A 72,089-nucleotide genomic window follows, 5' to 3' on the forward strand; every position below is an offset into this window, starting at 1 on the left:
TATCGCTATAATATACTGAAGTGCGTCTTTTCTTTTTTTTTTTGTTCGTAAATCAAAGTATTATTTAATTTACATCTTAAAAGTATATGACATAGATTTTTATTGTAATGCGCATATATAACATAAAATCAGAACACTGCACGATCCCAATCATAAAAATGTCTTGTATATAAATTTAATCAACAATAATATTATATCGAAAAACCTTCAAGTGTTGTACATTATAAACATAATTAAAGCGTAGTATGTATGGGCAACGCAATGTATACGTTTCAGGAACTCCTAACCTGCCACGCAGCAGTACAAATTAAGTCTGTGTCAATTTCTGACCCGACTTAGCTGAAAACCATAACCCACAATTACCTAGTATAAATTATAATCTGGAAATTACAAATTGACCATATTTTAAAAATATTTTTTTGTACAAATCAGTCGTTAAATATTTAAATGAAACAGATTGGAAATATATGCACATACCATGACTATACATACATCATATTAATAGTCGTATCGTGACGAAAGTCTGTACAACAATACTTGGATTCGCGCCTCGGGCTCAAGAATACTGACTAGAACTTATACATTGTGTTTGTAATATATTATATTGCGAACGATTTATTTTCGTAGAAGCGATAATTGAATGAAACGCGTTTCGTTCTGGACGTCGGTGGACGGACCGGAGCCCGCAGTGTCGTGCGAAATATTAAATATCAACGGTTCGCGCCGCTAGGAAAAAAGAGAGAAATGTCATTCGACCGCTGCGGCTTTCGAAAATCGTATTTATCTTGGGTTTTTTTCCTACAGATTTTTGATCTAATAATATTTTTTTCATCCGAAGGTCAGATACGCGCTCGCGCACTGCGTACCGCGAGACGGCTGGCTTACATAAGTGCACAATTGTTGAGATAGAGAGAGAGAGATAGAGAGAGCGAGAGGTAGTGAGGGGGTACAAGAACGTAGTTGCCGACGACGAAAAATATACGCTGTTCAAGTATTTTATCCCACGCTTTGGACGGACAATATAAAATGGCTAAAACGAATGGTCGCAGATATATTTATATTATATATATATATATATATGTGTGTGTGTATAATATGAAGCGGACGAGTAGCGGCAACGGCGGCAGCGGCTTCCCACAGTTAAAAGATATTATTGAGTTCAGTATTTGTGTTTTTTTTTCTCTCATTTCATTTCTGTTTCGTCCTACCGCTCGCCTTATATATTTTCCGGTCGTCGCGCGACGCGTCCAATGGAGAAGATTGCGCGAGCGCGAGCGCGCGCGCACGCCAGCTCTCGCCGGATACCGACCGGACGAGAGACGGAGAGACGGAGAGACGTATACGAAGAGCGAGTGAGAGCGAGAGAGGGGGGGAGAGAGAGATAGAGAGAGAGAAGGAGAGAGAAAGAGCGATGTAGAGTGAGCGAGTGGATATAATAAATAAATGAAAAAAAAACAATAAACAATGTGACATTTTCGAACCGTTCCAGGAATTTCGAAACGTCTCTCGCGCGCGCTCCGGTCCGACTGATTAGCAAATATGTCTCGGGGGGGTTATGCGTGCACACGGCCGCGGAGGAAACCACGGCGACGCACATATTTCGGCTCGCTATTGACTGGCAGAGAGCGGCGGTGGCGGTGGCGGTGGCGGTGGCGGTGGCGGTGGCGGTGGCGGTGGCGGCCTAACAGCAGCGGCAGCAAAGGCAACGGGCATCGGTGGCGGCGGGAGCCATTGTAAATTTCAAAGTTATTTTCACACGCTTCATTTATATATACGTAGTTATATGTCTGCGTATATAGGTACTATATACACACGCATATATAACATGTATATATATATATATATATGTGTGTGTGTTATATACATATTATTATATATGTGTATCGGCCGAAGTCACCGAAGACGACCCCTTTTGATACTGCTATCCCTCCCTCTCATTCTCTCTTTCTCCCCCACACCCTCTCTCTCTCACACGCACTCTTTTTCCCCGCTAGCTCCATCACACTGCGTCTCTTTCTCTCTCTCGTCGCTATATATACCGTCCACTCTTCAATTACCATCATGTCAATTATGCGCTTGCGCGAGACGAAGACGAATTTTTTTCGCCTACCCCGCCGGGCCCTCATAATAACCCTGTAGTCGGCCACTTGTCATATTTGTATATATATATATATTATATATATATGTGTGTGTAACCCCGTCTACAAATTTCAAATGATATTTGCACTCATATGTACATATATATATGCGTCCACGATTTCTCTATGACGGCCGTCCGGTATACTATACATCGCATTATGTAGGTACCTACGTATAGGTATACACCTCCCCCGTGATGTCCGCACATCACGATTGCTTTTTGCTCGCATATTTCTGGCCAGCCCGACCAATTACGTCATTCGTATATTTTTTTCTATTTTTTTGCAAGCGTGAAAAATTCGGTGTATCACAGGAGACCTTAACGCGTTTTTTTCGTGTCTACCGGCGGCGGCGGCGGCGGCGGTGATGAGAACAACGAGCATTCAAAGAGCACCCGTGAGAAAAATTGCGACTGCCCTTTATTTCGACCGCTTATATTTTATATATATATATACCTATCTCATACATACCCGGCCGTCGCTGTTGGATTTTTTTACCTTATATTAATCAACTGACATAATTACCGGAGCATTCTGCCTTTTTGTCATTATTACTATTATTATTTTTATTTTTTATTTTTTTTCGTAGATTTCAAATCGGAAACAAATGTTTTGAATTGCGCGCTAAACGCTGCTGTATTATGTAGGTACACGTCTGCGGCGCGGCGGTTCAGCAATACACCGTGCTACAGATACAAATTCGGGTCCAGTCACCCGAGTTCGAATACGAACAATGAACATTGTTCGACTCGTATATTATGTATATTACGGTCGAGCTTATGCAATACGCGACGATATAGAGGACGATACGTCGTCCGAACAGAGACACACCGCGGTCGTCGACGGACCATACGTCTGAAAAGTGCGAGTAAATAATAATATTATATAGTGCGTGTACAGCGTAGTATAGTTGTGGGTGCATACACATTTTGCTCGGTCCGAACGGATTCGATCGTCGAGTACGAACACGTCATGATGTAATATTATTATACAAATACGCTTAATAGTACATTTATCCGGACGGATTGTCGTCGCGTCCGACGACTACCACACAACTATATATACCAGATACGTCCCATACTATATATAATATATTATGCGGCGTACGACATATTATACGACGACGACTTTCTGGGGACGTCAGTTAACACACATACACACACACACACACACACACACACACATACACATAGGTATACCTATTACAGACCCGACAATGAATTCCAAGTTCCCACTGTGTGTGTGTGTGTGTGTGTGTGTGTGTGTGTGTGTGTGTGTGTGTGTCCGTATACACTATTGCTACTATATACTAATACGGACGTTTATCCGGGTGACCGATCTCCGGGCGAGAGACGATAATAATATATACTATCGTAATATATACACACACACGCGCGAGCGCTCGCGCAAACGAATATAACGCTCCCAGAATAACGACGAAACGCGTGTGCCCCTCCACCGGTTCGATCTCTCTCTGATCGGCGGATACACACTTGTCGGGAGCATATATATATATATATAAATATGTGTATGCCCGTGATAAATATTTATATATTAGACGTATAAAATATTAACGATTCGAGTGAAGATTTTTTCGATCTAAATGAAATATAATCCGGCACACGAATACGCGGCATTCCGCGCGCATTAAAGGTTACTCCGCTGTGTTATAACGGCGGCGGGAACTGTGAAGGAATACGCCTATACGTGGTATACCACCGCCGCCGCTGCCGCCGCTACCACCTGTAGCACTGTATATATATATATGTATGTATATATTTATGCCTATACACCGCGGTGAAGGGAAGCTGCGACGACATGTCCGATGTGCATACATAATATTTAAAGGAGTAGCGATTTTCAACAATGTCTCGAGAAGTCGAGTTATATAGTCCAATCCGGTTTTTCGGCGTTTCGGTCGACATTTTCATGACAAGCTGCGACGGTATTGTATATGACGTGCGCCGATCATAACTCTATGGTGTACCTATACCCGCAACACGTATTATTTATGTATACATATATATATATTTATATACACAAACACACTTAATACATATATAGATATCCGTTATGTGAGAGTACGATGATCCTGCAGATCTGCTCCGACTGAATATCTCCGCTCATTGATGATTCGATCAAAATATTGTTTAACATTGGTTTTATGATTATCTGTGGTGTACGAAAGAGTATTGTGTATTTTGCTCTAACGGAAGACAATATTATACACTTTTGTTGACGTGAAATCGATTTAACGATTGATAGAAAATTACATAAATTTCTCTGTCTTCTGAGTCAGTTGAAAAAGTACAAAAATTGTGATAAATTTCAAAGTAAATTAAAGTATGTTAGGGACCTGCACACGAATTATATGCCATAGAAAATTACGTTTAGAGTCTTCATTTTATATTAGATGTGTAAAGCTAACTATATACAATTAGTTGTTATACAAAATAGTAGAATCTACCATAGTATAATGCATCATTATTTTCTTCGCGGCTTACGTTTTTTTTTTTGTAAGTACTAACTCGATTGTTGCGTAACTTCCAGCTAGTCACACCGACTATAAAGACCACTTTCATACTTGGAAAAACACGAATATAATTATTAAGATACATTGTGAACTGACAGTTCACTTGGAAAATATAGAAAAGTTGATACACCGTGTTTACAAATCTTTCGAATAAAGAAGACATAAGTTTACTTGCAATAAGCTGGTATATAGACTACATGGTGCTGTGCAAAAGTAACTTATACCTTACGGTTTGTTGAAAGAAGTAACAGTACCCACATTATATTCTTAAATAACAGTTAACAAATGCATCGATTCACTAAACGTGAAGTTTGACGATATTGAAACTCGTTCTTAGACTGGCCGTAATATCCATATAATTATAATACCCTCGAAACTTGGTTACACCTACCTTAATAACGTGATTATAAAAAAATCCTGCTCCAATCTTTGGTCCTCCAGGACGACCGATGTGGAAATCAGTTGCACTGTAAGTCTGTAACATTCAATAACGGTTGACACGTTCTTTGGTGTTTTAGCAGTTTTCTCATGACCCTCAGCTGTATAATAATTGTAATAAAGAGTATCTAATGCACGATGCATCTAAATACCAACAACACTGATCACATAGTTCGAAATAATGTCGTCAAAGCGTAGGTATATAGTATAATGCCACCGCGAGGTTGATTTCCGAATTACGGTTCTGAGGCATTTCGTACTTTGCTCGGTTTCTTTTTCATAACCACTTACCATACCCGACGCATCGCCGGGTATCGAGTACCCTTCGTTCAGTCCCTTTAAGCCACTCGTATCGAGCTTCGTCATATTGCACAATATACGCACAACACACGGATCGTCAGTCGCCCGATTCTACGCTCCGTCACTGTGTGCAGCGCAAGTGCATGTGCAATGTACCTACCCAGCTGTAGTATCCATATCTACATATATTATACTGCACACGTATTTATATAATATATGTGTGCGTGTAATATATTAACGCGTATACACAACGAGGGTATCTCTGCGACGACGACGACGACGACGACGACGACGACATATTTGCGCATTGTAAGCTCTCTGCAGGCGGAAAAAACTTCTCACCCGCCTCCGCCACCCCAGGAATGCCGTAAACAGCAGTACTACGCAGCAACCTTGAAACGGACACGGCGCAAGGCTGCGCGTTAACGCGTATTTACAATATATTTGTGTACGTGTGTGTGCGTGTGTGTGCCAATATAAGCGACTACAAATTTATGCGCTCGAACGGCGTCTCCGTCCGCTGAAACACGCGGCAGAAAGCTCGATGGACTCTCGCGAATGTTTTTGAGTCGGTTTTCTCTTTCGTATATCCATTTTTTCCATTAGACGGTGGTCTTCTATTTTTTTTTTCCACCGTCCTCTTTAAATTCTTCTCGGAGTGCGCTCACCCGATCGCTCGGGCTTAGGCACCTATCTATGTATAATACACGTCCCGCAGCGTATGTTAATTATTACGCTGGCGAAACGCACCGCGGACACGTGATTCACTGCAACATGGTCTTACGACTTCAATAATGACTATTATAATACCAATAGTATACGATAATACATTATGGGTATTATAATGTGTACATATTATTCTTTTTTCTTGTTTTTTTTTTTAAATCTGTTATTATTCATGATTATTTTAACCTCGTGCGGCCGGGGGACTAAAGTGTGTGCTCGTACAAAATATATGTACATGAGCTATGTCATGTGCCTAAGTGAAAACTTACAAATTAAATACTGTCATAAGTGCATAGAGGTAGGTACATTATAGGTAAGTATATGGGTGGGTACTATTAGGTATATTTAGTTGATTTAAATGATATTTTACGAACATTTTCCTCTCACAATTATTAGTAATAATTTATTACAATATACAGACAGACTTAAAGTATCTATATCAAAATGTATTACAATTATTAGGTTCATTTATAATAAGTATGTAACCTCCAATGCCTATATAAAAGTACATAAAATCGTGTTTAATAATTCAGTAACTAAAATAGTATATGACTTAGATCTATACCGGAACAAAAGTTTTAATATAATTTACATTTTACTGTGCCAAAACAGAATAATTGTGTGTTTTAAAATATTACCTATAGATAATTAGGTCGTTAACTACAAATTCATAAATTTCCTTAACGAGGACCACCGATAATAATTAACTCAACGCTTTTTGGAGTATAGGTCTGTGTGGTTGTAATTGGATTGCGCTATAGTGCTAACGACAAATCTGCAGCAATGCGTTCTAAAACAACTTATTGTATTATGAAAATCGATTTCGAATCTCGCTAAACGATGATCCGTAAATGGTCATCTCGGCTGTCTATATATACATATAATTGAAATTAATAATAATGAATTGAAATAAACTCCATTTGTCCTAAATATCGTATGAGTCACAATCGCGTCTATTTAGCTGGGTATTCGTATCGGGTAGAGTTATCTACTAATCTACACAATTTAATAATGATTTATCCTGTACAGTGAACGTATATGCATGTAGGTATATAATATTATATATATATTTATAATTGGGACGTGTGCGTATTACGGTCAACTGACTGTCGGAAAATGTTCTTACAATCAACCGAAGTGAAAGAATGTTAATAGAGTAGCAGGTAGTAGGTATATTTTATTATAGCAGTGAATCGTATAGATTAGAAGAATTTGTTAACTATATGGTCGTTATTATCTCTCGCGCCAGCCTATACGGCGGTGTACGTATAATGTGTATAATATACTATAACCATTATTGGAATTTTAAATTATTAGCCACTAGTGAAGAAATCCAAGACTGCCATTCGTAGTGATTCGCGCAATTCAATTTAAAAATTATAAAAGCAGTGAAAATCAATGTTTGAAATAATTTCGTTTGATTCAAATTCCATATTCTTCCGGTCTCAAATGTGGCATCACATTAATGTATTACGCGTGTAATATATGGCGACATCAAAATAACAAAAATATACTGACCTACCGAAGCAAGTTATGACAATACGACTGTTCGCAGAATTTTAATTCGTTTTTAGTATAAAATTTGATATTATAGTGGATATTGTTGTGCCACTAATATTATATTCTTCACATTTTGTTTGGCTTCAGTCTTAATACCTGCATTATACTATAATGACGTTAAAAACTAAGAAAAAAAACTTACAATCAATATAAGATACAATTGGGTAAGGGTAATCTTGTACAAATATTGGCAGAGAACAATAAACATTAAATAACCCGTAATGTATGACGTATAGCTAGGTGCTCTTGAACACTCGTTATTATAACATTATATTATTATCTATATCCGTAATCGTTAATATTTTCAAACAATTATTATTGTAAGTCACTTTCTTGGGGCATGGCGTGATTATATATGCATTTATAATATAATATGGCTTGACTTTACTCATACGTTTCAACTTTTTACTGAATATCAATCGATTAAAACGGAGTTTTGTGTATTTGGTTCAGTCGCGTATATGATATTTTTATATGAAGGAAGAATCGTTTCGTCCGCGTGCGGCAGTGATATAAAACGAATATTTAAGTATTTGAAAAATTAATATGATATTTTGTACAGATCTGAATCGTCAATCGGTATGTTGTATGCGTACCCACACAAAACGTAGATGTTGGTACCTAGACCAATTAGAATAAAAAATAAAATACTTTGTGAAAATGCCTGAGATATACCTGGCGATTATTTCAGTAAAAAGTCTGTATACGGAGTAGGTATATGGTTTGGTGGGTTTGATTTATTCAACGAGATTATATTGTCGTGCGAGTATAATGTATACATAATAGTTATTTATATAGTTATACTATGCGAATGTACAGTTTACTTTCGAATTCGCATTTTAACGGGCTTGAGATTCATTGAATACTGCACCGGAGAAGAAAAAAAATCACCACAATATAATACAACATAATATAATCGCGACATACTATAATATACCTCTACTTTTATATAATAATAATAATAATAATAATAATAATAATATATACCAAATGCGATTATTATTGTCAACCGAATGCGCATATTACTCTCGTATACATACGGCTGCACGGTAGCGTTTGTGCGACCAGATGAAGACGAGTATGTATATAATAATAATAAATAATAATATAATAATATACTTGCGTACAAAAGCGGAGACACAGTAATAGATCTTAACAATCGCCGTCTCTTTATGTACGCGCGTACCCATATAATATAATGTGCCTGTAGTACGTATAAGTACGTGTATTTATTTCTTCTGTGCGCGTCCTCCGCGGAACATAATAATAATAATAATAATAATATAATAATAGAAATAATAATATGTCATATCGTGCTCTCGTCGTCCGCTTAATAATATGGGCACCGCATATCACTACTATGTCATTATACGTTATTGTACAACACACCGAAAACGGATACCGGCGGCCACGACTGACGGTGCACCTGTTGAGATTGACACCGGTCAGTAGCGGCGGAATTTTCGCATGTCGCATCCGCGTGAATACATAATATATATATATATATATATATATATTATAATGTGTATACTGTATAATATGCGAACTCGACATAATAATAATAATAATAATAATAATAACATAATACGTATGCATTATAATAATATGCTTCAACATCGTCGTTACAGCGTTACACACATAATATGTGTATACACTTAAATGTGAGTGTATGTGTGTGTGTGTGTGTGTGTGTGCATCGTGTGCGCATTCATATTGAAGAGCGATGGGGTCGTCAATCACCCACCGTCCGGTCCCCGCCGCCGCCGACCCGCGAGATCGCGGGTATTGTATATATACAACACGCGAAATACGGCCAGGACACGACATAATAATGTATATAATCGTATATATACTAAACGCACGCACACACACACACACACACTACATATATATATATATATGTATACATTATATTATAAGTATATACAGCACAATATATAATATACCTAAACGGATTGTGTTATATATTATTATGGTTGCAGTTTCTACAGCGCGCGTGTTTACCGCGATGAATTCCAAATACGTTCCTTTTTTTTTTTGTTCGGACAAATTGTGTGCGCATGTCTCCTCCACACGTGATACGGAGCACGAAAACAGATGAAAAAAAAAAAAAACGGTAAGCGGTGTACATAACGGCTGATCGACGAAATCGCATTTCGCTCGCCGTATTACAATATATTCACTGCAACGCCCAATATTATACCTCTGTACTTACGTAATATTGTTTATTCACGCGCACTGCTGTAGACTGTACATAATATACTGATTATATGCGTATGCTGCTGTAGTATAGAATAATGATATGTTTCATGGCGATTTAATATTATACAATGATAATAATAACATTTATTTAAAAATCAACAATAACTGAACACGCATTTAATAATATACTTTGAACGGTTTCACCAACACTTTACCGTACACAGTTATATTATTATTATTATTATTATTATTATTACTATTAAGAGGTACATATATATACCTACTTATAATATTGTAAACAACAGTGTACATTTTACTGCACGTCGTCGTCACAATATTTCCTGGGGATGGGATAAAAAATTTGAAGACTCAGATTGTGGAAATGATGTTTGAAAGAGACTTTAACGCCCACGAGTGAGCCATTTTATGGTGATTTATTAATATTATTGTAATGCAATTTCGAGGAGTCACGTTACCTGGTTCAACCTGATTTATATTTATTAAGTTATTATTATTTATTAGTATTATTTTCTGCTGCTTAGGTTTTTATGGTATGAAACTTGATAACAACAAGTACAAGTATCAATCAAAAGTTCGTATTTTAAAGTTTCGTACATTTTTGTAATGCCAAATTCGGGTGAAAATATAGATTTCAATTTTTTTTAGGTAATTTTTGAACCACACATAGTAAAAAATACATTCATGTTAGCCATTAACCATTTAAGTCGACTTAAATCTTATTATGCTTTTATGTATTGTATGTATGCGTAAATGCCAACTTGTCTATACACCTATTGTAGAAAACCATGCTCAAAAATTAAAATAATAATTGAGCATAGGATACTTTGTCTGATTGTATTAAAATATCACAATATGTAAAAATATTAGTGGCCCAATAGATTTCACTTTCTGCAAGTAACAATTCTTTATTAAATAGCTTTAATTCTCTTGATATTACTCATAGGTGCCTATATTATATCTAGTACCTATACCATTTCACAAGATCTTCCTTTTCTTTTTAGAGAGAAAATTATTGTCTGGCAGAAATATTTTTTATAAAATGTACGATGACCGCGTGAGACGTGATTTCCAGCGATAGAATATTAATTCAACGTTTTACATAATATTATAATACCTGTGCCAGTGTGCAAAAGTAACTAACAATAGAATAAACGTTTGTGTTTCAATGTCAATGTAAAGTAAGCCCGACAACAGTGATCCGCATTTATTTATATAATGAGTGTTTAACGATATGCAATTTTATTTCTCGATGTCCGTGTTTCATTCAAAGAATGCTGTTTAAATGCGAGCTGCCGAACTTGAGTTTTCCGTCCGACGTTTATAACCTAACCTAACCTGCACGACGGACACCAACGTGATTATGATTGATCAATGATCGATACAGAAGTGAAAAAATAACACCGGCGAGAAACACTTTGTCAAATGAATCGGAGGGGAAGATGACAACCGGATAATTTCGACCAATCATTCAAGCCGAATCACATCATATTATCGATCCATAACATACAAAACGGAGCAATCATCGTCAACAAGCCCGACTATAATGTGCTCGACTGATCGTTTCCAAAACGCACTTGTTGTCCGATTTCGATACCGAGAATATTTCCGAAATTTGGTTAGAAGATGCCATGTTTTTCGAACGAATTTTAATGAATGCAAAAAGCAATCGAATAATATGTTACCTATATTCATATACAGCTCAAGGTTTCGTATCCATATACGACGATTGACTTATTATAGGTGTATACATTTCGACATAAATTGTTGGTACTGCGGTTCAACGATTTAAAAAAAAAAACTCACATTGGTAAAAATGAGCGGTGCGAATACCCGTAAACTCGATCAATGGCCGTGGTACCTTTAAATATATTACGAAAGTGTAAGCCACGTCTATGTACACATAATGAGGATATGCTGTTATTACGATTTTCTTGAACATATGAAAATATTATTATGTCCGTTCACACATCCTGCGGTCCGGTGAACCCGGCCGATTCGTCAGGGGCCCTGCACATTCCAGTGGCAGTAAAAAATGTTATGATATTGTTATTTCAAGCTAAGACCTGTGCCAACCCGCTACGGCGGATAATATAGGTATACCACATATTATATATACCTATATACATCAAAAAACCATGCGTCGAGACTATATAGAGAATGCCGGCTCTCCGACGATGACAGTAATAATATTTACCGCTCGCGGGATGTGTCACGGGCGACGATCCGTCGAAAATAAATTAATTCGATGTAACAAAAAATTAATAAATAAATAAATACGAGTTGAATATCCAGTGAAAGGCGATACGTCTTGGACCGGCAGTGACGGCGGCACTCGTCCCGCGGAGAAATCTGTTGGCTTACAAAACATACGCGCGCACACACACACACACACACACACACACAGTTAAGTGCTAGTAGACTTGTCTCCCGTGCGAGATTCGCGACCAAGACAAGCGAATCGCAAGAAAAATACGTTTGCGTTTTGTTATTATGACAGATTACATTATTAATGCCTAATTGTTTATTCGATTTTTATCACTATATTTACGTGATACGACCGCTCTTAATACTACCGTTATAGGTAGGTCTTCCCCGGTGAGGGGGTGTCTTCGAACCAGTCGGCACTGCACAGCTATATGCTGCCCACAAAAAACCACTCCCCCCCCCGCGTTTCTTTCCTATTTATTATTATAAACGACAACAATTTTTTATGATGATACCATTAGATTCGTCCTGTTAAAATATACCAACAACCCATGATTTACCAACGACCCGTATTGGCGGACAGCTGGAGATGGAAAACAATTATTATTGATTTTACGCTATTTCTTGGACGAGTGAATTGTTTTTTTTTTTTTTGCTGTACAGATGTAGCCTTTTACACAGTTTTATGACTAACGTAAATGGTGACGGAAATCTTGTCGCCTTAAAGGTATAATACATTTAGTATAATATTTTATACACCCACTATAGTATTATAAATTAATAAACGACGAAAATCCTATTCGATTTTGAAAGAAAAAAGCTTTCAGAGCTTCTTAATTTAAGGCCTCGAGCGTGATACTGTACCGATGCGCTTTCGCGGCAGCCGTCGTAGGCGGCGCACGTGAACCATCACGTTAGGTTAAGTAAGGTTTTATTAGGATAGGTCACGGTTGCGGTGGTTGGGGCGGTCGTCGACGGGCACTCGAATACAAAATATATTATAATGCACGTGCCGGATGCAGCGCGCGAGTATTGTACAGGTGGGTGAAAATCTGCTTAGACCGCGGTGCATCGCAGGTTGCAGTCTACCGACCATATATGCATTTAAATGCGAGCGAGCATTACAACAATAATGTTTGTACTTGGAGGAATACGCCCGCACGGTAGCGTGTGCGCGTGTGTGAGTGTATATTATAGTAGTTTGATTATTCTTCGTCGGAGAGAAACGGAAAAAAAAACCTCTGGAAACCTTGGCGGCGCGGAATTAATAATTTAACCGTTTATCTTCGGCACAACAACGGCACAAAAGTCTCTCTGTATCGTGGGAGGGAGAGGAGGCGAGGGAGAGAGAGAGAGAGAGAGAGAGAGAGAGAGAGAGAGAGAGAGCGGGCATTATGTTATATATTTTGTTTCATTTTTTTTTCTTCCACTCATCCGTACTAAAATGGCAACGCCAAGGTCCTCGGGTATTGCGGGTCGGGTGAATACGAAATAAACATGTACGCAGTGATACAAAAATATTACAAAACCATTTATTTACAAAAAAACATGTTTATAGTAGGAAAGTTTTTTTCAACAATATCTCGTCGGAGAACTAGGTATAGTGTTGTGTACTTTAGCTAAAATTATAATGATTATTAAATAGTATACAAATAAAACTTTCGATTTTTTTTTTTGTATTAAATATATTTATATATAAATATATATATATAAATAATATATATATATATTTTACAATGTATAGGATCACGTTTTGTGTAAAACTTTTTGTCTATTTTTTCAATTTTTTTTAAATTACATAAATATATAGCTAAAGGAACTAAACTTTTAAATAAGAATACTACTAGTTATTAGAATATATTTAACCAATAATAATAGTATGATAATAATAATAAAAAAAAAAAAATACAAATTAAAAAAAATCTTTATGACAATGTTAGTTAAGAGGGTACTCAATACAGTTCATAATAAAAAAAAAAATAATAAAAAAAAACAACTATAATTTGCTTATATAAAAAAAATGATAATAAATTAATCGCATAATAATAATAAATTAAATTTCTGCACAATAATTACAAAATTACAATATAAACTTGAAATATGAGTTCATGTTATATTGTCTATACTAACTTTAAATTTTTATTTAAAAAAAAAAAAACATTAACGTTTGGTATATATCAGGATGTACACATTCGAAAATACGTGTGGAATAACGGTTTGCATTCTAGGTTTTGCCGGTGTCATAATATTTTTATAAAAAAAAAAATTGAAAATAGAAAGTAGAAGTTATTACAATAATTAAAAAAAAAAAAAAATCGTTTAAAACGAAATTCTCGACTTATAATGCCGCTCTCCCGTCTCGCGCCGATTACGTTTCGAAAAACGGCATCGGAGCGGACGAGATTTTGGTCGCAGCTGAGATAATATTGTGCTGACGGTGTGAGCGGCACCGTCGAGTGTTCGTTTTCAACGATCGCGCGCAAAGCGGACGCGTTATAAATAATATTATTAATTATTATTATATTATTAAAATAAAATGGATAATGTAAAATGGTTATAGAACAGAAATCGTAAAAAATATGATAATAATGATTTACGTTTAGAAGCGCGCGTGTGTACACAATACGTAAATGATGTAAATCGAGTATAATATTATTATTATACGTGCGTTAGGAATGATGGATGAATGGAATGATGTCATATAATCGCCGCCAGCTGGTACCCGTGCCCACCGCCGCCGCCGCCGCGGTTGCGACCGCAGTGCAGTTGCATGCGGTGCGTGGTCTACAGGCACGTGTTGATTGTCTTCCTGTACTGGCACACGCTGCACTTGACCTCGCAACACCACAGGAAAGTGCAGTTGCACCGTTCGGACACCAGGGCCTGGTGGGTCTTGTAGCCGCGGCCGCAGCACATCAGGTCGCACCCGTCCACGCCGATGGACGACTCGTTGCACGCGCGACCGTGAGTGCCCAGCACGCCCAGACGCGGGTTCGGGTCACAGAACCCGGGTGACGGTTCCAGGTACACCAGGTCCTTGGTACCGGGCGCCTTCAGCTCGGGGTTGTACGGTTTCAGCTGGAAGTTGTACCTGTTCCGGCCGCCGCCGCGCCTCCTTCCCCTGCCGCCGCCGCCCCTTCCGCCGCCGCCTCCGCCGCCGTTCTGTTGCGATTGCTGTTGCGACTGTTGGTCCTGCGGCTGCTGCTGCTGATCGGAGTGTTTGTTCTGCGCGTTGTCCTTGCGCCGCAACCGGCGGAGACCGCCCGCGTTGCCCACCATCACCCTGGACGCGCCGTCGAACCTGTCCTTGAGGTTGTCGCCGATCGAACGGAATATGGGCAGTCTCATCCAGCACGTCTTCACTGTGCACGAGCCCGACATGCCGTGACACTTGCATTCCTGTTTCATTTCCGATTGTACGTGCTGAAACATAAGAAACCGAGAGGTGAGGTTATAGACACGCTGCAAATGGAATTACATAAAGAAGCATCTATAAGACAGCCCAACTTAAATTTGTCGATCATCATCAGTCGTTCAAAATGACAAAATACGTAGGTACTTGCGATGCATCGGTCAGAATAATGTTATTAATATTATTGTTTAGAAAAATATATATATTTACAAACATTATCAAGTACAATAATCTCATCGTCTGTTTATGTTTTAGGTACAGGTAAATTAACAAAATATTGCGGTATGAACCGCGGGGCCGGTCCTACGTACAGTGTCGAGTTTAAGAATAGTATTGTGGGTCTATTCAGGACTCGACGTTTGGCGATGATCAACTGAGGCAAACGCGGGGTAAACTGCAGCCTGCACCTGCGCACCGCTGCAGGACCAGTCAAATATCATGTATCAAAATATACTGCAGTTATTGATATAATATTATAATATACGGTCCATAAATTGTAGGTGTACACGAATAATGCGAGGTCGAAGGTTATCGGTGCGCGATGTAACGTAAGTCATTGCACGATTTGTCCAGGTCTCTGATGACCGGGCTTTTTGCGGTGCATGCGATGCTATACGTATATATTATATTATAATGATATCGTGCAGAGACGACCTTGGAAACTCGTAATGAATCAACGGGTCGTGACCCATTTATCGCGCCACCAGTTAGCGGGTCGACCGATTTTCCTAAAAATCTCCACTGCGGACGCATATCACATGACCGCTCTCGACTTTTACCAAGTGCACATATTATATATATATATATATATATATTTTTTTTTTTACACAAAGCACGTGCGTAGAGCACAGAACTCTTTGCCAGCGCTCATCACAATACGTCTTATATATTATGATATACGTGTGTATATATTATAAAGTATTATAATAAGCACCGCGGCGACGTGCCGTGATTCCGGTGCACAGCGATCACGCCGTAGTATGGGAACCATATACGTATAATATATAAAGGAGTACCTATATATATATATTATGCATATATACGTAAAATATAATGTTATATATTATTACGCTATGGTCGAAATTCAAAAGTAACGCGCGGCGCAATCGTCCGAAACTAATCTCGCGGTGTGCCACCCACGAGTAGAGGTGCATACATATGTATATAATATATAATACTCATATTATATACCTATCAATGTAGCTGGTGCATATACGTATATATTATTATATTGAACGAAAACGTGAATAACAAAAAAGAAAACCAAGACCAAAACCGTCGGACATCGCTACCACCGCGGAATGGGATGCGATAAAATATTATATATTATATACATATGTATATATATATGGTTATACATATAGGCGTGCCCGGGACGGTGCGTAAATTATAACCACGTCAAATCTTCGGCATTCATACTTAAAATATAATAACATATTTTCTCGAGCGCCGCGTATCGCGAAAACGTCCATCGGCTGGAAATTATTACTATTATTATTAGGTATATATCGTTTCGTTTATTGTCGGGAGACCGCGCGCTGCAGCTATTGTACGGTCGAGGGAAGAGTATAATAATATAATATATATAAACGACACAAGCGGCCGTTTTGAACGATATAAATAACGCTGCGAAACAAACACCACGTACCTACCTAGATAGGTACCTTCCCCACCATCACTCCCCTCACCCCAATAGGCTAAATGCGGACGGACGCGAGATCGTATTATATGCGTATAAAATATATACCCCTCCAGCGCCGCGGCGGCGGTTTCCGAGAGGTTGTAGAGCCCATCGTAGTATTATATTGAAATAATAATAATGTATTATAAATAATAAACGGATACGCGTATATTATATCGATTTTAATCGTAAATAATCGTAATTAGACGGTTGTGAGTAGCGTCGGGATTGTCGCATCGTTTGTGTTTCACATGGCGGCGACCCGTCGAGGAAAAACCGTCGTCGACCCGGTGTATAAATATAAATAATATAATATAATATATTATATTGCAGCCATCGGACCGCGGCAGAAGGTCTATTGTGAAAAAAAAAACGGAAAAGAAGCGAACGAGAGAGCCGAGTGCGAGAGGGACGGGGAGACGAGCGAAAATCAATGACGGAAAAAAAAAACCGACCAAGACTATAGAAACGTCATGTAAGATTCGAGATCATATAATTGACAATGTCAAACGGGGTGAAAGCTAAAATTATTCCTCGTATTGTCATGTCAATTACACCGCTTGATGTAATGCTGCTGCCGGGCACGCACACACGCACACACGCACACACACACACACACACACACACACTCGCGCGCGGGTCTCTCGGTCTATAAGTGTGGTTTTTTATTTACTTTTTTATATACATATTATATATATATATATATATATATATATCTTTCCGCTCGTTCGGCTGCGTCTTCAACTCATACGACGACGACGACGCATATTATAACTACCACGCATGTCGCCGTCGTCCGGTCCGGTCCGGAGACCGTCGTCGTTGCGCGTATATCGTATATATAATAATATACAGGACAATTGGCGCGCGCACGCGTACTGACGATCTATCAAAGCTCCGGGGCTGCTGCGGTGTGCGCCGGTGACTGTCTTGTTGATAAATTTATTGTGAACGCTTTTCAATGGGGCCGGTGGCGGCGGCGGCGGTGGCGGCTCGCTGTCAGCCGATTATCTATTACGGTGCAGCCTCCTTCATTGGTGGTGACTATTTTCGCGACATCATCACTTATTCTCGTATATTATTGTCGTATGCGAGCTACATTATAGTATTATTATACCCCTTCTTCTGCCTATCACTGTAATACATAACGTCCTCCGCCTGTGAACCTCTTCTCTCGTTTCCCACCGGCTGTATATGCTCACTACACTGCTGCAGACTCGTCTTCTCATCTTCGCGCATTTCGTCTCCATACATACATATATTATATTGTAACCCCTCGCTTCCTACGCATAATAATATATTATAGTCACCCATTCGCTACGCATTTGAATTTATATCGACAGAGTATTACACAACGTACTAGCAATATTGTGTAATACTCAATAATAATATATATATACATATATGTATACATTTTAAAATCAAAAATCATCACAGTGTAAGCGGCGGCAGTGTGTGTGTGCAACATTGTAAAACGTCTGCCGAGAAGTGGTCATTCCGCGCGTCGGAGACTTGAACGACCCGAAATTCAGTGACGAGTTTCAGACTTATTCGCGTTTAGGAGGTGGGAAATCGTATAGGATCAGTTTACGCGTAAGAAATGCAGTGGCTTTTATACAACGACAGAGGAAAAACATCTAAAGCTCTTCGGCCATTCTTATAAAAATGTTCTAGTAATTATAAATCATACTAAAAACGTATGCGTATGAACCTATAATTTATCAACAAGCCGCGATCGCAAATCCTTGACAAAAAAATTTCAGTATCTGGAAGCCAAAGCTATACATGCACCAGCCGAATTGGTGAAAGCTTTTAATTTGACAGACACTTCTACATAAAAAAGGATAGGACTCTTTACAAAAAACAAATCGATTCCCCAAATCCGGGACACGCGTGTACAAAGAGACGCGCGCACATACATTATACACAGCACGAGCACAAACGCATAAATAATAATGTGATATACATATTATACAATATATATAGGTGGTACGTGTGGTAGACATATACCTACTGCTGCAGGTACTACGACCGCGGTCGAGGTATATGTGATGTATATATAGTTTGTGTGCGCCGTGTCGTATAATATATAGGCAGGTACAATAGGAAGTAATATAGTGAAATAATTACAACAAACGGTGAGCGGACGGCGGGGAAACCGCACGCTGTGATATGCCGCCGCGGCGGCGACGCGGCCGAGCCACGTGGGGTGGGGTGGGTGGGGTGGCAGGAGGCTGTCCAGGGTCTATTATAATATACGGACGAGCGGTGTGTGCGTGTGTAAAGCTCGCGCTGCGGTAAACACACGCGAGTGTGGGTGGGCCGCGACGACGACTACCGCGACGATGACGACGACGACGACGACGACGACGACGGCTACGACGATGACGACGACGGCGACGAATACGAAGACGGCGGACGACCGTGCGGGGCGTTTTAGTCATGGCGAGCGCGAGCGGTGAGCGTAGCGAAACCCGCCGGGCGCGGGGCGGTGGACCGCGGGTCATGATGCTGCCCGCAGTATAATAATAATAATAATAATATACGGTACATGATAATATTATTATGATAGATGCCGCTCACGTTGTACGACCCGTCGCGAGGTAAATATTATAATATTATATACGTCGGCGACGGAGGTCTCTCTCTCGCTCACTCACTCGCCGGTTCCGACACACGCACACAAATCTATTTAGATACACTTCTCTCTCGTGAGCCCACCGCCACCGCCGCCTGCAGACCACACGGTGTTAGGAGAGAATAAATTAAAAACAATATATACGTAATAATAATAATAATAATAATAATACCGATAATGTTATATGTTTATATATATATATATATATATGCACACAGGTATTCCGCCGCCGTGTGTGCGCAATGCCCCCTCCGAGTTCGGTGATTTTTTTTCCTTCTTCTCGCGTGCACGAGCGATTGTTATTAATTGTTTCAAGTCATATAATATATATGTGTAGGTATCTGCCCGACCGTTTTATTGTTTTCCCGAGCTCGCTCGCGGCCGTACTGTTGTATATTATAGAGGTACCTACCTATATATATATATACATTCATGAAGATCGTCGTACATATTGTAGACTGCATTCGTCAAAAACTTGTGTCACATATTTAGGACACGATGGTACGGAACATCGAGGGGGTAGTGGACAGTAAAGAAGGGTTTTGAGGGACGAAGCTCCTTAGATGGACGTATAAGCAGAGCTTTAAATTCATGTTAAATATCGATAAAAAACGTTAACAATCTTCTAAGAAATCTAAAGTAAGTAATATCAAAATCACATTTTTTATGATGAAAAAAATTTAAATCGATAATTTATACCAAAACATAAATTATTTTACAAATACATCATTTGTATGTTAAAATAAATTTAATATTTGAAAAAAATTAACTAAAATTTAAAATTCAACAATAAAGTCAAATACCAATCAAAAAGGTCAGTAATATTGTCCATCGGTATAGGTAATGTATAATATATTAGTAGATCAAGACCATTGGTGCACTAGACAATCGTCAAAAATATGCGAATAAGCATCAAACATTTAAAATATTGTGCACTAGAAAAAAATTACTTGTTTACATCAGGCCATATTACATCGCCAATTATATAGGTGCGTCTTGTAGCGTGTAGCCGCTTCTCGCTAATATTTATTGCGAAATATATCGCTGGACGGACGTGATATATTATTTGCACATAATATTATTATACCTGAACGATCGCAATTTAGGTATACCTAGGTAATATCCGTTTCAAGCGCCGGCGGATATATAGTATTACATTATATTATTATTTATTTGGAACACAATATTATAAAATGTAACGCAAGTATAATGATATTATTATGTGTTATAATAATAATATATATGTTACATACACACGAGGCGGCGGCCGCCGCCGATTTGTCGTCTTTCCGATGTTTACGTTATATTTAAATTGAGACGACGGCCGCGGCAGCGGCGGAGGATAACCGGTGGCCCGGGCCAACCAGACGATGGGAAAACGGTCAACGGCAGCAGACGTGGATAAAAGTGAATAATATTACTACACACACTTATAAACGATATTGAGTGCGTGTGTGTGTGTGTGTGTATGTAGACAAAAAATAAAAATAACAAATATGAAGAGTAAACCGCATACCAAACGACTAATCAAACTACTATATACCTCGCTTGTGCGTGTGTGTGCATCAACGGTGGTGGCAGCGGCGGCAGTATACCAAAGCCGTTCATGCGACAAAAATCTGTTGAAACATATTTGAAAAAATTTCCCGCCGGGATTCGATTTTTTGTCATTTTTTATTTATCTGTTTTTTTTTTCCGTCCCCGACTAGTGACTACTATACAACTACTAGTTGTGCTGGTGCAGCAACTACTACTGTGGCTGCTGCTACTATACATCCTCTCTTGGCGCACTCACATATAATAATATAATAATTCTTAGCGATGTATCACATAAACATTTTGGCTCGGAAGCGAATTTTTCGACGGCCCCTTTAACATGCATACAGACTGAACAAAATCCGAGTACGCAATTTTTGTTTTCCATATATTTCAATGCTGACCCGGAACTCTATTAGAATAAATTATTTTTCCGAGTAGTATCGTCACACGATATATAGTCATAATTTTCCACTGCAAATTTTTCGCCATAAGAGCTAACGACTGAATTATTCTCTTTCCGGCCCAGAAATCATAATGCTATCCAAATACGAGTACCAAAAATCAACTGAACTTTTTACAGATGACATGTCAAAATAATGATAATATAAGAGGCTGTAGACGAGATTATAGAAAATGGGTTACGCTCACTATTAAAAAGAAAAACACAAATATTTTGTCAAAAATTAAAGCTAAAAAAAACATACCTTACGCACCCAAACGTTTGAGACACTGTACCTAACGGCGTTATCCCTCGTGTAATATAATAACATATATTAGCTATAATTACCCTCAATAATTCTTATACTACGTATATTATACTATGATATTAAATGAGGCTTTAGACACTCACCATGCGGCCGGCTTCGTTGTTGTGCAGGTTCATCTTCTCCCGGAGGCTGCGGCCCCGCTCGCCAGTGTCCACGAACATCCTGGAGAACTTGTACCCGAAGTCAATGTTGTCCGAACAACCACCCCACTCCCAGTCCTTGACGCCCGGCACGGAGTTCTGGATGTACGGTCCACGTCGCTGGTGAGTGGTGTCGCACGTGCACGTCTCGATCACGCCCTCAGCACACGCCCTGGACACCGCGTGCGTCACGCCCGCGCTGGTGATCGCGTAGATGAACGCCGTCTCCCTGAAACCTGTGGATCACACAACGTACGCCCACGCAACACATATGTTAATAATTTCGTCGATAAGTCGGCCTTTCAAATTTATACGTAACGTTATTATTATAGGCTGGGTTGATGGGCGGGTGATGGAGGCGGTGTGGGGCGAGGAGGAAATACCAAAACCGAAAACGAAAAACACTTATAAACGACGGTAATAGGTGTATTAGGTATACACGGGTATTGATATTATATGTATGTATATCTACGATAATACCCACACAGTCACGAGCGCACATGAAGATCTTCTACGTGCTTGTGTGCAGTGCGCGGTCGTGTGTGTACGGTCCAATCAATCAACACGTCGAATCCACCAGAGTGGTAAATGCACTTTGTATTTATATAATAATAAGTATATGCGCACGTGCGCGTGTTTGAACACGAATTCCGATCGCATACCAATACAGTTAATTAAGATGCACGTCAACGGCGACGGCGGCGGAGACTTCAACGACAATGACGACAACGATGGTTTTTGTGGCTATACGAGATATTTCCGTCATCATAGGCGTCGTCTCTTCTCGGCCGAAGAAACTCGTTTGCGAGCGTGCACATTCACAACTTGTAGAATTACCCGAATATTGTGTACCTATTTATGTCAATCGATTGTAAACTGCACTTTTTACGTAAATGTCGAAAATACTGATTGGTCATCGATGTATTCACTGCGAAGGGTCAAATAGACGTTTCATAAAATTATATTGTTATACATCCATGACAAACCAACAATCGAACGGCATAATAAAGATATATACGTTGTAAATTATAACGCATACGGTCTTATATGTGATACGTATCTTGAACATGAATCGATGAACAATTTGATAAAAACATAGGCACACACGGACGTGTCTTAACATTTATTACCTGTCGAATTAATAATATTAATTATTATGTTTATTGTAGAGATACGATTATAAATTGGACCTGTTTTTCGGGGGCACAAAAAATATAAAACTAACTTGACATCATTTAAATTTTACTTTAAAAAAAGAGGAAGTACATTTCGTTGCCATCTGTCGAGTAAGCTAGGCGGTTTCTTTCTTGGTTACTAGCCACGCACACGTCAGGATAATAATCCGATGTGCAGCAATAACGAATTCCCATCGATTAGTAATAACAGTAATAACTTATATTATCATATTATTTTATTATATTAAAAGCAAATAGGAATCAAAGTATGTTGTATACCTGCTACTATTCAAATATGTAGATTGCTCAAAATTAATATCCATGCATTTTTTTATTTAAATTTGTTCAAGTCATTTATATAAAAAAAACTAGATTTTTCAGAGATTCACCTAATGCAATTATAATGAAGTATTATTTTTTTTGGACATGTTATTGTTATTTATGTTTTAATGTACATAATTTCAATACGATTTATGTTTATTTTGTGAAAACTTTCGTAATGAACTCAATCTGTTCATCCCGTCACAATGTATTATGCTTGTAGGGGATAGTTTGCATATTTTTACTATAATTTTTATTAAGCTCTATACGATATATATAATATATATATATATATATATTTGAAATAAAGATTATTGTTATTATTAAAATGATTTCATCTGCTATTTAGTTCGACCAAAATAATTCTCCGGGTATATTATAGGTGTAGTATTATTTTATGGCCAGTGGATGGATACCGGTAGCTACCTATCACGGTATTATAATTTACAATATCACTATGTACCTAGGTATAGTATATTATATTACATTAACAGTCGCTCTGCTATATATCGGTCGAGCATTGTTCGCATTTTGAAAACCGTATAAAAACCAAAGCGTACATAATAGTGATAATAATCGAACGTCAGCGCGGCGTCGGCGATTATGCGTTATACTATTATTATACCGTCGTTCGTACACCTTTACGACGGTCAAATCGTAAAATATATATAACGCCTGTCGCGACTATACTACACTATATTATTATTATTATTATTATACGTGTGAGCATTGGACGACGACGACGACGACGACGACGACGACGATACGGATAATTGCTACACGCGCAGTGACTGCTGCCGTGCGTATAATTATATTACGGGAAGACCTGCGACGACGACCTCACGCCGTGGCGATAATATATATGCGCGCGTACAGCGGCCGATCCCCTTTTCGAAAAACAGAAAAGAATAATAATAATAATAAAAAAAAAAAATGTTTAAAAAGAAAGAAAAAATCTCCCGACCTAAACCCGTCGAATAAATAACTCGCTCTACAACAATACCGCGACGACGACGACCATACGACGGCGATGACGATGATATAGTAATATCGTAACGGTGGCGATTTCACGTGAGTGCTGCGAGGCTGTAGCGCATTATATTATATAGTTATGCGCACACCGTGGGAGCGTGTTCGGACGTGCGGTACATTTACACGCCACCGCCCCCGCCCTCGCGGGATTCCGCCACCGGCGCGGCGTCGCGAATCGGGTGGAAAGAAAAAAAACCTCCCCCGTCGCCCCGCGAGCCACCGTGCGCACATGCGGCTTGGGCGCGAAGAGCATTGTGACCATACTTATTATTATTATTATTATTATTATTATTATTATTATATTATACACATGTATATAGGTGTGCAGGGTTATATTATGCACTGCACGGGGTTAACAATATCATATTATTATTATTATTATTATTATTGTATATATTATAATGTGTATAGGCATATATTGTATATATACATAGGTGCGCGCGTATTACACTGCACGTGCAGAGTGCCTACCCATGCCTGTAATGCCGTATCGCCGTCGCGCGTGAAAAACGGGAACGGAAATTATGTACGGGACATAAATCTGCGGACCGGCCGAATGGGAGACGCGTCGACGACTCGCCCCCCCGGGCGGCCGTATCTCCGCGCGCATATCGATGCAGTGTGATCAATTTTTATTATTATTATTGCATACGGCCGGTGTTGGTGTGTGTGTGTGTGCGTGTGTGTGTGTGTGTGTGTGTGTGTGTGTATGTGTATAATATTATATGAAACGTACGTAACTTAAAAGGTGGGAAAGGTGTGCGATAATAATGCGACGTGCTACGTCCTTCGCGCTGTCCTACACTAAAGGCCATTATTAATACATATTGTTATATTATGTCACCGCCGCCGCAGAGTGGCTGCTACTCGTATTATATTTCTCTCTTTTTTCTCTTTTTTTGTTGTCCGCCACCTATCCGCCCGTGCGTGTCAAAGTTTACGCGCCATAATCGTCGTCGCCGACCAGCGGGCGGCCCAGACCCAAATACCTTCCTCCCCGCAGCTCCGCTCCCACCGTATAATATCATACCCGAGCGTTCCAGTGCGTTATGCGATATTATATTATATATATTATTATACGCAGTCCGGCGACGGAGGCATGTAATTTTACGATTTTGTATTACGTATTATATTATAATATCATCGCGTCGCTCGGCGGTGGTGGTTTTCGTTGTTCTCGGACGCGACCGACCGGTCACCCTTCCCTCCCCCCCCCCCCCCATCACCGATGCTCAGCTCCAGCAGCCGTCGCGAACCGTGTGCAGCAGTTAAATAATAATAAGGAAAATGATTATTATTATTGGACGGGTAAACGCCAAAAACAAAAAAAAAACAAATCGCCAGCCATATTATTATTATAATATAATATATATATTGGTAATAATACGCGAAATCCGGTATTTTGACGCGGCCAAACCGGATTTCACGACCGATATGCACGGCGGCCGTCTTCTCCGCGCCGCGGCAACGGAAGCAACAGCGGCGGCGAAGCGGGAAATCCGATACACCCGTCGCGCGAGTTTTCCAAAAAGTTTCGACGCGTTTCCGTTACGCGCACTCGGTGCCCTCCAGCCACCACACGCGCCGCCGCCCACTGCAACGCCCGCGTAAAGGTCAAGCCCCGCACACACACACACTCGCGTGGTGTAAACGGTTGTTCGAAAAACGGGTGCTCCGATGTCCGAGACGCCTATGCCTCTAATGGCAAGAGCGGAGACGACGGACACTATAATAATATTATAATAATAAAAACGATATCACGCGTTTGTTGTATTATATACCACCGCCGCCGCCGCCGCCAGGTATATATTATTAAAGTATCCGACCAAAAAAAAAAAACACACACTGGCGCACACGTTCACTCGCGTACACCTACACACGCACACACGCACACGCACACACACACACAAACACGTTTTTCTAAACGAAATAATTTGACTGGTTTACAGTGAGCGTGCAACCCGTCAAATAAAAGACACGTATGTATACCTTAAATCGTGTAATAAATAATATGCCCGGCGGGCGGGGCATGGGGGGGGATCTGTTCGGGCACGCCGCGGGAAACCCTATGATGACGTTATTAGTCGACTAATAATCCGGCGGCGGCGGCCGGGAGGTCTAATGTCAACACGTTCTTCTCTTTCCTTCCCGTCGCGGTCGTCGCGGCTCGTACACACGACATACACGATTTATCCCCTTGCCCCTCCACCGCCGACGGTCCAACTGCAGCGATCAACTACACACAGCACTCGTACGCGGCTGCTATTGTTTTTTTTTTTTGCTTTCTGTTTTGTTTTTTCTGCCTTGCATTATTGTTATTATTATTACTATTATTATTGTGCTCGCGCGGCGATGTTATGCTGCAGTGTGTACAATAATGTGTATTATGTTGTGCCCGCGCTTGCGTCTATTAATATTATACATTGTATGACAGCACACTGGCAGAGATACATACTATATGTATATAATGATATCTCGTCGAGAGTCTGCCGGCGATGCAGCGACGATGACGTCCGAGTGTGTTCGGACGGATAAACGCGTTGCGGTTTCACTGCCGGATAAACGGGTTAGATTTTAAACGTTCGATTGATACGACACATTGTGCGTGCGTGCGTGTGTGTGTGTGTGTGTGTGTGTGTGTGTGTGTGTTCGTACCACTGTTATACGGTATATATATATATGTAAACGGCCTATAGTCATATTATGTGTGTGGTAATCGTAATGCGTTTTGGTTTCGGTAGTACAAATTAATATATTATAGGTAGGTAGGACGTATATACCCATACCATGGGTCGCGAGCGGTCACGTGACTTTTAAACGTTCCAACATAAACACATTCGGATTTGTATAAATTATATCGGTCCATAGATGCTTAGTGCTGATACCACATTTTTCATCCAACGAATTTATACGCGTTTTCCTCCGTGTAATGAATTTTCATAAGAATCCGATCGTTATCGTCCGAATATTATAATCGTCGTGTAACCGAGGTAGGTTATAATAATATTTTATCTGAAACTCAAGAGTTAGATCGCATAGTACGCGCGCGCGTGTGTGTGTGTGTGTGTGTGTGTGTGTGTGTGTGTGTGTCCGACTGTCTGTGCGCTATGTAAGTATTATATACCTATAATACTGCAGGACGTGTGCACGATGGAGCGTCGTTCCGACAAATATCCGAACGATTTATTTAATAATAATAATAACGAAATGCCGTGCGGTATTCCGATTTTAATTATTACGAAAGATTCGGATCTAAACAGTGTATTTTATTCCACTGCCAAATGTGGGTACGATGTATACAAATAAGAAAAAAAATATTTAAAACGAATATTATGTAAATATTTAAAAGTATATTCTCCGTGTACCCCGCGTGTACCGATGTTATAATAATATTATACAGAAATAATATGTCAGCGCCGCCGTCAGCACGTACAACACCGAACGGCGGATAATTCGAATTTATTGCTCCAGTCGGTGTACATAATATTCAATACAATTGATTGCCGTCGCCGCCGAATCACGCGAAAAAACTCTTCGCGCTTAAACCCGTTTGAACGCAATTTTTATCTTCCGGAATATGGCGCGGGGCAGGTATAGGTATATAGGTAGGTAGGTACCTATATATTATTATTATATTTTTTCGTGAAAGAAAAAAAATGTCTATTAAAATATATATCGTGGCGTCCGTATGTAACGACGTCGTTTTACATGCGGTTCACACGATTCGTTTACATAATTTAATCTTTTTTTTCCCCTCAGCTGTCTCCTCCCCCCGTGCGCGTCTACTAAAAATATAATATACTGTCGTGCGACGAGTGTATATACCTATGGTACCTCTATATATATATACATATATGCCCGAGGCGGTGGACACGTCGTCAAGCCACACACAAACACACACGCACATACACACACACACACACACACACAAACTCGGGCGCGCGCGACAATAATAATATTATTATTATTATTGTATTTTCCAGTCGGATGCGACGTGATAAAGACACGTTTTTTGTCCTTACCTCTCGATTTTCCCACCCCGTTCACACGGCGATCGTCGACGGCCGTCGGCTCATGACGATGGTCGTGTACGCGTTCGCGATATAATCATATCACGCCCGAAATGAAACGACACTCGGGTAGAAAAAAAAAAAGATAAAAAAAAATTAAATAATAAACGAAACGGACGACGACGGCGGCGGCGGCGGCGGCAATAACAATAATACCTACATAATAATATTATTATAATCATATCTCCAGCGTGTAGTAGCGGCGAGGCCCGCAGCAGGTCTGCAGCCCAATAAAAATGGTAAAACATAGGTATATACCTCCGCAGTATAATACCTACACGACGGTGACTGCAGCAGTAAGCTACGGTGGCGAGAAGTGGGGGAACGTACCTATATATACCTACCTCCCCGCATAATAATAATATAATATTGTATACACGTAATAATACGAGCATTTACGTTATTACTATTATTATTATAATAATATTGTGTAGGTAATATAATATTGTTATACACCGAGATATTATTGCGTTGCGAAGCAAAGTTCATAAATATCGCGGACACCAGGTCCCCGGGACGGGTCGGATACACAAGGTAAGTGTATATATATAAATATATATTATATTATCTATAGTACGATGATAATAATATAATACGCGTTTGACAATAATATTTTTTACGATATTGGACGACTCGCCGTAGTCGTCGTGTATATTAAACACTGCTGCACGCGTACGAAGGTATAATAATAATAATGTTTCCTCGTCGAACCAAAGTCGTATAACGTTATATTATTATTATAGCGCTTGAAGTTTCGTGGATAATATTACACATACATACATATATATATATATTATATATATATATATAGTTGTTCGACCGCCGAGAGGAGCATATAATAATGATCGTGTATAGGTACGCGTACGAAATGAGATTGACGATAACCGTCGATATAATATTATATAATAAATAATAACACTATCGTTTCCCCGATCGTCGTCAAATCTTATATACCTATACATTAGTATGCTATGAGTAACGTATACGAGTGTATAGAATACCTACAGATATTATAAAACGAAATAAAAAAATTTTCAAACTTTATCAGACCACGATAACTATATTATACAGAGTTGTCTTTATAAATATTGTCGTATAAAATAATATTACGTGCCGAGTACGTGCTAAAGTTTTTCAGATTGCATGGACGAGATTTATATTCCATACGTCAATGGTGATTAATGGACTAAAAATGGTCGATTAATAATGTCGTATTATCGATGTTATTATAGTAGTTGATCATTTTTAAATTAACTCGAATTTGTGACTTATAATATGATTATCATCGGTTATAGTCGTTTAAATTATGAATTGATCGTTATTTGTTCATCGATTAATACTAATTGAGTTTTGATAGCATCGTAAAATAAACAAATCAATATTATAGAAATCTGCAATTTAGGATAAAATTATTTAATTATTGCAATTAAAGTATATCATAATACGTACAATCTTGTGCTACGAATTCACGATGACATTTTTCGATAAACCCAATTTGTTAATAAACTAATAATGAGCGTATTTTCAAATCATATTTTATCGATTTAAATTTAAATTCATGAAAATACATTGGTAAAACATTATATCGATAAATTAAATGTCACGGAACGTTATTTTACGTTTCTGTAGGACTATAATAAAACAGAATACAGAAAAACGGCCATGGCACGTGCGTGATCCCACGATAACAATACCCGTGTAGATGTGATCGGGGCGCCTCAACGCATAATATGTGTCGATAAATGTTCATGAATAATTTTGTTTTCGATTAATTGTTTTTTATTGTTTTTTCGTCTTTATCTACAACGCATAATATACAAAATAACACAGAATATAAACTTGTGGCCTATGTTTGTAGATATTTTATATTTACATTATTGGTGGTTACTGCAAATCACGAAATCATAAATATGTATATAGGTATCTACCTATATACATAATAATAATAATAATATAATACTACATACTGCACGTACGCGCATAATATATATATTATAAGTACTACAATAACACTCTTGTTACGTCAGTCGAATTGTTTATGTCCACGGCGGAGAACACGAGTATCGTAAATAAGTCTCGATAATATATACCATTACTTCGTTTATACTATATATTATATACAATAAGATGATTTATATATTATTATAACAGTTTTATCGATTGAGTACGAACGCACGTATATAATATAGAGGTACATCTGTAAAAAAAACCACCCCGCGTCCCCGCGCAGACTATAATATAATATTATAATATATTGTGTACCTCATTTGGAAGGCGAACAATGCATAACTTACAAGTATAAATGTATAATGCGCTTTTAACGTAATTAACGTGAATTTAACGGTATCATAATATAATAATCAATACATTGTGTATTATAGGTACAGCCATATGCCAATCCCAGGGCATAACTGGTTAACAATTTTCCTGGGTAAAAGCTTTGTAACTTGTATGTTATCGCCAACGTTGATGACGTAGTAGTGTTAATTCGCGATTAAGTCGATATGGAGATTTAATGTACTTTGACAGGTTTCAACGATTCGTCATTGTGTACACATTGTATATATAATATACATATAGAAGAGAAAGTTAATTTATATTGTGTCTTATGATTTAAAAAATAATATTTGTTCATAGAATAATAAATTATTATACTATATAGTTGCGGGTGGGTCATAATAGAGTTCTATTTTATAATTTAGCGCGATTTCAAAATATAAAATGTAAGTAAAATGGTTTACCTCTGTCCACGATTTTCCCAAACAAGTTTTTGCCAGTCAAGAAGTTTTTAGTTGAACAGTTCCAACGCCTGTTCCGGAACTGGTGCTGACACTCTTGCAGTGCCATATTGACGCCTCGGCTGATCGCTTGCAATACGCCCGGATGTTCGCGGATCATTCTCCTCTGTTTATTGCGCAGTAACGTTAACGATGATGAGTCCATGAGCATCAAGCCAGGGGTCATAGGAGCCAAATTATTAGGTTCGCCAGCTTTAGCAATTCCCCTGTTGTCGAAAAAAAAAATTAAACGTATATTTTAAGCTATCATTGTTGACCTATATATAATATACAACTGTAATTGCAACACAGTAATTTAGCTAAGCAAACAACCACAATCAATTATAATGTTAATGTAAATATAATTGTAAGCTAATGACCTAGCTGTTGAAGCCTTTAAACTCAATAAAAAAAAAAATCGATACCAAACGTCTTGTATTACGTCGGGTTGTCAGTTTCTGGCCCATTTTCGAGAATATTATTTTTATCAATTAATTTGAAATACAAATGCGTATAAATGAGTCATATATATATATAAACATACATAGGTATTAACATGTTATACGACGTTACATAATATGAATAATATCATATAGTACCGACGTGCCATGGATACTATAATATTTTTTATTTTTTATTCTTTCACAACAAAGTAATGTTACTTCCACTAGGAGATCTTTTCACTTAGTGCTTCTTATCATTGCGAGTAATATTATTTATCAAATAAGCGTATTATTCATGCATATGGCAAATAGCCTAAAAATAAAATTATGTTAAAATATTTTCTATTTCACTTAAACATTCCCAATAAACAATCGATGTATTTTTTTATTTTTATTTGTACATTCCCGCGGTTTTATACCATGAATAAGCGACTGACAGACAGACATACGAATGCGAATTATGTGATGAATCACTTTAGTGACAGCTGTACTGAGAATGACTCTTACCAGTGTATACAGTTATTATATACAATTTAGGATGTGTAAAATATTATGTATTTGACCAACGATAATGTTTAACCCGACCGTAAGTCTTTATTGACAATGCGCTAGTCGTTAAACATAAAGACTGTTATGCGGCAAATAAACACAAAAAAATATAAAATGTACACCGTGCACATGGACACCAGATTATCAATTATTAATTTTTTTCTAACGCCTATATTTTCTATATCAAATACCAAGCTGGATGCGGAAGATTAGTCTCGCATTGGCGCTAAACGCGTACCTATACCTACTTATAATATGTCAGAAACCGTCACTTTTGCAATCTCATGACGATAATGTTATGTGCTCGGTGTATTTTATTATTTTAACTCACGAAAAACACTCGTCTTTTGACCACGCGATGACGACGGTCAATATTATGCATTGAGATGTTTCCTTTACATATACAGTCACAATACGCGCGATAGGTCTGAAGTGTGTCTCAGCCGCCACTGTCAAAGTGTCGTCGTCGTCGTCGTCGTTGTTGACGACGACGTCTACAGGACGTGCTCGAGACGGGAGTGAAGGGAAATCGACGTGCCTGGACAATGGATCCAAGCACTCGAGATCGACGTATGTGTGTATGTGTGTTCATAAACACACACACACACGCACTTATGCCGTCTGCTTGGACATGAAGAAATTAAGCACATAATGGACAAACAGGGATATATTATTTGTTGAACGTGTTGACGGATCGGCGGTATATATATATATATATTATATATATATTATAAATAAATGTATAAGACCGACTGCGAAAAGGAATGAGCAGCAGCAGCAGTGTCAAGAGCACAGAGAAAAATGTGTGGAAAGAAAGAAAAAATACTATATTATGTGTACAATAGTATTATCGGACTACCCGCGCGCGATGACCAACACCAACAACGACGTGCACACACACACACACACACACACACACATATGCTCACTTAAAAGTTATAACACAATAATACGCGCGTTGCTGCAGGTATACAAGATTATATATTATGTAGGTAGTGTGTTGGTTCTTGACGTGTAATTTTCGAGATGACGAGATGACTCATTTTTTTTGCCAACATATTTTATTATTTGTATAACAAATAGTGTTACGTTATGCGTCGTGAAAAAAAATACTATAAAAATGTATGTTACATAAATATTATAAGCGCCGTGTGTGCATCAGAAAGATATGTGAATTGTAGCACGAGAAATATTATTATAATATTATACATGATTTCATACACGGCTCGCACGTTGTCATACCGGACGCAGTGTACCCTTACTCGCCTGACTGCTAGTTGTTTAGAAATAGCGGTAATAAAAGCTCGCGGTACGTGTAGGCACGAGAGGGTAAGACTTACCGGAGAAATTATTCACTGGAGTCGCGTCATCGCGCTCGGCCGACGTGACAACTGCAGCGGAGCGCGTGTAATTTAGTAACTTTAAAAGGTGATTATCGTAAAACGTTAACTGTTGACGTGCAAGATAAAAGATAAATCAGTGAGGAATGTTCCGGTAGACATTTACTTGTTTATATAAACGGGGGAAAAAATGTATAAAGGTATATAGGCAAGGCAGGCAGGCGCAGTAGGTAAGTGTATTATATTCATAACTCGTTTTCTTTTCTCTTTCCTTCTTTCTTTTTGTTTCGTTTAGTTTTTTTACCTTATAAATTTGTTTTGTTTTTGTGAGTACGAGAGCGGTAGAGGAGAGAGAGAGAGAGAGAGAGAATGCATGCGCGTGCGCGCGCTTGCGTTTATATGTGTGAGTAGTGTAATTTATAGTATCACTAGCTCAGCTCTAGCCTATCTCCCTTGATCATCGGTTGTCGTGGGAATATTCGCGTTCTGGCTTCATTCCGGTCGACATTTTTATATTTTAGGTCTCCTAATGTCGTTAATCATCCGATTCTTATTTTCTACACACATACACACACACACACACACACACTATATATATATTATATACACTACAAACACACGAGTAACTTACACGGTTCACTAACGCGACGCATAGTTCGAACGCGCGCACAAGACACGACGCGATACGACTTCATTGTAGTACCACGCGCGAGCGGCGCACAAAAGACGATGTATGCGGCTGGTTTCGATCCGATAGATCCGATAACGGACAAATCGGCCGGCGACGGTCGTGTCCGATCAGCGGCGAGTCCGCGTCCGACCGCCGCCGTCTAAAGTCATCGGACGTCGACGCACGTGGAGCTGTAACATCATAAGAGGAGGAGGAGGACGACAACGACAACGACAACAATGGGCAGAAGACTGGCTGAATATTATGTACCTGAACGGCGGTTGCAGCAGTGGCGTTCGCAAATGAGACGAACTATCTATCGACCATCATTATATATTAAATTATTATACTGTACGCGTTTGCAGCCCGCAGACGTCGAGAATCCGCTGTCTGTGTATAATATATAGGTACATACCGCGGTATATATTATATTATATACCTACGCATTATTATGCAGTGTGTGCAGATCTCGCGGTATAATCCGTGGCCACAACATGACGGTCCGCGATGTGCGTGGGTGTTTTATAATACGAGCAATCACGCGAGTGTTATCGACATTGCAGCTGAAATCGGAAAAGAATTAGAAGGGAGTGCCAGTGTAAAAAAAAAATATCTCGTACGCGATGATTAAAATGTCTCATTGATCATGGGGTATAACCGAAAAGATACGATAAAAAATTTAAAACAAAGAAATACTCGCCCCTCCCCCATGTTACAATTTGACCATATAACATGTATAGTTATAGTATTATGTAGGTTTATGATACTCACATAATGAATACGGGATTAAGTGTGAAAAGTCGTAATAAAAAATAATGTTGTGGACGTTATAGAATTTTATACGCGGCAAAAAATGGATTCTCGTCGGAGACAAGAGCATTTTTCTACTTCACGTGTGTAGACTACTCGAAATGGTATTCCTTCGACTCCGCTGCCACCACCACTGCCGCGCATATATAATATAACATATTATAATAGATAGTGTCATTAGTGCAGCGCGCGAACGTATTTCGAAACAAACCCGATGCATGAAGTATTGAAGTACCTAAATTGTATATATATATGCCTACGCGTGTATTGTACAACGTTGTGTTATTATTATTGGTTTCAAATTTGAAAAAAAAAATAATAATAATAACTCTACTACCTACTGCCCGGGCCTGTCCTAAACCGGAAATTAATTAACAAACAACATTTTTCGTCCCGTGGTATAGAGGTGTACCGCGGTAGGTAATTAGCGGCCTAAATGATTTTTACCTCAGCTTTATGATTACTATTATTATTATTATCATCGTTATTATTATGACGACTACTACCTACAATTACTACCACTTATAGTTACTGTTGGCCGCAGTATAATATACTATACACGTGTACTGCAGGGGCCGCGTAATTTCGAGTGCACCAGTCATATATTATCGAAGACGTCGACGGAGGGCGGCGTTGATATATATTTGTGTGACGGAAACACGTCCGACAGATTGATGGACTTGAGAAAAAAAACCTATAGGTAACCGTTTTGACTTACGACTTACAAGTGTCATCGTGAGAAAATATCACTCGAGTACTTGTCATATTATCATTATTATTATGATTATTATTACTATTATTGTCCAGTGACTTAAGTTATCGAGAGAGTTAAACATAATAATAATAAAATCATCCTGAATTGTGTCACGTGCATCAACATCGCTATTTTAATCCAGAAGAAAAAATACATAGTTAAATCGTAATAAAAAATAATGCTCAGTGACGCGCGCAACGTACATCCTAATTTGTTTACATTTATTGTATAATATAATATAATATTAATGGCTAAACAATAATTTTTATGAAGACATCTCGATCGTATTCTTTTTCAAGTGTATAGAAACCAACCATTATGTTTCTCTATATACATACATACATTATGTGTTTATACAATATATTATAATTATATTGTTATAAAATAGCGAAAGGAAAGAATAAAAAGTGCGTCTCAAGTTTGAAATAGATATGTTTAATATATTAAACCTAAAATGTAAATCATAAGTACCTACTATTATATTTTTTAAACGTTTATAGCTATTCAAATAATATATTATACACACAATATATATGGTATCTATCGTGCGTTTGTGTGCGTTTGTGTATGACATCATCATTTGTTCGGCGGATATTTGTTTTATTTTTTATTTTTAAGAACTTAATTATCTGCCTTAGATAAAAAAAAAGATGCCGGAAAACGAAGCATTATTGTTCGGACTGGGGGACAGAAAAATGTTTCATCAAAATATGCGTTTTGTATTTTTTCATTCATATATCTTTACAATGGTTTGAAAGATTTAAAAAAAATGATAACGTAAAAGCCTCTACGTATTTATATATATATATATTGCTCTCGTTTTGGGGAACAGTTTTTTTCCCCTATTATCTGTGCAAATTGAAATTAATAGGGGGGTTCGATGATGCCCTTCTATTGAAACGCGTGCGTGTATTATACATGTCTGTCAACTACTCACAATAGTCTCAGATAGCCATCTAGACATACAGACGGCCACTTTGGGTGGTTCCCCTGTGTCTCTTATTAGGGTTCTTCTCAATTGACCCTGTCCACCCCTTTTAATGTCTGGTAGATAAAAAGTAAGCAAATGTTTAAGAAAAAAAACTCCTAGGTAACATTATCAAATAGTTCACGCTGAGATCGTGGTGACATTCCTTCCGGTTTCTATGTTATAATCGTTGACTCGCACACTATAATAAAATAATAAATCGTATACTAGGTACCCAATAAGATTATGCTTGAATTGTTTGAATGAATCAAACGGTATAAATTTCTCAAAAGGGTATATAATAATATTATTTTCTATAGAAGTAGGTTAGGTTGGATCTTCTGCTGTTTGTGTTATACTGTTATGTGAATAAAAAAGATTTGTCTTTTCTTTTCATTTTTTTTTTATTTCGTTTTTCTTTTACATCGTTCACACAACGCCTACCAGATATTGTATTTTTTTTTTTGTTCCCAGAATTTAGGTATGAAACAAATAAAAGGTATTATTCTTATATTAACGAGTTGAAAAAATATTAAAGAAATAAGGAGCATTTGTTTAAACATTATGTAGTTAATTAATTGATACTTTAAATATTTTTAAAACAAAATAATAAAATATGTAGGTATTTAAAAATATATTTTAATAATTTCAAAGCAACTTAACAAAGCATTTACTATAGTATTTTTAATTGGTTGTATCTTGTAGGCATAATATACATAAAAATTATTTATTGACCTTTTGAGAGAGTTACAATACAATTTTTGATGATTCATTAGTTTATCTGATTATATTTGTTATAGATATACTACACATTTAACGATTTAAACATAATGATTAACAGTTATATTATACATAATTAAATTAACCCCATTATTATATTTTTTAATTAAGTCAGTTATATTATCTTTCAAATTGTATTACTCATAACATTTAGTAGTAAATAAAAGTTATCACTTATCAGTGTGCACTAAATAATTTGCATGCAATAATCCTTATATTATATTATATAACTAAAGAAACTAATACTTATTAGTTATTTAGATCAAGAATAGTTTAATACTTTTGGTTTTATTCACAAAACTAAACGAATTTAAATTGTTCTTAATTTCTAAGAGAGCATTGAGTTAACTGTTTTCACTCCAGAGATAGATTTTATTTTTGTTAAAGGTTTTTAGTTTTGTACACAAAACAGTTTTTGAGACAGTAAAAAATATCATTATAGGTACCAACTTTATAGTTATAATTGTATAAGCCTATATGTCATTTTCATTTTGCGATATTGTTTTTTTCATTATGAAGAAAATCGTGAATAACACAATAGTAAAAATATTATCTGAAGAAGGTTAGTTATAACTCAGATAAAATTCATTCTCAATGAAAATATGGAATGATTTATCATTATTCTCAAAAATATTAACAAAAATTTTGTAAAATAAAAATATATAACCAAATACGAACTTCTTAAAATATTAATTATTTAATTACCTCGTAAATGTGTGAATCTCTTTTTATAATTTAATATATTTGCTGTGGAATAATAATTATTTGTGACTAAATAATATTTTACAATTCAATATCAATAAAATATGATTTTCTTTGACCATAAATAAATATACTCAATAATTTCGAATTTCAAAATGTATAACATTTTACTTTGTCCATTACAATTTACTATGTTAGTAAATTCTACAAGATTTCAATAATTTATCAACTATATTTTGTACCTACTATATCTTGTATAATCATTTTAATTTAGTTTTGAAATAAGTATTGTCTAATATTTTAAGCAAATATAAATGTCATAAATATAATTTTAATTTTGTTTTATAATTAGAATTAAGTTAAGTACAATATTATTATTTAATACTTAAATATGTATAAATTATAAGCTAGCGATATTTTTAGAATTAAAAAATATTTTAAATAAATAAATAGCATCAAACATATTATATTTTCAATACGAATTTATTTTATAATTTAACTACTACAAAACTATTAGACACACTTATTGTATATTATTTAATAAATTAGTATAGTATATAACATAATATGAACAACCACTCTTGATCATACATAAATAAATAAATAAATAAATAATGATATGATTAAAGTAAGATTCGTATATAAACGTGAAAAGGCAAATAAATAACGCAAATATACGTATCTAGAACAATAATAGTTATAAATTAGATTATTAAATGAGTGATGACTAATAACAAAACTACTTACCACCAGTGGGTGCCTTTATATTTTCCTTCGCGGTGTTTGGCAAAAGTTCTGGAGATCTCGACAACCACAAGGGCCATCAGTACAACTGTTTTGATCACAATTGTAGCCTTCATGTCACATGTCTAGGTACCACAAATATGGGGTGGAAAAATGTCCCGTCAGCACGAAGCGATAGGGACCGGCGAACAGCGACGACACGAATACCGCGTGCGGGTCGTTAGGAACCCTCCTCTCGGGGGTGGCTACCAAGACGACGCCGAAAAGGAAAAAAAAAAACCGAAAATGAAAACGAATAAATCCGATAAAGACGAGATATCAGCCGTAGTTTAATGTATGTACGAAAATATACGAAATAATATATATCGTATGGACGAGTGACGCGATGAGCGCGGCTCGGAGGAGAAACGAGTTTTCCCGGGAGTCTGCGGACGACTGATGCACACAAGTAAACTATACAACACTGCGCGCTGGCGATACAGTCAGATGAACGCACCCCAGTCCGGCGGAGCAGAACGACTGATCGTGAATGCGCGACATCTCGGGCCGCAGGAAAACCGCCGTCCTCGTGGACCACGAAAAAAATCATCTCCGCCCGGGAGGATGGGCGCGGAGGACGTGGACGAGGAGGAGGATGCCGGCCGGGCCCCGCCCACCGGCCGCCCACCGCCGCGCGTCCCGGCGGTACACAGTCGGGCGCGCGCGCGCGACGGAGACGCGACGACGCGCCGGGCGGCGGAGAGACGGCGACGAAAACGGTCCGGCGGCGGCGGCGGCGGCTGTTACCACAGGTTATTGGCGGCCGCCGGAGCGGTTATTGGGCAACCGTGGAAGGGGGACCGTCGCCCGTTTCGCGCACGCACGCACGCGAGCACGCGCCGCAGGTACGCCTCTTTCGACTGTCGCGGCCGCCGCACGTTATAATAATAATAATAATAATAATAATAATAATAATAATAATAATATAAAGGTACCTTGTTACAATATACATATATATGTATGGCATATATGTGTGTGCACCGATGTCTATAATAAATAATAATAATATACACGTCATGTCTAGCCGTCTAGGATTCGTTTTGTTTTTTCGCGATAGCGTTTCAATTGTGATTAGGGCAAAAAAATCCGAAATCTTTTGACGACATTAATAATGTAGTCATCAACCCGCCGTACGACCGTAATACCTAGAAAACGGTATATCGTATAAAATAAATTATTACATTGACCCGTTGACATAACATAATCAGCTATCCCATACGACGTTTGGGCACTTTTGGGACACTTCAAAGCCACAACTAAATAGACCTCTAAATATTATGTCGGAAGTGTTGAGGTTGAATAAATGACTCACAGTCACACATTGTTTTTAAATTGTAATTATGTGTAGGCAACAGATAACAACTAAAATAAGTTTAATGTTTCCAAGGGGAACGTTAAATCGATATTAATATTTTAAAACCTAATAAGTCTCATAATTGTCAATAGTACTCTGCAGCAAGTCCCATTTCGCATATTAATATTAAATATTATATTGAGTTCAATAATTACTACTTGGGCGCAATACCACTTTCGTTTCGATACTCTTTTGCCGCCAAATTGGCACCGCAGTATCCGTCCTGAGAAGTAAAAACCATCATAACCAACCTAAAAAATTTGAATTTTTTTATTGTGCAGGTACTTAACCGCTTAAGATGCACGAAACCATGTTATTACATATAGTTATGACTGTTATGAGGTCCAAAACTTCGGAAGACATATTGAAATATTAAAATGTCTTAATAGATTAATAAAATTATAAAATCGTTTGTTATTATCGCCAATTCCGGATATTATTGCACATCTAAAATGCAGATGTTATACCTACTCTATATCAAGACAAAACGCACAAACCTCGATCCAGTAAAAATCAATTTTTGGTAGAATTATATCCTGGTCTAAAGAACTGCCAACCCTAAATGTCATACAATTACCTATATCGAAACTGTAAATATTACACTATAACAAAACTATACGTCATAGTATATACATATTATATTGTCATGAATTTATTTGTAAAAATAACTTTTGTTAGTTATAGTATATAATAATAACTTTTCTGATAGATGCACATTGTAGGTGGGTATAGGTATAGGTACGTTTTAGATAGTCGCACAATAATAATCGTTCAGAGGCATATGACCTGCAGAAATCGTCAACGTTTAAAATACCCCCCTCGAGCGACTAAATGCACATGGCCGAAGGGAGTCTTGTTCCTTCTGAAAAGTCGAGAACACCCGCAAGTTCGGATTGCGCAGTACCTACGGTTCTTAGGGGCAACGAAATTTGCGTCCGCAGATAATATGATATTAAATATAGGTAGGTATAGTTATACACGGAGCCCAAAAAAAACCATCAGACGCGCATACATAATACTGCACATTACATCGCATCTCCGCTGCGGTGATTCGCAACGCCGTCGTAAAAAATCGCTTGCTTTCGCGACGGAGACATATAAAATGCCGCGGCCGCCATCGGTTAATTCTTCAATAATTTCTTTTCGCACGGACCGCGTCACGCGCACTCGGCACGGTCGTATAGTCCGTCGGTGGTCGAGTGCGATGGTTTTTTACGAGCCCGAACACATCACGTGCGACATTATAATATGTACCTACACACCTACGACCAAGGGACTTCGGTATACTCATCAGTACCTATACTATCATTATGTTCGATGTACTACATATAAATACGATGGTATATAATATACCATCACCTACACATCGTTACATATTATAGTATACCAGGTACATGCGCGTGCGGGGTGGGTGCAGTCTATTACAATATTACTGTAGGTACCTAAATACCTATGACGTACGTATGTGGAAAATAAAACCCCCAACGCGATTTCAATAACCGTTTCGTTTTGGCGTATTTTTATACCCTCTTAAAACGGGTATATAATGTTAATATTATATATTCGACTGCACTATAACAACGCGCATGATGTTTGTGACGGACACCAACGACGCCGACGCCATTGAAAAAATGCACGTGCGGCGTGACTATGTACCTATATTATATATCGAGGTAGACGAGTAAGCCGGCTGAATGATAATAATATATGTGTAATGTACGATCACCGAACGCTCGTCCGTTATAATTACAACATCAATAAATATTATTCGTAATAATGTGTGCACCGGTACCAGTGTACCTGCACTATACTATTATACTATACACTGCTTGCACATCGAAGTATACACGCGAAATCACTCACGTTGCTATATAGGAGCGTATTATGTGTACATATATGCACATAGTGCGTGTATATGTTTAGTGAAATTTAAACATTTAAATGATTGAAATGCACACAATTTGATACATTATATTGTTCGATAGTCTCGTCGTTTTGTTACGCACAACCACTATGATATTTATCTATATTGCCAGTGTTTAGTGTATATTACACTATTACCTATATGTATGTTATAATAATGCAATTTAGGTATATGTTATTTCCCCGCTCGTCCGTAATAATAACGATGACGTTTTTCTCTCTCTTTTTACCTCTAACTTATTATATTGTATTGAAGAGTGCACATATACAATTTCACGATCGGTTTCAATCGGCCCGCTTTCCTAAATAGATTCCTCGCTAAGACTTCACTATTCTCTTAAATATATTATATCATGGTAAAAAATGTATTGGTGGTAAATGAACGTGTAGAAAGTAATAGTTTTTGCGTTTACCTAACTATTATTTAATATATTATACTATAATAATATATAGGTGTATGTGCCTACCTAGTATGAACAAAAACGAACCGCCATTTTTATTTTACCATAATTATTGAATTAATACAAAGAGCATTGTTTGCTGTTGTATAGTTGTATTCAGAGGTAAATATTATATTGTATTATTGCGTATAAATATAAAAAATTAGGCCTATACTTATACATATTACATAGTATATTATATGTATTGGATAAGTAGTTTTATTTTTGACGGACATCGTTACGTGATGATTAACAACAACGTGTTCGAGAATGTTGACTTTTTTTTAGTACCTATACAGCAAAATGTGTTAAAAAGTTACACTAACACCCGACGGTAAATACTTAAACTATCATTATCATTATTCGATTTCTCGGAACGACGAAACCAAGTTCAAATCGTATACATAGTATATTATTATGCACGTGTACCTATACGAATTACCTGTTGTATTTGTCTAGAATGAATCATGTGTCTTACATCCTACCTACTATACGTCTTAAATGTTTTAAATCTTAATGTCGAAAATAAAAAATATGTGCCTATAACCGATATAATATTACGCTTAAAATATATACTAAATATTTAATCATAATTTGTATTTATTATATTATTACATATTATAATTTACTCAAGTAATTGTATGTTACTACGTAGGACATGCTACACTAGTGCACTACGCCTATACATATTATTATATAGTATATTATGCTATACTTAAACGTCTTGCACTATGTATAATATATGAGAACACACAAATCATTATAGAAATTAATCAGCTTATATTATAATGCATGCTTAAGTACGGGTATTTTTTTATAAATGATTCATTATGTAGGTATCTATAGTAGGTATAGAATAATAGAAACAAATAACTGCAGCGTAATACGCAATATACAATATTAAGCTAATATTTTACGTTGTGATTCGGAATATCATATATCAAAATAATGACTTATAATTACTTTGTATTGTATTATTTGACAAGAAGCAAATAAGCACCAGGTGTATAAAACATTATTATCGACAAGTTGATCTGTACCTATAAATTAACTATCAATTTTATTAGAGACTAATATGCAATGTTACATGATATAACTATCGTTTCTTAAATCGTATTATTTTTGTGACGTATCTATAAAACATAAGCGCGACAATTACAACAATAATTTATTATATTATTTTCTTGTATCGACCATATCCATACTCAATGTATCATAATTTATGAAAATCTTTGTTTCGTTAATTTTTATATAGGTACCCATATAATTGTTACATGACGTAAATACATCATCTTGTTTAGTTAGGTACTAATACAAGAACAACAATGATAAAGCGACGATTTTGCTTATTTAAATTGTTTACACGCAATGCAAATAATTAACAACTATACGTACTATACGCACATTGTAGGTACATAAATATATTATGGTTCGCTGTGTCCTGTAAGTCGGCAGTCCATAACATTATGATAATGATTATAATGATCCCTATTTGTCTGACACCTTATTGTTAAAGCACGCATTAATTATTATGTTTGGGTACGCCGCTGTATAACATAAAAACGTCAGGCATAGTGTAGTTCATCTCACACGTGCGTTTAACCCATATATAAATAAAAAATACTACAGTTTATTATTGTCTACCTTACTTATGCCTAACCTAAGTCAACTACCGAAATAAATACAGGTACACTTAATATAATATAAAATATACTGTGGTACCATGCAAATGATCACCAAAATAAAAAAGATATTTAAATCTGTTCATCCATAACATCGTGGCGTTATATTTTGATGATACATTCAAAGCTAGCTTGATAATATTATCTTATTATACAATGCTTATTAGTTAGGTAAAAAGAAAACTAAGAGTCTTGTCAGTCTATATATAGGTGTATTATATTATGCTTAGTGTAAATGCAAAATTGATAGCATCTGTTGAAATTACTTTAGAATGCAATAATTATATTATTATGTACATAAAATATTATTGGTTTAACAAATATAATTATTTTAGTATCCAGGTATAATAAGTAGTTATAATAGGTACAATGGTTTTGAGCGTTACTATAATATTCATCATCGATTTCTTTATAACAGAATACTGTGAAATAATAATATCTTATACAGCCACTACGTCTGTTTTTATTCAATTTTAACCACAACCTAAGTTAATCCTTTTAAACTATCTAAATGGAGTTCTAAACAAAATTAATTTCATTTATTGTTAGACAATTACCTTTATTCATGTCATAAAGTATAACTGCAAGGACGTAATAATGGCTTCTAGGTACAAACAGCACAAAATCATTATTAACATATTAATGATATATATATATAACATATACATAGAGTTAAGGTAACTATAATTTTCTTAATTTTACAAACTTATTCATATTTGTTGAAAAAAGTTTTTGAATAATAGTTTGTCACAGGAGTATATTTTAACCGTAACAAAGAACGATTTAAATACATTTGAAAACGGTTTTTAAAATTATTAAATTCTAAAATCCATTTGTAAGGTATACGTCGTGATTGTAGATACTTATTAATGTATTAAATATTTAAACATATAGTATTAATGTAAAATACTTGTACAATATAATATTATAATGAGAAATACTACTTTTCAAGTTATGCATACAGGCGCGAGGCGGTCAGGTATGTATTTAAATAAAGATCATATTACCTATATACATAGTATAGGTAGGTTAAAACGGAAAAGATTTTTTTTCTATAGTGTTGACATTACTTTTTAAATATTTAGTTATCATGTAGGTACTTATGTGCATTATATATCTATTGAATGAGTTATTAATGTCATTACTATGTAAAAAGATATAATAATGCACATAGATAAAATTTAGTTTTGAACAATGTTAAATGTACACGATACAGAACGTCACATAGTACCCGCAGAAGAGTATTTACCTCTTAATTTCACTCTACCACGAGTCGAGTTTAATGTGGCCTGAGAATAATATTTTGACTTTATGAGTACCTGTATGATATTATATTAGGTAGGTATACCTAAAAATAATAAAACCCAATCTACTCTATTCTCAAGTGTTGAAGTCCACGTGTGCGAAGTCGATCATTTATCCGATCATACCTTTTCTGAATTATATTTATGTAGGTATATTTACACACATAATATGCAATGACAGTGCAATGTATATTATATTTATATACAATACCCATAAATATATACTTATGATACAGTTATATCTAACGATAAAATATATAAATTAATAATAATGAATTAGTAATATTTCACGTTTTTCGTTTTTCGTTTTCAATGTATCGGGGACAACTTTACGGACGGCTGCAATGCACATACGAGTATAACTTATATGCAGGTATACTATAATTTTATTATTTATAAAAAATAAAAATAATGTTTTTTTTATCTATATCATCTTATCTCATACATCAAGTGATAAAACGAAAATGTTAAGCGATCGTAAGGTATTTGTGAAGTATTTGTACATACCGTTACACAAAGACCTCCGACTTGTATACCCACATAATATTATACTCATGACATATATATACTCGCGTGGTCATCGATGATGGGTTCTGAAACACCAGAAGACAATGAATGTATGTATTGTATACACTGAAGATTTATGGAGTTTTTCGTGGGAAAAGTACACGGAAATATTATGCTAATGAACCGAATAACCTGCCGTGGGTTTCTAGGTGATTTTTATTATTATTATTATTATTATTTATTTATTTGTCTATACCGAAGCGGCGGCCTCGGACGTTATAACAATAGATACAGATCACCACTGTTCGCGTTTTGTACACGGGTATGGGTAGGCAAGGTACGAGGATTAGACGTGCATTTTTATAATAAAGCTATAATAGCATTGATACCATTGACGGATAGACGATATAAACGAAATCGATTGCCAAGGACGACGCAGCGACGGATCTATCGTCGTATGTAATGTAAAGTGCACGTCCTTCCCTTCGTTCGTGATTTCTACCCGTCATAATGTCATAATACGCTATACACGTGATTTTCTGCGGCTCTTATCCTACTATGTATATATATCCTACATTAAACCTAGACAATTTATAACAACATGTATATATTATGTATAATATATTATACTGCAGATTGTAGAATAGTATAATACCTGTGTCCTACAATATATACAGTCGGTGAATTATGTGGCTGGTGTGAAAACCTGAAGTAAAAACTACAGAATTATATAAATACGTGTTGTCCGCACAGAACGGCTGCAGCGAGTTGGGTAATTTGTGTTTAATAGTTGAACAAGAATAATAAAATTAAGAAAAAATAAAATAAAATTCATGATAAAAAAAACTTGTTTATTGTTTTTACTCTTTGACCACTGTTTGGAGCATTCCGATGTTACGTATGGCATGGGATAGTTTTATAGACTTTTTTTCTGTACGCGCGGTAACATAAATAGTATAAAAAATGTATTTTTCGAGTTGTTTTTATCATATTATCATTAAGGTTTACCTTGAAACATCGAAACACAACTATACAACCGCAAAAGTTTAATGATATTACCTATGACGAAATAAATATTTGGAACTCATTCGAGTTAACTTTAATAATTGCATGGCTCTTGCGTCGTAAGTAGAAATTTAAGTGTCTAAGTATAGGTATAAATTATATAAGTTGTATACTATTTATTTTTCTAATTTGAATTAATTTGAATACATTTCACTATATAAGAAAATAAACACAATTAATACCTAGTATAATTCTTTTTTCGAACTAAAATTTTATAAATATTTGTTAGTTATGTTGAAAAATATAAATATTTTGTCAAATTGACAATTTTAAGACCATTTGATTTTGAAATTATTTAAATGTATTATATTTTTAAAATTTATCATAAATGATAAAAGAAAAAAGTCATTATTTTAAATATTGCAAATTGGTTGACAATGACCTTAAATTACTAACCAATGTCGAAAATTCAAAATACAAAAATGTGTTTGTTAGATTCGTATGTTATTGAGACAAATGTTTAGCCTGGAAAGCATCGTCTAAGACATTCGTCTTCATATACGTCATCAACTTCCCAGTTCAGGACCTCAAATTAAAACAATTAACAAATGCTAGTGCTATGGAAACCGACAAATTATATATATTTTTACTATACGAGTTCTAGCACTATATTCAAGTTAGAACGTTTTCGTGCTTATAATTATTATTTTAATAATTAATATTACCAATATAATTAATTTAATTGAAAATATTTCATATTATAGAACTGTAAAAAGGTCATCAGCTCCTAATTAACTCAGATATCATATACTATCAAATATTCATTTAATAGATTACACATTTTTAATAGGCAAATCGCAAAATAAGAATCGACGACGTGACTCTTTAGATATTATATTGGTGCCTACGCCACAAACTTATATTGGATTAGACTTCACCTAACCTAACCTACAATATATACCTACTCGCCACTCGGTTACACGTAACAAAGCACTTTTGTAACAATAATAATATTATTATATATTATATTATATATTTTCTCTTTTTAAAAATAAAAATTTGTAATAAATGTCATTTAAATCTATACAGCGCAATATCGAGAAAATGACTACGCATTTTTATAAATTATTACTTTGTGAAACATTAAATTTAATCACCGTGTTTTCTTGTAAAACACTAGGTATGTCTAATAATATAATATAATATACCTAATAAAATAAAATTAGCAATAAAAACTTATTTTTGTAAATGAATACAATGAACATAAGTATTAGTTATTATAGAGAATATAATAAAAAACATAGTCCCGAAATTAGTATTTAATTTTAATTCACAGTGAAACTCATAAAGTTACCCGATAATTACACCAGATAAATAATATCTATAATGATCTCATAATTAATATCTAATAATTTTAACATTTTACTTAGCATAAAACGATAATAGTATTGATTCAATACGATGACAAAAATAAATAAATAAATTGTATGATAATAACCATTCAATATAATACCAATAATAAAAATAAAAATGATACACATAATGGTCGGTGAGTGAATGTTGCTCATGTTTTTAAATTCGTTGAAGAAATATCATTCTGATCGGAGATTAGCTTACTCAAAATCACTGAAGATTTTTTTTAAAACTTTTTATTATATAATATGTTTAATATTACACAAATATAAATCATAATATATATATATTCTTTTATTTTCTTCGAGTAATTTTTAAGCAAAATTCATCGAAATTCCATTGGTTTTTAACAATTGTTAATCAAAGCTTATATTTTCTATATTTTCTACAAAAACTAAAAAATTAACTGTATTTGTATTTTCAAAACGTTCTTGCTAATGGTCTTATTTAAATACCAAAAATTAATTTCCGTTATTCTACATACAATTTAGTACAAAATATAATAAATGGTGTTTCGTTTAGCTACATTGCCAAAATATCAACACATTATACCTGTTAACATATTTTATTCGTAAATTGTATGTTAGGTGTATACAAATTACTGTAAAACTCGTTTGGTACAAACTTTACGACTTAACAACTCTGTATACATAAATGTATGATTTCTTTATAAATTGTGACAACTATACAAAAAAAAAAAAAAAATGAATAATGTACAAAAAATAATGTTCTTAATAGGACGTCTCACCAGCATAATATTATGTTGTCCCCTGCATCTTACTCGTGTACATCACAGAAAATTTACTTTCGGAAATTCTGGTTTAGGTTTGTTAGTTTTTAACATTTGAGCGAATTTAACAACCATACAGATCAATGGCGAGAACTTTATCTATGTTTATTTTGAAAAGGTTTTTCGATATTTCGATTCAATTTTAAAGCTATTTCAGAGGTGAAGTTATACGCATTTTAAAATTGTACCTAATATTTTACACACTTATAACCCTCTACAAAATGTAAATATCGAAAAAAACGCTGTAAGACTTGTTACCTCTAAGGTTAATAATAGATTAGTTATCTCTAATATATCAAAACTAAAAAAACAAAACGAGAACTTCTGAATGTAAATTTGCTATGTTACGCATTTCTAAGACGAGGTCAAGAACACATGATGTGGGTGAAACGTCCCCTCATAATATTATATTATATCATGTCAAATGTCGAATATCGAATCTATACCTAACACACATAATATAAAGATTATTATTATTTGAAAGTAAGCATATACATTTCGTTTGACAACTCGAACGCCATAGAAATAGAATAAAGATTTCTTATTAGTTTTATCATTCGAAGGTTAAGTTAATAAATAATGATCATGACTTATTTTCCTTTATCATTGCAGATATATACATTTTTAGTTGACCGAATTATGTGTGTTTCTATCACAGTTTCACCCGTGTCCTAATCTGTATCATATTATTTTGCTTGAACGGTAAACTCGCATAATATTATGAAAAACCACATATCATACTCTTTAGGTTCAATAACATATATTACGAAACTTTCGGTGCCCCTTTTCAGTACTTACAATGATGTTCCTGGGATTCGATTATAATGCCATGAAGTATAAAATATGTCTTTATATAGTCATGTAGGTATATATTGAGTGTATCCTTTAAATGTAAAAGAAGCGGCAAAGCAAAAGATCCTTTGTGATGTGTATGCTGTTGATAAAATAATATTGTCTTATTGACACTTGTTCGTATAATATGATAATATATGGCCCATATACCTTAATATAGGTATAATATTATCACGGTTATAGTGTGCAATAAATCAATCGAACCGTAATAAATTGTAAATCATAATTTATTAATAAATGAAAAACGTGATGGTAAAACGTTTGAACGGATATATTATATAATATACTACAACAGGTATCTATTATATTATAGAAGTGTGGTCTGTGGAGGGCTATAATTTTTCTCGAAATCTGTGCGGCATTACGCCACCCACGTTTCTTATACTTGGACAATTCTGAATTCTTTAATTTTGGTAGTTCATTATGTAGGCGTTATATTTCTAACCTTTTACAATTTAAAAAAAACACTTAAATAACAACTATACCAAGTATGCCTATACACATAACTCTAACACTATATCATATGCATGGGGAAGAACTTTTTAAATGCATACTTGAATTCTATGTATGAAATACTTTCAATACGAGAAACACTTGGTAACAGTTTTCGGAACTTTTTGATGATAATATTACACTTTGAATATAAATTCAAAATTAAACACTGTTCTACCTAATTATTATCGTATAATACATTATACCTGTGCGGCTGTATAGATATATTATATTTAATGAATGACCATCGGTATAGACAACAATAGACTAATAATTTATAGCCATAACCTGTAAATCGTAATAGTGTTATTTTTTTTTTAAGTTATCGCCGAAAAATCTAAAATAAATGATCGATCATTACAAAACCTTCAAACGGGCCGCATTTACTACGTGTAGGCATAGAGATCGTACCCACCCATAATACCTATACGTTTTAGTATTTTAAGCGTATGATATGCGTATTGTATTAATATTATCATTGAATACATTAGAATTTTGAGCGCGATGCGCGAGGAAGGAGGAATATTTCAAGTACGTATAGTCGAGAATTTCCAAAAAAAAAATTGGCGAACTTCGGGGCTCCAGAAATACGAGTGTACCCACCCACCCCCCCCCCCTTGAATTGTTTTTCAAATCATTCTCTCACTTCTCGAAAAACGATTAAAACGTACCTACCGAATACCTATTGTACCTATATAATATTATTATCATATTATACGCATATACTGTGCACGGTCGTAGCGATGACGCTCATACGACTCGGACGCGAAAGCTGCACTCGAAGGCTCCGTCTTCGCACCGACGCCGGACCGTTCTCGGAGACCCGTCGTAATAAAGTGTGGGTGTAGGTTACGCGCGTGCGCCCCGAGGGGAAACGGGTGGCGGTGCATGTATGTTCCTGGCGTATGATATTATTATTATATTTTATAGAGACAAGAGTGTCGGTCGCCGGTCGCCGCCGGGCCGGACCACACGCATTCAGCGCCACCCAATATCATGATATATACCTATTACGTGTGTATACTGTATATATATATATATAGGTACATATAAACGTATTTACGTGCATATATATATATATGTACATACGGACTCGCAGGTGTCCGTGATTGCCGCCCGGCATTATTATTACTATTAATACTATTACTATACAATATTATACACTATTATATACATTTTCCCACCTTTGGTAATTTTTTGTTCGTCTTTCACCGCGACGTTAATTCTTTTTTCTCTTTCCCGAAATATATAGGTAGTAGCCGCTGCGTGTTGTACGCCGTGTAATAATATATGTATATACACGGCCACAATCGCGCCGATGATGACGGCGCGGGGATCAATGGAATCTCGAATAATAATATGATGTACCCACCTACCTATACATTATAATATATTATATTGTATAATACGATATATATATATATATCGACGACGACGACTCGCGCTGCATTACAATATTATTATGATATCGTCGTGTCCGCGATCCGTGAATCACAGCGCACTGTGGAGTCTTTTATTATTGGTATAAAACGTACACTTTATTACGACACGCATCAGTATAAAATATATATTACAACGACTTCGGCCGTATGATGATATTAATATATATATATATTTATATTACGATAAAAGCACGAGGGGACCAGCACGCGCCCGTCCTAATCCCTCGCACACTGCACACCACCACCCCCTGCCCCCTCCCCCGCGCGAGTCAAAGATTTATTAAATTATACCATCATCCCCTGCGCAAGCACACCGGGCCCCCGCCACCCACTACGACACGGCCGATTACAGTATATTATTATTGTAATACCGTGTTTCGCGGGGGTAGGTGATGCGGCGGAATATTATGTATATATACGTGACAACCCTCGGACGTCGTGGCTGCTGCTGCTGCGACGAAAAAACATCATAAAGAAAGCGCATATATATATAGGTATTATACACACCATCATATTATAATATATTATTACGTTATGTGCGCGGCGTAGGTACACGTGGGAAAGGTGTTCGTTAAAGCGAATGTAAAAACGTTGAGGAAACGAAATGTACGTATAATATAATGTTGAAAGCGCGCGCGCGTGTGTGTGTGTGTGTGTGTGTGAGTGTGAGTGTGTGTGTTTTTAAAATAGCCGTACGGGGAAACGCGGCTCGGGGGTAAGCGCCGCCCGCGCCCCCTTCGCCGGCACTTTTTCGATTCGCTTTGATTCGCCGCCTGCACCGAAATCGGGACGTTTGTATATATTATTATTATTATTATTATTATTAGTATACCATCTCGTCATTATTGTTATTACGGGGGTGCGGTGCGTTTCGCATCCCAAAGCCCCCGTTTTTAAATCAATCGGCTCTCCATTGTCGTCGGTGCGATGACATTTTTATCACTTGATATCCAATAATTTAGAGCTTCACGGTCGGATCGGTTACCTGGTAGGTGGTATAGGTACTGATACAGGGTGCCGACGATGCCGCTGGTGCCGGTGCATATTATGTAATAGGTTGAAATCACGTACTCTCACAATACGTGCATAATAACATAATACAAATATACATATTATTATCTCTGTCTTATATATATATATATATTGTATACGTATGAGTAGTGGCTTTGTCCCGACTTGCCGCGACGCTGTAGAACCGACGTAGAGCCCAAACTATGATTTAAAAGACTTAGAATTTTGACGGTACCTATTCGTTTCATAATATCATGTATGGTGCGACTAAGAAAGTGTTGTCAAAGGGAGCTTGAACCATATAATATAATACGACATTTTTAACGGGCAACGAAGTCCATGTGGACAGATAGAAATACATTTGCATAATATAATATGTTCGTCTGCATGTGGCTTATACATACTTGTAGCAGTTGTAGGGAACTACAGAACCAATTGGCACCACATTTTGTCCACGTATCCTCGATACTCGAGTGATCCTTGTTCATCACTCAACTTGTGGAAAATAAAATGTTGGAAAAAATTGGTACAGAAGTCTTACCCTAGACGAGTCGACCTGTTGCGCTATGTCAAATGGAAATCGAAAAACAATGCTCTTACCGATAGCTTATCGAATTAAGAACTCGACCGATTTTTGACGACAATTTCAGAGATTCTTCTTCTCAATCTGTCCCCCCCCTCCCAAATTATAATCGGGAAAGTTTAGAGAGTTTAGTTTGAACCACGTTAGAAAATATACCTAGAGATATATCGGATTTGCCTCCGGCAGAGGCGGACTGATCACACTGCGAGGTATTACATCGATGCCGATTTGCCAGCGAACTGAGGTATGTAGACTACTAAAATCTAGGAGGTGCACCCATGTTTTGTGTTTCTCCGGTATTTTATATTTGTTAATTTTTTTTCTCGGGTGAAGTCAACTAGGAGCTAGCAATATATAATATACATATTATAATAATATATAATAATATATTATATTATATACGCGCACGCGATATCCACCGATTTTAAACCGGTTCCGTCTGCGTAACAATAATATGATAATCTGTGGTGTGGCCGTGTGGGTACGCGCGCGTACGTTTGCACGACGATATTAATAATATTATAATGTCTTATAACATTATCGTTATTATTATATTATATATTTATGTTGGTATATTGTAACGTTATTTTTACCGCCGTGTTATTAATTCCAGAGAGCGAAAAAAAAAAATAATAACTCGAGTTTATAATAATATCATCATCATTATTATTATACATAGGTACGCGTCATTCTACTACATATAATAATATGCAAATGTATTGGATACGGCGAGTGATGTGCGCGTATTGAAAATTAACAGTTCTGAACGGCTATTATATTTTCGTATTATGATGTTGTATATTATATACATATTACAGGTATATTATGCTCGTAATATACGCGCACGGAATCGTAACAAATAATCGTAAACTTAATGTGACGTCGTAAATCATTAAAAAAAAAAAAAAATATCATACATACATAGGTATACCCGTGTCTTATTAATTACGGCAGTATTACAATATATTATTGTTGTATCGCCTCACGAGTCCCGGCGAGTCTGCTCTCGAAAATCATGTTGCACACTTCGTTTAATCGTTCGTAATGTTTACAATGACTTTATATTATGATGAACAAATCGCTTATGCTTGTCAACTGCGATTGCATCGAGTTTATCGTTTAATTGCGTACGTTAAATCGCGCTATTGCACATCGCACACGCGATACTGATCTGTTCTAGATGACGTATAGTTATTACTTATTATTGATATTTATCACGAGGACGCCTCACTCGCATATTGCGTCGTCACTGTCCTACGAACGCACGACACGGCAAATGTGTGCGATAATAGCGTAGGGTTCGGATTTCAAGGCAAATACACTTTTGTTTTAGACAACGATGAGTTACCGACAAAGTGACTTTATTGGAAGTCTTTATTTGATCCGTCAACTTTTCAAGCCACACATTTATGCACCTTTTTCTACACATTGTTCTAGTTACAGATTGTGAATTGCAAAATTAAAAAAATAATTCTTACACAAAAGCGTGTTATAGTTGTAGTATATTGCACGTGGTATATTCGTATACGATCGAATGCTTTAATGCCTTAAACCAATAAGTAAGTAATACGTATAATATGGTCGTATGGTACCATATACTAATATTGCACGATACTATATTATAAATACCCATTGACACTAAATATATTTAAATTATAAATAATTTACGTAAGCCTGTGGCTTGGTGTGGGACGGTGACTTCACAAAATAATGTGATGTGACTGCCAGCACCGGCCGGTGCCACTATTTCCCGGATGGGTGACCACCAAATTCTTACCAGCACACAGACATACCTCTATGTGTTCCAAACCAACCATACCCTCCTCCATGGTTAATAATCTACTAAAAAACCACCCAATGCCGTGCCGCGCAGGTTAATAAATAAAAAAATAAATTTACGTGACTTGTAATTAGTTATTAGATAGGTAATTGGTAAACCAATAATATAATCGTATTATACATATAACCTGAGTCAACAATTATAATATTCACTATTATATTCCACTATTTTTGTGGTATTATTATGTGTTCTATTATTCGCATGTTTCAAACTACTGAAATAAAACATACCGATTCTTTGTTTGCAAAAATATTTATATTTTATATACATTTATATGGACTCCTATATTATATTAAGTGGACTGTAGACTCAACATGCCAAAGAATTATTTCTCATCTTGTGTAAAAAAGTAGTCTAATAACGGACAGCAAACTGTCTAAATAAATAAAGTCTGAATACCAAAACACGTCAATAAAATGTCCACTATTCAACATAGTTTATCCTGCCGCTGACTTGAAAAAATGTAAAATAAATTAAAATATTGATTTTTACTACTGTTGTATCATAATACTATATTTTTAGTCTTGATATTTTCTAATCACATATATTTTTAAAATATAACTAAATAACTACATATTAATTTTTGTTTTTTTTTTTGTTTTAATAAATAAAACATTTGAGTGGAAATACATTTTTTTATGTATTTGAATTCACCAAGTACAAATAATACACAAACATAATTTTTAAAATACAACAATTTTTACTCAGACTTCACAATGAATAGACAACGGGAAGTACCTGTTTATTACAGCTCGTTTACTCATAGAATTTTAGGAAAAAATTGTTGGAAAACCTACAGCGAGTGACTATAGCATGACGATTGACGAATGCGGAATGGCGATAGACAAGGTCACTAGGATTGGTAACAAAAGCATTACATTTTATCTTTGACGGGACGGGTTGTGACCAGTATGAAGATTTAATGTATGTTGTCATAAAGTAAATATGTCACGCGTATAATGCGAGAGATGTAATAATTTTATGACCGAGATTGTATAGCCGGGAATAAAACCATAGGATTTCTAAGGCAATGTAACTATATAACATCGGTGGTAATAATTCTGCATTTTTGATCCCAGAGACGAAACGCAGACTAGTGTACGACGAACGGAAGATGGAATTTTAATGTCGCTAGATGAATGAAAGAAATATGAACGAACCAGCAACATATTATAGTACTGGATGCGTCAGAAAGTCAGAAGTCTCGTCGCGAACACTATGCCGAAGCGAATCCAATGAAATTCAACGTTTAAGTCGACATTTATTGACAAGAATACACTGTCGTATGAATGTGGGGGATAAAATTGCAAGAAATGTAGACAACAAAAGGCAAACACGTATTGAAGACAGGGGTAAACATAACGATGTGTACGGACTAAGATATGTTTCAGCACAAACTATAAATAGAATAACTTGAGTTAATGTTAACTATTGAGTTATAAGTATACAATACAACATAAAATATCTGTTTATAGAGTATGCCGGCGTAATCTTTGATTTCTTTTTCTCTGGGTCACTCGCAATGACCAAACTCATACACGCAAATTGAAACAAAAGTTAATAATATGCTATTGTAATTAAACAATATCAATGAGGGTTCAAACACTCCCTCAAGCATAAATATCCTAACCTCTAAATATGCCACTATAGGTACTTCAACTATGATATTATAGTATAATTATATCATTATAGTATTTTTAAAAGCACGGTTGTACTAATAAACGTATATCAACACAACGTATTAACACAATAATAAGACATACCTATAGATATATTAGTGATATAATTCAGTGATTAGAAAGTTAGTTCACGTTCATCTTGTTAAAAGGGAACCAATAAAAATTCCTCGTCCCTGGATTAAAAAACATTTTTCGTTCCTCAATAATTTCAAAATAATTTTAGTATAATTTCTAGCGGTATATCGTTTAATTACCTATGTAGTTCTTTTGTTTTTTTAAAATATTTTCAGACATAGGTTCAATTATGTACAGCTCACTCTGCATGGCTCATTATATTGACGGAATTAAAAAAAAAAAAACGTTTGTCAATTATTTTTGTATTTATTATTTTAGAATTTATGAACGAAAAAAGAAACAAATAAAATCGTTCATATGGTAATCTAAAAATTGAACAAAATCATTGGAACGAATTCCTTTGAAAGCAGTCTTTCCAAACACTGATTATATAATCACTCGATTTAAATAAGAGCAAGTAAAACAATAATTTGATATTCTGTAATAGTAAACATTTTCCAACAATTTATTAATAATTACAAATTATAAATATAAACATTTGAACAAATTATGCTAATTACTTATTTTATTAATTTTATGTATTATTAACAAAAGGTTTCAGTTTGTATAACATTACTTAATAACTAATAAGTTTCAAAACCATTATCCATAAACACATGATAAAACGTGCATGATACTTTAACACTTAAAATTATTATAAAAAATATATTTTAAATATTATATAATATATAGCATTGTAATAGCAAGACAATTATACTTTATAAGTAACTTTAGTACCTACTTACGAGATACCTAATAGATATACATTTTTAAATGTCATAAAACAAATTGTAGTTTTAGGTATAGTTACTGCACTAATGCCTGTATAATTAGGAACGCATATTATTCCTTGAGATTGTTTTAAAAAAAATTATTTTCTAGTAAACACATTATCTATTATTGTGATTAAACCATTAAACACAGTCTCTTTTCTATTATGTAAATTGATATGCCATTATTATATGTACAGGCAAAACAAACTTTAAAGGGTTTCCGTGAAATTCGGTAGGTATATAAAACATTTCTAAGCGTTTTTTAACATGTTGCTATATTTTAGTTTTTTTTTTACTTAACAAAAAAAAAAATGTGAACAATCAATTTTAGCAACTCAGATCCTCTTTGTATATAGCACTATGCTTTAGGGTTGTATCAAAATTCGTATTAAAAAGCATAAGCATAATATACAAACTGATAAATTAATATTAATTATAGTTGAATGTATCGTATAGGCATACTGCGTAATATGAGAACGTGTACCTATCGGTGTTTTTTTCAAGAATTAGTTATGGATGGAACATGAGTAAATTATACTTGACATTTGATACGTATAATGCACCATCGCACATTAACCCCCCAACGACAACTGTGGTTGGAGACATTTTACGTAGAAAAAAATGCAGTCAGATCTGGCGTCCGCTGCAATAAAGCGTTTAAAAGGCACTGTGATTTTTCGGGGGTTTTGCACACCGCATTTTACATATTATGCATTGTATTACAATGTCACTTCGGGCAGTCTACCCACATTTTTGTCCGATTATCTTCGGATTCGGTGTGTATCCTGTTTGTAATTTACTTTTATAGGTGTCTCATTCAGAAAACTTAGCCAGTGTGAAATCGTTTAACGCGCCCACGGGGAAAAAAAAAAAAAACGGGGAAAGAAAGAAAGAGATAAAGGGTCGTCGAAAGGGCGATCGTTTGATTAATCGTCGAGTGGCCTCCGTGATCGACGGCCTGGTGCACTCGGACCGCTGCCGCTGCAGCAGTCTTGTAGGCACGGGACACATGTTGAATGCCATTATGGGCACAATACAATATAATAATATGTGCGGCAGGAATTTCGTGTACCGTGATGAAATTATAATATTATCAAGCTCGCTACTACTCTCATTGGACAATGCAAAAATATAACCTATATAATATTGTATCTGCATGTCATGCACATAACAATAATGACACATTGTATAAAATATAATATGTATATTACATACCTATATACCGTAAACCTACGTAGGGACCTAAACTAATCGGCGGGTTACACGTCGGCGTGTCCTCCGCACGCTGCAAATTGTACGGAGAAAATACACACTTGTGTTACGGGAAAAAAAAAACAAAACGAAATTAGAGTTATAAATAAATAAAGCACTATTGCGCTTCCTCCCCTCCCCCCCCCCCACTCTCTTTAATGGTGTTTTCTTACAAAGTTATTGTGATATCCTATAATAATTGTTTATTACAATAATATTATGATTTACGGTTACAATATATTCTTAAAACGTATAAGCTCTAACGCTAAATATATATATATATATTATATATTATACAGTCGTGTTTGCAGTCGATAGAATTTCGCATGATACAAACCCTCACAAAGCTATCGGCCCAACCATTATAGTTGTGGTGTTGGTGTATAGTTGGAAACACAAAAGTTTCTAAAGCTCAAACGGTAAAAATAAAGTCGAACAAAGTCCAATAAGTTTGCTGGATGTATTTCAAAAGTATCTGTTGTATGGTTTTGCTGCTAACATTATGAGGATCATTACAGACGATGTATCATGTAAATATTTTTCGAAAATCCACTCCCCCCCCCCCCTTGAACAACCTCTGGAACCGCTACTGGTGTCGATAACTTCTATCGGGTATAATATTATATTAAAACAACCCGGTGGCGATTACCCCGTTTATTCCGTTCGGTCGAGCTGCAATCGACTAGGCGTTGTTCAGCGACTTTCTCGGGACTCACTTCTCGTGTAACCGTAATTATGGCTTCCGGTATGTTCATTACCTGCAACACATTATTTCACTCGTCAATCATAATTGATGCGGTGCCAGTGGTGGTGGTGGTATATTAATTATTCCATCGACGACTAGATGTCAGAGATGAGAAAAAAAATTAAGAATACATACGGACATAAACTGTGTGAGGAAAAATGAGTTTAACGACAGATTATATTATTATGAGTACGCGAATCTAATGGGATTAGTCGAACGGTCGTTACCACTGACCACAAACAAATACGTACTAAATAGTAAATGAACCAAATCGCTATTATCTAACTGATATAACGATTAACGAGTAGAATATTGTAAACTGATTGCGTCGAAAGACAAACAGTATAAATAATAATTAGTTTGATAAGAAATCGTTGGTTTTCGTCGTAAGGTCGTTCGTTGGGTTTCTTGGCAAAATAATTTTAGTTTCAAACTTACCCAAACTCATATTATATATTATAATAATATATTGTAAACAAATTAATGTCTGTATATTAAATGCAACAGCCTTATTGATTAATTAGTTATTTTTTTATTGATAATAACTGCCTCGGTAATGTCATTGAATAAGTCTTATCTTTAAAAAAAAAAATGATAATGATTGTAACTATTTAGTATGTTTTTGAAAACAAATAAAAATATACAACAAACAACAGAATGTCGAAAAAAATTTAAAGCATAAGGTTATGACATTTTTTTCATATTTTAACGTTTTAGATTCTGAGCGAAGCGGAGTCTGTATATTGATTTAAAATAAAATAAGTAATCTTATATTTTTTTTTTTAAGTGCCTGAAAACATTTTTAACAGTTGTACCTATTAACATTGCTTCGATCTTAAACTTCAAGAGTGGTTTCTGATGAATTGGAACTAATTGATTATTTGAGATCAAAAGTGTAAAAAATTCCCAGTACCTTCCTATCTATTTTTCTAAATAATCGAGAAAAACTAATATATACAATGCAATATCGATATAATAGATTTTCTTTTTTTTTTTTATCAAAAATAATATTAAAAATGAATAATAATTAACTGTAAATAATTGAAAGTTAACAAAATATCTATATATAATCATTTTCTAGACATGGTATATTTTTCAAAAAATTTTTTTTGTTTTAACTATAGGTACCTACTTATAAATATTTTTTTTAGTTATGCCCAGTCAATAAGTTTGAAAATTGCATACACGGTTGCTCATAAGTTTTTTTAATAGTATTTTAAGAATATCAAAAATACATAAATACAGCTGTTTTTTATAAGATTTTTAATTTGAAATTTTGAAGAAAACCATCAAAACCTCGAAAATTATTTTTTTCCAAAAACATTTTTGGTTTTAAGAGTTAAGGCTTGAAAATGTAATAAAAAGTTCTTCCTCAGTTTTTTTACAGTAACTTAAAAATATAAAAATACATACAATTATAATATATTTTTTTTATATAGCTTTAATACTTATGTTTAAATCTGTACAATCATGGATATTTTATTAAATTAACAACAGATAGACAGATAGTTATCATATGAAATAATAATATTATTATTTATTATTATATAATATACTGTACGATATATTTTTGGGGAAAATTAATTCAACCAACCCTATTACTTAGGTGTAAAAAACTAAATTACTAATATAAGTTTAAATATACCTATAATATAATATAGGAGTACCTAACATCCTCAGAAATTCAGATTCCTCTCAGAATCGTTTTTGGTAGGTATACGTATAGTTATAACGATTTTTATATTTGAGTTTAAATTCAAATTAACACATACATTACAATAATCTACTCAATGACGATGAACGCCTACGGTGGGCAACATTTTTTATGTATAACGTTAATTAATATTATATTAAAATTAAAAAAAATAGTGTGAAATTATTGTAAAAGTATACGAATAATTTAAACATTATTCTTATAGTCAGGATCGCTCTAATGGCCCCATTAAATATTTAAGAATGTTTTTATCATACGGTGTGAATTTAAAATTTTTAAAGGTTAATAGGCCATGAGAAATGTCGATAGTTTTTCTATAATCTAATTATAGATTATTTAACCGTATCTAACGAATGATAAATAATACATGTATCAGTAATTAATTTATGTACATTTTGAATGTTATACTATTATATGTATTTTTTCAAATGTTTTACATTCCTCATGTTTTATTAAATTAAAAAAATATTTTGGTGGTATATTTGTGATACGTTATATATTTGCTGTTTGGAGAGGCCCATTATTCTATAAGTCCGGGCCTACCTAGATCAAAATATAATAATTATTAGAATAATCGATAAAATATGGCTTACTTTCATTGCAGTACTCGGTATACTCATCAAACGTGGCGTTGCAAAACGACAGTTGATCATTGGATAAATCGTCAGAAACAATTGGATTTCCTGTTACTGTAAATCGAAAGAAAAAAAAAACAGTATAATCGGTCATTTTTTCAATGATTGGCAATAGTCTTAATTTACTTTGAAATGGAACACATAATTTTTCATCTAATACATTTGCCCAATTGTTCTTATGCGAGTATGTGATTTTTTCATACGGCGTGATGCCTTGAATTCCTTTTTGTGTCACCATAAACCATTGACATCTGTACCATAAGTCTTGAATTTTCCCACTCCCTATACGGTTTTTTTAATCATACAAATATCATTGTTATGGGCCGTATAATATTATTTTCAATTATAATATAAGATTGACAAAAATTAAGTTATGAATATTTTTCTTAAATAATAATTATTTTCATAAAGTTCAATCACAAATATAATGAAAAAAATAATAATATTTGTGTACCGATTAGCTATTTTATGCAATTTATAATTTCAATACTATATTATCATTATTTAAATTTTCTTCACGGTGAAAACAATTATTAATGAAATACGAAATCAGTCCGAATGTACTTAAGTAGGTAGGTTTCTAGTAAAAAGAATGTCTATTGTATAAATATGTACCTATGTTAAACACAGTCGTATACAGTGTGTTACACTTTTTATCTTGAACTATTCTCTTTATCTTATTTTCTTAAGTCAGTCTCATATTATATGTTTAAATACACTTAGTATTAGGTACTTACCCATATTGTATAAGACATTTCTTGTGTTTTTTGTTAACTTTTTAGACGCCTCGTCGAATGTGAAAAATATTACTACATCCCCCACTTTAACCATGTGATCAAGCCATTCATCTAAATTTGAGCTATTATACTCATACGTATCAAAGTTTTTAACATCCATGATGGTATATGTAGTTGACTCTATCACGGCTACGTTGATTCCACGACCACCTGCAGTTCGGTTAAATGACATAACGCTATATAAATTTAAAAAAAATTAAATTGAATTAAATTAATCCAACAATTACGGAATAATAATTGAATCGATTTTCCCAAAACGCAGTTTTAATACATACTATTTGCCCATGATACACAACCTCGGAAAGTCGGTTTTATTTTTTCCTGTATATATATGAATTGGAAAAGCATTGTCCGAGCAAATGGTTTGTAATCCACAATTTGGTAGGATCTCGATTACTTCAATTGTTGGTTTTCCGTCATCGTATCCTAAAATTACAGACATAAATTAATTAGTTACCTAAAACTTTGTATTTCTCTCTCAGACCTTAAAAGTAAATATTGAGAGATTTATGAAAAAAAAAATTATAATATTTATGATAATATCGCCAATTAAAATAAAACATTGTAAGACCAATATAAGCACGCATCATCTGAAAATGTGTACATTTTCAAATAGCATTAATAATGTAGGTATTTTAATGTGCTCATAAATCGTGTCGAGTCCGATAAAATGGACTGATTAATTATAATTATAGAATTTAAACTTAACAATTGGTGAGAGATGAATAATTAGATTATCATTTATCAAGTACCTACGTAGTAAATGCATGTTTGAAATTAATTAAACTTCAGAATCAATTATTAAGGTAGTGCCCACAAACGTATGTACCCAGCTTTGTGCTTAAATGGCGTATATTATTCATCAAAGGTGCTAATTGTCAATCGATTAAATGCATTTGGCAGATAAAAGTAGGATTGTTTATTATAATTTATAAGTATATACTAGTATAGGTATAAGTACCTACATATAGTTATAATATATATATCAATGCTGTATTGTCGACGGTGAACTCTTTGACAATAGTCTGTCGTTAAAATTATGGCCAATTAACTAGAATTTATTTTTAACAACATATTGTGCAAATATCGCACAATGCCAAGTCATACTATGCGAAGTACTTAAAATCTAATGAAATGTCATTGCATGAATATATAATAATATGTGTAATACCGATTATTGTAAAATATAAATATACGTCACGTATATGCACATTCGGGTTTTATTTATGAATATTTGATCACGCATAAAGTTTACGTATTTACTGACCGTGTGACGTTTTGGTAGAGTTCCATGAAGTCTTAGTGATCGATATGGAAGATTTTTCATTCTTCAAGTGGAAATAATCCATGTAAACCGACTTGTATAGTAAAACAACCATTACGATGATCAAGCAGATCACGAATCGGAATGACGGACCTATTTTAATATAGGAAAAAAATAATACATCAAGATATCGAAGAAAAAATTACATTATTTCCGTGAAGTCCACTATCGCTCGTATTGGCTTACTCGACAGGATGTCGCAGAGCGAATCGTCCTTTCTCGTTCTGTTGTTACCATGATCACTTACGCTATCGCCGGCCCCGTTTCTCAAGTCACGTACAACCGGCAACAGTCCCAAAGTGTCCTTTCTCTTATTTTTTCTTGTAAAATTCCTTATAAAACAAGCAATTATATAATTTTTAGATTTACATTTTCAATTGTTGGATGATAATAGCTAATTAATATTTAGTTAATAGATATTATAACAATGCGTAGTGTAATAATAAAACAAAAATGTATGTAATCTATGCATTAATGATTATACTTTCTGGTATTCAACTTGAGATTTATGTATTATACTTATAAATAGGTACTATTAATTTAAAATCATATTTAAAATAGTAATTTGTAGTTTGTAACAAACTTACGCATAGTTATACAATACCTACCTAGATAACCTATGGGTTAAATTTCCAAAATTAGATTGTATCTTATTTATTGTTAACATAAATTCTGCTTTATAGTAATTTTTGAGTATACATCGTCATTGAATAGGTCACAGTAGTATATAATAATAGATGTATTCAATTTGAGTTCAGTGATTAATCATTATATATACGAAAAACGAATTTTATCGGAGACTGTCCGCCTATATATTTCTAATAATAATTAATTATATACTTATATTGCAATTAGTAACATATATTTATATTAGTAATATGGCCGCTAATATAGGTTGAACTAATTTTTGCCAAAAAAAAAAAAAATATTATGTAATAATTATAGTAATGATTTTATGTGTACCTACTTAATATTACAATCTATATTAACGCACCTACAATGGTGCGAATAGGTGAATGCAATGGTATAAATAGCTTAAATATTCTGAAAATATTATTTTATTGTGTTAGCGTCTAAATAATAATGCATGTAATGGTGAAAAGTTACAAGTCCCTAAGAATAATATTTTTTGAATTATATAATCTTCAATAAAATAACTAAGGTCTACATTTTTCGTTCGAATACCCAATTTTGTCAATATTGTAAAAAAGGTTGTAAAGTCTATAAAAGATTGTGCATGATATGTGTTTTTAAATTATTTAAGTTGCTGCAGTAAGATCAACTACCTTCTAACTTCTAGGTCTATTGTCAAATTTTTTTTACCCATAAACAACATTTTTATCATACATAAACAAATTTAAAAGAATGTAATCATTTAAAAATTTCAATGCCACGCAAAAAGAGCCAACATTTAAAAATAACAATATCACGTCTAAAAATTGAAAAGTACTGGAATTGTTTACATTCGATCCCCATATAAGACCGAATAGATCCGGTTTGCATCAAATTACTGCATCAAACACAGATAAAAAAAACACACTTAATTATTGTAAAACCAAGAACTAGAATCTAAAACAAATAATGGCGATAATAATGTAATGTTCATTCATCATGAAAATGTAGATTAAAAATATCTTATTGTATTATGACCTTATATTATATATGATGACTAATGTATGTTTTGTACCATCACTATTTACTATATTATTAAAGTCTAATCGGTGATTAGTTATCGCTTATCTAACTATAAAGTAAATAATTATAAAATGAGTAGCCTAGCTAACTGCCCAACACAATATGTATTTGTCACACGTCGTATCTTTGTCTATTATTCATACATCCAAGTAAATTAAAAAAAACTTTTTTAAAGATTTTTTTAATCTGAAAGATCGTTAAAAGTGTGCCATTGCTTTAAGTTTATTTTAAATTTAAAAATAAATAATTACAATTTATATTTTAAGTAAAAGAAAAATCAAAATATACAAGAACTCGTATAATATTATGATATTGTATAGAACATATTATACTTTACAGTGTACTATTAAACGGCATTATATCACACTTAAATCTTAAATCTTAAATTAAGTAAATATTAATACTATTGCATTTATCTAGAACCTTCACTTTTAGTATAGGTATGATGAGATTACTTCGATTGGTATAAACAGATGCTCCGAATTTATAGATCATGTGAAGCGATCACTTCACTCTTTCAATTTAAATGACTGTGAAGTTGTTGTGGGTGGGCTGGTTATTGGATAACAATTTTAGATTTCGCTTCACAAAAAATTTTAGAGTTCAGCGCCTTTGCGTACAATCGTATTATATTATCATTTACCAGGGTATTTTTTAAAAGTTTTTTTTCCATAATTTACCTATAAATATAAGGTTGTCATTATGTAGACAGGTACACTAGGAAGTAGAAATATGTTATTTAAATTTTAAACACTTAAATAGTATAGAATATCAACTCACAAATCAAACTATACTTTAAAGGTTATTTTTAATTTAATTGTAAGTATTACAAACTATAGTAATAATGAGAGCAAGGATTTTCAATCATCTGCATACCAACAAGTTTTCTAATTAACATTGTATTGTAAGCTTGGAGCAAGGTTGGGTGTGGATATTAAATCGCTTGTTTTCATATTTTCAGTGTATAGGTCTTATTTAAATGATTGAGACATGTATAAAATATGCATATATTGTGTATTTTTTATAAATGTTTTACATTTATAATTGATGTAAAAAATTATAATATCATAAAAACGTAAAAGATAAAAATTGTATTTGGTGGTAGTCTTCAACGATAATAATTAATTAATGATTTAAATGTTGGGTAAAAGTGAATGTTTGTTAAGTAGGTACTTATAAGTTAAAGTGCGTATATTATTTTATATATTTTATTTGAAAAATTACATTAAATTTACCGAAACAAAAAAACAACGCATGATAACTCCTATATTATTTCCTTAAATCGTCTATACAGTAAGTTGTTCGTGTACAAACTATATGATTATTTAAATATTTAATTTGTTTATAATTGTGTGTATTACGGATATAATTTACATCGTTTTATATAAATTACTAATTTTTAATTGCTATTTATTTTAGATTTATTGATTATGATTGCTCTAAATCGTTATCGTTATAATAAATAATAAACATAACTTTATAAATGTATACAAATTAATTAAATATAAGCTTCATAAAAAAATACCTAATTTAATAACTATGCAATTTAAAAAATTTAAAAATAGGTACTCAATAGGCAATTTATTCGACACATATACAAGTAGTTTTGCTGTACCAGAGTTATACCCGAAAAAAAATAAGGTATATATTTTGTTCTTGTGGTTCATAATACTTAATAGGTATTATAAGTTTTTATATGTTTTACAAATTATAAGAAACAAACACTATAAGATGGAATTTAAACGAAGATGTGCCAAACAATAAAAACACTTACATATGAAACATAAATACTAAATAGCTTTGGTGCATAATAAAACATATTGATAAATACATTGATATTTATATAAAACAGGTTAAGATAGAAATAAGAACCTACTTTTATAAAATAGGTTCTTGGCACAATAACTATAATCATTATTATGGAAACAAATAGCAAATACAACCAATGCTGTATTTTTAAAATATATGCGCGGGGGAACAAAAAAAACGACCCATTCACACAAAAATATTCACAACTTAAAAAACCTGCAATTTTTCCGGTAGATAGTGAAGGTTAGGACATTTTCAATGTTTATTGCTGCTAAAGCGTTAACACAATAATTATAGTGATAATAGTATAAATTATGTTAGAAAATTTAAAAAAATATAATATTAATCGTAAGAAATATTGATTATATTATAATACGAGAGGATTAAAACAATGTGTATTTTTTAAAAAATCAGCCACTCGGGGAAACAGACTCTAAACACGACCCCGAAAACAACTCTTTAAAACCCTAAAAAAAAAGAAATCGAAACATCATTCTTGAATAGCTTTACATTGAATATCGTCGGGTGCAGTATATTACTATATAGTATACTACAACGTTATCATCCGCGTTATATACACATAAATAAGCAGTTTCGTTGTTCACAATCTCTCGTTTTTGCTGCAGCTATGCAATGGTTTGATAATAGTACAATATTATTTAAAAAAAAAAAAAAATAAGAAATTTTACTGCCGTTCGATGTCCGACAACCTTTTGAGGGCCATCGAAGCATTCCGATCGAATACCATCACACGTAAATACTATAATGTACTACCTATACGTACAGACGCTTGAAGGCTGGCAAGTCAAATTCAAAGTACCTATGTTAACTGTGCCAAATACATTGAACAGTTGACTATGCGGTCCGCGCATACAAATTTATCTCAAAAAAAAAAAACATTTTATACAAATTGTTTATCGTGTTCGTTGCTCACAAGTTACAATAACCATAATATCGCATACAATACGTATTCGATCAAAGTTAATCAGAAGATAAGACGAAAGTAACATAACGTATACCTCTGGTAAGCACAGTTGCAGTGACACGAGAGGAAAATGATATGATTTTTTTTTCCGGTCAATTCTTCACTGTGGTCGTTATCGGCGGACCTAAAAAAATCAGACGGCAGCCGTATGCGGCCCGCTGACCGCGTGTTCGACACGCCTCTGCTTTACGGCAGAGTAATACATTCCATCGGCTCATGCAATACTATCGTTCACTGCCGCAAGTGACAAGCAAGCGCCCGTGAAATGTATGTGCGCACTTACCTCATCACCTGCCTACACGGCTATATATTACCTAATATTTAATTACGCACTTGTATGTGATGGCTTACCTGCTGATCATGTACCGGTGACTGTAAACGGAGTAATATTTGGTTGGCATGTCGTCGTCGTTCGCGGGACAGCGGTGGCTGTTACCGAGGATTTTGAACTATAATTCGACTGATAAGGTGCGTGTTGATATTATTACTGTTCTGTTATCACTCGGTCTCCGCCGACGCTGAGTCGTATAGGCATACAACCACCGCATTCGTGACCGATCGGCTGGCGGGGGTGAATGCCGCATAATATAGGACGAGCGTATTGATTTTTCACGGCCAGCTGACGGCCGTCGGCGTCCCGCATCGCCGTCCCGCGGCAGGGTGAGGAGGCGACGACAATGCGGTGGTGCAGGTTGCAGGGTTGTTTTATATAATATGTGTACCCAAGACTAATATACTGCAGATATCGTCTATCGCGGTCGCAATAGCTGACATAGAGATCTGGCCATATTTTTTACGAAATCCGATTTTTTGTCGCTCACATGACTGTAGCAGTGGTTGTCTACATCAGAGTCCTTCGCCGCAAACGTCTAATAAAACACATCTGTTCAACTGTTCAGTGAGAATAAATGCACTATACAGACACAGTAAACATAAAATATAATAAGACAGGAGGTTAATTAAGAACCAGAATAATCTATTATGGGGTGTGTAAGCTGCAGGGGAGGAGGGGCGTCGCACACCCGTGGAGAGATTATTTCCACGGGGCCCACACGCACAAAACCTTTAACGGGGTAATCATAATCAGCGCCGGATGGGCAAGGCCCACCGAGTTTTACGATTTTAACCGGCCCTAAGAAAGTTAACGGCCCATTTGTCAATAAGATAAAGTCATTAATAGCTATCCATGTTTTAATAATAACATCGTAATATATAATATCATACAGTATAAATAATTATACATATTATATTAAGCAGTTGACATAGATAAATAATATAAAGATACTACTAAGCCGGCCCACCGAGTTCAACTCGGTACCTCGTCGGTTCTATCTGGGCCTGACCATCATTAAGCATACATAGGTACTTTGAAAATGAACCAAACACCACCACAGTATCGTAGGCGCGCATTCGGTGTTAAACTTGGGAGTGCTAAAATGTTTCACTCCAAAGGGACCCTCGGGGGCTTTGAGCCCTCGCCGCCTACAACGCCTATACGGTTGTACACATCGGGCATAGATTAGTTTCATTTCAAATAAAATTATAAATTACTACGTTAAAAAGAATCCAAGTGTAGGTAGCGAATCTGATTTTCAATAAAAAATCGTTTTTTGACCTATACATTTTAACCGATTATTTCAACGACTATGACGTTCTTCGATGAACAAGGGATGCAATCAGGACCATACACGTTTTCCCTGCTCTCATCACTTTCATTTTGTTCAATTTAATTAATGTTTTATTAACATATTCAAACAGTAAATACGAGTTTATGTCCGTGGCATCAGTGCATTTCCGAAAGTCCGATGCAAACTGGAGTCTGGAATAAACTCATTCTTATAAACGCACAATTACACTTTAAACAATATTTCTGACTGAAAATAATCTGGGGATGCTAATTAAGTACTCTGCAACCCATATGTACGCCAATTCACAGCATACAATATATCATATACTTATTTGTTTTTTGTTGCCAATCGATCGAAGTCACAAAAAAAATAATGCTTTTTACAGACAGCGTTTTACTATATTTATGTAAATGTACCTGATTTTGTCGAATTTTATGAAAATTTGCACTCCAAACGCTCATAAGAAAAAATGATGTAGATTTACGTTCAACTTTTTTTTTAAATTCCTGTAACAATTTGTGATAAATCTTATTTGCAATTTTTCAAACTTTTTGAACAAGAATACATTTTTTAATCGATATTTATGGGGAAAAAATTAAAAATCAATCGAAAAATTCAAATATCTTTAAAATGTTGACAATAATATTGTGCAATGTACCCAATTTGTAATATAATGTATATTATCTATAAACATATCATAATGCTATTACAAACATTTGGTAAAATTTCAAATAATTATGCTTATTATTATTTATTAGTTTTTGAACTATAATAAAATAACAAAATAAAAAATCTTGTTTATCCCAAATTTTTTTTTTTTGTTTTTGGC

General features: G+C 34.9%; 2 protein-coding genes across 2 annotated transcripts; both read right to left on the bottom strand.

Annotated features, from left to right (window-relative positions):
• Positions 1–14,246: 14,246 nt before the first annotated feature.
• LOC111034841 (protein Wnt-1) lies at positions 14,247–39,970 on the bottom strand. The gene is made up of 4 exons (XM_022316235.1): positions 39,438–39,970; positions 31,640–31,902; positions 22,244–22,536; positions 14,247–15,546 (listed from the first exon to the last, which is right to left on the bottom strand). The coding sequence occupies exons 1-4, from the start codon at positions 39,548–39,550 to the stop codon at positions 14,908–14,910; spliced, it is 1,308 nt and encodes a 435-aa protein (XP_022171927.1). The 5' UTR covers positions 39,551–39,970; the 3' UTR covers positions 14,247–14,907.
• Positions 39,971–60,157: 20,187 nt separating this feature from the next.
• LOC111034866 (protein FAM3C-like) lies at positions 60,158–70,154 on the bottom strand. Its single transcript, XM_022316268.1, has 8 exons — positions 69,984–70,154; positions 65,330–65,475; positions 65,087–65,236; positions 64,095–64,245; positions 63,760–63,995; positions 63,149–63,304; positions 62,981–63,076; positions 60,158–60,686 (listed from the first exon to the last, which is right to left on the bottom strand). Exons 1-8 carry the CDS (start codon positions 70,031–70,033, stop codon positions 60,622–60,624), a joined length of 1,050 nt encoding a protein of 349 aa, XP_022171960.1. The 5' UTR covers positions 70,034–70,154; the 3' UTR covers positions 60,158–60,621.
• Positions 70,155–72,089: the final 1,935 nt, after the last annotated feature.

This window comes from Myzus persicae, unplaced genomic scaffold, assembly GCF_001856785.1.
Source record: "Myzus persicae strain clone G006 unplaced genomic scaffold, MPER_G0061.0, whole genome shotgun sequence".
Classification (NCBI taxonomy): domain Eukaryota; kingdom Metazoa; phylum Arthropoda; class Insecta; order Hemiptera; family Aphididae; genus Myzus; species Myzus persicae.

Coding starts and splice junctions, on each gene's coding strand:
- LOC111034841 (XM_022316235.1), bottom strand. CDS start 39,550: ATGAAGGCTACAATTGTGATCAAAACAGTTGTACTGATGGCCCTTGTG. Junction 22,537..31,639: donor TGGGAAAATCGTGGACAGAG/GTAAACCATTTT, acceptor TGTGATCCACAG/GTTTCAGGGAGACGGCGTTC. Junction 15,547..22,243: donor ACAACGAAGCCGGCCGCATG/GTGAGTGTCTAA, acceptor CTTATGTTTCAG/CACGTACAATCGGAAATGAA.
- LOC111034866 (XM_022316268.1), bottom strand. CDS start 70,033: ATGCCAACCAAATATTACTCCGTTTACAGTCACCGGTACATGATCAGC. Junction 63,077..63,148: donor ATTATGTGTTCCATTTCAAA/GTAAATTAAGAC, acceptor TTCGATTTACAG/TAACAGGAAATCCAATTGTT. Junction 60,687..62,980: donor TACCGAGTACTGCAATGAAA/GTAAGCCATATT, acceptor AATGTGTTGCAG/GTAATGAACATACCGGAAGC.